This window comes from Salminus brasiliensis, chromosome 24 (genome assembly GCF_030463535.1).
Source record: "Salminus brasiliensis chromosome 24, fSalBra1.hap2, whole genome shotgun sequence".
NCBI classification, from domain to species: domain Eukaryota; kingdom Metazoa; phylum Chordata; class Actinopteri; order Characiformes; family Bryconidae; genus Salminus; species Salminus brasiliensis.
In genome coordinates this window covers 8,349,315-8,421,403 of record NC_132901.1, presented here as the reverse complement: position 1 = coordinate 8,421,403, position 72,089 = coordinate 8,349,315, and positions in this window count along the sequence as shown.

Below are 72,089 nucleotides of genomic sequence, written 5' to 3'. Positions count from 1 at the left end.
CATCACAGTTGCAGTCAGGGAGTCATGAGGACCTGAGTGGTAAAAAAGAAAGTTAATACAGGTACTGAAACTGAACGATCACCTACCTGCTACACAGTCGCGTATGAATAGACAACCTCACAGATGCAGATGGGCACACAGACATAGAAGCAGATGGATAGTTAGCCAGAAGGCCAGAGAGTCATGAGGACCTGTGTGGCACAAGAAGAAAGTTAATACACGTAAAGAAACTGAATGATCACCTACCTGCTACACAGTTGCATATGCATAGTCAACATCACAGTTGCAGTCAGGGAGTCATGAGGACCTGTGTGGTAAAAAAGAAAGTTAATACATGTATAGAAACTGTATGATCACCTATCTGCTACACAGTTGCGTATGCATAGACAACATCACAGATGCAGATGGACACACAGACAGAGAAGCAGATGGATAGTTAGCCAGTCAGCCAGAGTCAGGGAGTAATGAGGACCTGTGTGGCAATAAAAAAGTTAATACAGGTATTGGAAATGAACGATCACCTACCTGTTACACAGTTGCAAACAAATTGTCAGCCTCAAACAATTGCGGATGGACACACAGACAGAGAAGCAGATGGACAGTTAGCCAGACAGCTAGAGATTCATGAGGACCTGTGTGGCAAAAAAGAAAGTTAATACATGTATAGAAACTGTATGATCACCTACCTGCTACACAGTTGCGTATGCATAGTCAACATCACAGTTGCAGTCAGGGAGTCATGAAGACCTGTGTGGTAAAAAAGAAAGTTAATACAGGTATTGAAACAGAAAGATCACCTACCTGCTACACAGTTGCGTATGCATAGTCAACATCACAGAGGAAGTCAGGGAGTCATGAGGACCTGTGTGGTAAAAAAGAAAGTTAATACATGTAAAGAAACTGAATGATCACCTACCTGTTACACAGTTGCAAACACATTGTCAGCCTCACACAGATGCAGATGGACACACAGACAGAAGCAGATGGAAATTTAGCCAGTGAACCAAAGTTCCAGATAGAGATGCAGATGAAGATACCCTTTTTGGCTGGATCCATCTTCAGGGATAGGAGTCAGGGAGTCATGAGGACCTGTGTGGCAATAAAAGAAAGTTAATACATGTATAGAAACTGTATGATCACCTACCTGCTACACAGTTGCGTATGCATAGTCAACATCACAGTTGCAGTCAGGGAGTCATGAGGACCTGTGTGGTAAAAAAGAAAGTTAATACATGTATAGAAACTGTATGATCACCTACCTGCTACACAGTTGCGTATGCATAGACAACATCACAGATGCAGTTGGACACACAGATAAAAAAGCAGATGGATAGTTAGCCAGTCAGCAAGAGTCAGGGAGTCATGAAGACCTGTGAGTCAATAAAAGAAAGTTAATACAGGTATTGAAAACGAACGATCACCTACCTGCTACACAGTTGCTAACAAATTGTCAGCCTCACACAGTTGCAGATGGACACACAGACAGAGAAGCAGATGGATAGTTAGCCAGTCAGCAAGAGTCAGGGAGTCATGAGGACCTGTGTGGCAATAAAAGAAAGTTAATACATGTATAGAAACTGTATGATCACCTACCTGCTACACAGTTGCATATGCATAGTCAACATCACAGTTGCAGTCAGGGAGTCATGAGGACCTGTGTGGTAAAAAAAGAAAGTTAATACATGTATAGAAACTGTATGATCACCTACCTGCTACACAGTTGCGTATGCATAGTCAACATCACAGTTGCAGTCAGGGAGTCATGAGGACCTGTGTGGTAAAAAAGAAAGTTAATACATGTATAGAAACTGTATGATCACCTACCTGCTACACAGTTGCGTATGCATAGACAACATCACAGATGCAGATGGAAACACAGATAAAAAAGCAGATGGATAGTTAGCCAGTCAGCCAGAGTCAGGGAGTCATGAAGACCTATGTGGGGGAAAAAAGAAAGTTAATAAATGTATAGAAACTGAATTATCACCTACCTGCTATACAGTTGCAAACAAATTGTCAGCCTCACACAGATGCAAATGGATACAGACAAAGAAGCAGATAGATAGTTAGCCAGACAGCCAGAGAGTCATGAGGACCTGTGTGGTAAAGAAGAAAGTTAATACATGTATAGAAACGGAATAACCTACCTGCTACACAGTTGCGTATGCATAGTCAACATCACAGATGCAGATGGACATAGACAAAGAAGCAGATGGACAGTTAGCCAGACAGCTAGAGATTCATGAGGACCTGTGTGGTAAAAAAAAAAGTTAATACATGTATAGAAACTGAATGATCACCTACCGGTTACACAGTTGCAAACACATTGTCAGCCTCACACAGATGCAGATGGACACACAGACAGAAGCAGATGGATAGTTAGCCAGTGAGCCAACGTTCCAGATAGAGATGCAGATGAAGATACCCTTTTTGGCTGGATCCATCTTCAGGGATAGGAGTCAGGGAGTCATGAGGACCTGTGTGGCAATAAAAGAAAGTCAATACATGCAAAGAAACTGAATGATCACCTACCTGCTACACAGTTGCAAACAAATTGTCAGCCTCACACAGATGCAGATGGACACAGACAGAGAAGCAGATGGATACTTAGCCAGACAGCTAGAGATTCATGAGGACCTGTGTGGAAAAAAAGAAAGTTTATACATGTATAGAAACTGTATGATGACCTACCTGTTACACAGTTGCGTATGCATAGTCAACATCACAGTTGCAGTCAGGGAGTCATGAGGACCTGAGTGGTAAAAAAGAAAGTTAATACAGGTACTGAAACTGAACGATCACCTACCTGCTACACAGTCTCGTATGAATAGACAACCTCACAGATGCAGATGGGCACACAGACATAGAAGCAGATGGATAGTTAGCCAGAAGGCCAGACAGTCATGAGGACCTGTGTGGCACAAAAAGAAAGTTAATACATGCAAAGAAACTGAATGATCGCCTACCTGTTACACAGTTGCAAACAAATTGTCAGCCTCACACAGATGCAGATGGACACACAGACAGAAGCAGATGGATAGTTAGCCAGTCAGCCAGAGTCAGGGAGTCATAAGGACCTGTGTGGCAATAAAAGAAAGTTAATACAGGTATTGAAAATGAATGATCACCTACCTGTTACACAGTTGCAAACAAATTGTCAGCCTCACACAGATGCAGATGGACACACAGACAGAAGCAGATGGATAGTTAGCCAGTCAGCAAGAGTCAGGGAGTCATGAAGACCTGTGTGGCAATAAAAGAAAGTTAATACATGTAAAGAAACTGAACGATCACCTACCTGCTACACAGTTGCGTATGCATAGACAACATCACAGATGCAGATGGACACACAGACAGAGAAGCAGATGGATAGTTAGCAAGACAGTCAGAGAGTCATGAGGACCTGTGTGGTAATAAAAGAAAGTTAATACATGTATAGAAACTGTATGATCACCTACCTGCTACACAGTCGCGTATGAATAGACAACCTCACAGATGCAGATGGGCACACAGACATAGAAGCAGATGGATAGTTAGCCAGTCAGGAAGAGTCAGGGAGTCATGAAGACCTGTGTGGCAATAAAAGAAAGTTAATACATGTAAAGAAACTGAACGATCACCTACCTGCTACACAGTCGCGTATGAATAGACAACCTCACAGATGCAGATGGGCACACAGACATAGAAGCAGATGGATAGTTACCCAGACAGCCAGAGAGTCATGAGGACCTGTGTGGCACAAAAAGAAAGTTAATACAGGTACTGAAACTGAATGATCACCTACCTGCTACACAGTTGCGTATGCATAGACAACCTCACAAATGCAGATGGACACACAGACAGAGAAGCAGATGGACAGTTAGCCAGACAGCTAGAGATTCATGAGGATCTGTGTGGCAATAAAAAAAAGTTAATACATGTAAAGAAACTGAATGATCACCTACCTGCTACACAGTCGCAAACAAATTGTCAGCCTTACACAGATGCAGACGAACACAGATAAAGAAGCAGATGGAAAGTTAGCCAGACAGCCAGAGAGTCATGAGGACCTGTGTGGCAAAGAAGAAAGTTAATACATGTATAGAAACGGAATGATCACCTACCTGCTACACAGTTGCGTATGCATGGTCAACATCACAGATGCAGATGGACACACAGACAGAGAAGCAGATGGATAGTTAGCCAGTCAGCCAGAGTCAGGGAGTCATGAGGACCTGTGTGGCAATAAAAGAAAGTTAATACATGTAAAGAAACTGAACGATCACCTACCTGCTACACAGTTGCGTATGCATAGACAACATCACAGATGCAGATGGACACACAGACAGAGAAGCAGATGGATAGTTAGCAAGACAGCCAGAGAGTCATGAGGACCTGTGTGGTAATAAAAGAAAGTTAATACATGAATAGAAACTGTATGATCACCTACCTGCTACACAGTTGCGTATGCATAGACAACATCACAGATGCAGATGGACACACAGATAAAGAAGCAGATGGATAGTTAGCCAGTCAGCAAGAGTCAGGGAGTAATGAAGACCTGTGTGGTAAAAAAGAAAGTTAATACAGGTATTGAAACTGAAAGATCACCTACCTGTTACATAGTTGCAAAAAAATTGTCAGCCTCACACAGATGCAGATGGACACACAGACAGAGAAGCAGATGGATAGTTAGCCAGACAGCTAGAGATTCATGAGGACCTGTGTGGCAAAAAAGAAAGTTAATACATGTATAGAAACTGTATGATAACCTACCTGCTACACAGTTGCGTATGCATAGTCAACATCACAGATGCAGATGGACACAAAGACAGAGAAGCAGATGGATAGTTAGCCAGTCAGCCAGAGTCAGGGAGTCATAAGGACCTGTGTGGCAATAAAAGAAAGTTAATACAGGTATTGAAAACGAACGATCACCTACCTGCTACACAGTTGCAAACAAATTGTCAGCCTCACACAGATGCAGATGGACAGTTAGCCAGACAGCTAGAGATTCATGAGGACCTGTGTGGCAAAAAAGAAAGTTAATACATGTATAGAAACTATATGATCACCTACCTGCGACACAGTAGCGCATGCATAGACAACATCACAGATGCAGATGGACACAAAGACAGAGAAGCAGATGGATAGTTAGCCAGTCAGCAAGAGTCAGGGAGTCATGAGGACCTGTGTGGCAATAAAAGAAAGTTAATACATGTAAAGAAACTGAACGATCACCTACCTGCTACACAGTTGCGTATGCATAGTCAACATCACAGCTGCAGTCAGGGAGTCATGAGGACCTGTGTGGTAAAAAAGAAAGTTAATACAGGTATTGAAACTGAATGATCACCTATCTGTTACACAGTTGCAAACAAATTGTCAGCCTCACACAGATGCAGATGGACACAGACAAAGAAGCAGATGGACAGTTAGCCAGACAGCTAGAGATTCATGAGGACCTGTGTGGCAAAAAAGAAAGTTAATACATGTATAGAAACTGAATGATCACCTACCTGCTACACGGTTGCGTATGCATAGACAACATCACAGATGCAGATGGACACACAGATAAAGAAGCAGATGGATAGTTAGCCAGTCAGCAAGAGTCAGGGAGTAATGAAGACCTGTGTGGTAAAAAAGAAAGTTAATACAGGTATTGAAACTGAAAGATCACCTACCTGTTACACAGTTGCAAACAAACTGTCAGCCTCACACAGTTGCAGATGGACACACAGACAGAGAAGCAGATGGATAGTTAGCCAGTCAGCAAGAGTCAGGGAGTCATGAAGACCTGTGTGGGGGAAAAAAGAAAGTTAATACAGGTATTGAAACTGAACGATCACCTATCTGTTACACAGTTGCGTATGCATAGTCAACATCACAGTTGCAGTCAGGGAGTCATGAGGACCTGTGTGGTAAAAAAGAAAGTTAATACAGGCATTGAAACTGAATGATCACCTACCTGCTACACAGTTGCAAACAAATTGTCAGCCTCACACAGATGCAGATGGACACAGATAAAGAAGCAGATGGACAGTTAGCCAGACAGCTAGAGAGTCATGAGGACCTGTTTGGCAAAAAAGAAAGTTAATACATGTATAGAAACTGTATGATCACCTACCTGCTACACAGTTGCGTATGCATAGTCAACATCACAGTTGCAGTCAGGGAGTCATGAGGACCTGTGTGGCAAAAAAGAAAGTTAATACATGTAAAGAAACTGAACGATCACCTACCTGCTACACAGTTGCGTATGCATAGACAACATCACAAATGCAGATGGACACACAGATAGAGAAGCAGATGGATAGTTAGCCAGTCAGCAAGAGTCAGGGAGTCATGAAGACCTGTGTGGCAAAAAGAAAGTTAATACATGTATAGAAATTGTATGATCACCTACCTGCGACACAGTTGCGTATGCATAGTCAACATCACAGTTGCAGTCAGGGAGTCATGAGGACCTGTGTGGTAAAAAAGAAAGTTAATACAGGTATTGAAACTGAACGATCACCTACCTGTTACACAGTTTCAAACAAATTGTCAGCCTCACACAGATGCAGATGGACACACAAACAGAAGCAGATGGATAGTTAGCCAGTCAGCAAGAGTCAGGGAGTCATGAAGACCTGTGTGGCAATAAAAGAAAGTTAATACATGTAAAGAAACTGAACGATCACCTACCTGCTACACAGTCTCGTATGAATAGACAACCTCACAGATGCAGATGGGCACACAGACAGAGAAGCAGATGGATAGTTAGCCAGTCAGCAAGAGTCAGGGAGTCATGAAGACCTGTGTGGGGGAAAAACAGAAAGTTAATACAGGTATTGAAACTGAACGATCACCTACCTGTTACACAGTTGAAAAAATTGTCAGACTCACACAGATGCAGATGGACACAGACAAAGAAGCAGATGGACAGTTAGCCAGACAGCTAGAGATTCATGAGGACCTGTGTGGCAAAAAAGAAAGTTAATACATGTATAGAAACTGTATGATCACCTACCTGCTACACAGTTGCGTATGCATAGTCAACATCACAGTTGCAGTCAGGGAGTCATGAGGATCTGTGTGGTAAAAAAGAAAGTTAATACAGGTATTGAAACTGAACGATCACCTATCTGTTACACAAGTCCAAACAAATTGTCAGCCTCACACAGATGCAGATGGACACATAGACAGAAGCAGATGGACAGTTAGCCAGACAGCTAGAGATTCATGAGGACCTGTGTGGAAAAAGAAAGTTAATACATGTAAAGAAACTGAACGATCACCTACCTGCTACACAGTTGCGTATGCATAGACAACATCACAGATGCAGATGGACACACAGAGAGAGAAGTAAATTGATCGTTAGCCAGTCAGTCAGAGTCAGGGAGTCCTGTGGGGACCTGTGTGGGGAAAAAAGAAAGTTAATACAGGTATTGAAACTGAATGATCACCTACCTGCTACACAATTGCAAACAAATTGTCAGCCTCACACAGATGCAGATGGACACAGACAAAGAAGCAGATGGACAGTTAGCCAGACAGCTAGAGATTCATGAGGACCTGTGTGGCAAAAAAGAAAGTTAATACATGTATAGAAACTGTGTGATCACCTACCTGCGACACAGTTGCGCATGCATAGACAACATCACAGATGCAGATGGACACACAGATAGAGAAGCAGATGGATAGTTAGCCAGTCAGCAAGAGTCAGGGAGTCATGAGGACCTGTGTGGCAATAAAAGAAAGTTAATACATGTAAAGAAACTGAACGATCACCTACCTGCTAAAAGGTTGTGTATGCATGGACAACATCACAGATGCAGATGGACACACAGACAGAGAAGCAGATGGATAGTTAGCCAGTCAGCCAGAGTCAGGGAGTAATGAGGACCTGTGTGGCAATAAAAAAGTTAATAGAGGTATTGGAAATGAACGATCACCTACCTGTTACACAGTTGCAAACAAATTGTCAGCCTCAAACAATTGCGGATGGACACACAGACAGAGAAGCAGATGGATAGTTAGCCAGTCAGCAAGAGTCAGGGAGTCATGAGGACCTGTGTGGCAATAAAAGAAAGTTAATACATGTAAAGAAACTGAACGATCACCTACCTGCTAAAAGGTTGTGTATGCATGGACAACATCACAGATGCAGATGGACACACAGACAGAGAAGCAGATGGATAGTTAGCCAGTCAGCCAGAGTCAGGGAGTAATGAGGACCTGTGTGGCAATAAAAAAGTTAATAGAGGTATTGGAAATGAACGATCACCTACCTGTTACACAGTTGCAAACAAATTGTCAGCCTCAAACAATTGCGGATGGACACACAGACAGAGAAGCAGATGGACAGTTAGCCAGACAGCTAGAGATTCATGAGGACCTGTGTGGCAAAAAAGAAAGTTAATACATGTATAGAAACTGTATGATCACCTACCTGTTACACAGTTGCGTATGCATAGTCAACATCACAGTTGCAGTCAGGGAGTCATGAAGACCTGTGTGGTAAAAAATAAAGTTAATACAGGTATTGAAACAGAAAGATCACCTACCTGTTACACAGTTGCAAACACATTGTCAGCCTCACACAGATGCAGATGGACACACAGACAGAAGCAGATGGAAATTTAGCCAGTGAACCAAAGTTCCAGATAGAGATGCAGATGAAGATACCCTTTTTGGCTGGATCCATCTTCAGGGATAGGAGTCAGGGAGTCATGAGGACCTGTGTGGCAATAAAAGAAAGTTAATACATGTATAGAAACTGAACGATCACCTACCTGCTACACAGTTGCGTATGCATAGTCAACATCACAGTTGCAGTCAGGGAGTCATGAGGACCTGTGTGGTAAAAAAGAAAGTTAATACATGTATAGAAACTGAACGATCACCTACCTGCTACACAGTTGCGTATGCATAGACAACATCACAGATGCAGATGGACACACAGACTGAGAAGCAGATGGATAGTTAGCCAGTCAGCAAGAGTCAGGGAGTCATGAAGACCTGTGTGGCAATAAAAGAAAGTTAATACATGTATAGAAACTGTATGATCACCTACCTGCTACACAGTTGCGCATGCATAGACAACATCACAGATGCAGATGGACACAAAGACAGAGAAGCAGATGGATAGTTAGCCAGTCAGCAAGAGTCAGGGAGTCATGAGGACCTGTGTGGCAATAAAAGAAAGTTAATACATGTAAAGAAACTGAACGATCACCTACCTGCTAAAAGGTTGTGTATGCATGGACAACATCACAGATGCAGATGGACACACAGACAGAGAAGCAGATGGATAGTTAGCCAGTCAGCCAGAGTCAGGGAGTAATGAGGACCTGTGTGGCAATAAAAAAGTTAATAGAGGTATTGGAAATGAACGATCACCTACCTGTTACACAGTTGCAAACAAATTGTCAGCCTCAAACAATTGCGGATGGACACACAGACAGAGAAGCAGATGGATAGTTAGCCAGTCAGCAAGAGTCAGGGAGTCATGAGGACCTGTGTGGCAATAAAAGAAAGTTAATACATGTAAAGAAACTGAACGATCACCTACCTGCTAAAAGGTTGTGTATGCATGGACAACATCACAGATGCAGATGGACACACAGACAGAGAAGCAGATGGATAGTTAGCCAGTCAGCAAGAGTCAGGGAGTCATGAGGACCTGTGTGGCAAAGAAGAAAGTTAATACATGTATAGAAACTGTATGATCACCTACCTGCTACACAGTCGCGTATGAATAGACAACCTCACAGATGCAGATGGGCACACAGACATAGAAGCAGATGGATAGTTAGCCAGTCAGGAAGAGTCAGGGAGTCATGAAGACCTGTGTGGCAATAAAAGAAAGTTAATACATGTAAAGAAACTGAACGATCACCTACCTGCTACACAGTCGCGTATGAATAGACAACCTCACAGATGCAGATGGGCACACAGACATAGAAGCAGATGGATAGTTACCCAGACAGCCAGAGAGTCATGAGGACCTGTGTGGCACAAAAAGAAAGTTAATACAGGTACTGAAACTGAATGATCACCTACCTGCTACACAGTTGCGTATGCATAGACAACCTCACAAATGCAGATGGACACACAGACAGAGAAGCAGATGGACAGTTAGCCAGACAGCTAGAGATTCATGAGGATCTGTGTGGCAATAAAAAAAAGTTAATACATGTAAAGAAACTGAATGATCACCTACCTGCTACACAGTCGCAAACAAATTGTCAGCCTTACACAGATGCAGACGAACACAGATAAAGAAGCAGATGGAAAGTTAGCCAGACAGCCAGAGAGTCATGAGGACCTGTGTGGCAAAGAAGAAAGTTAATACATGTATAGAAACGGAATGATCACCTACCTGCCACACAGTTGCGTATGCATGGTCAACATCACAGATGCAGATGGACACACAGACAGAGAAGCAGATGGATAGTTAGCCAGTCAGCCAGAGTCAGGGAGTCATGAGGACCTGTGTGGTAATAAAAGAAAGTTAATACATGAATAGAAACTGTATGATCACCTACCTGCTACACAGTTGCGTATGCATAGACAACATCACAGATGCAGATGGACACACAGATAAAGAAGCAGATGGATAGTTAGCCAGTCAGCAAGAGTCAGGGAGTAATGAAGACCTGTGTGGTAAAAAAGAAAGTTAATACAGGTATTGAAACTGAAAGATCACCTACCTGTTACATAGTTGCAAAAAAATTGTCAGCCTCACACAGATGCAGATGGACACACAGACAGAGAAGCAGATGGATAGTTAGCCAGACAGCTAGAGATTCATGAGGACCTGTGTGGCAAAAAAGAAAGTTAATACATGTATAGAAACTATATGATCACCTACCTGCGACACAGTAGCGCATGCATAGACAACATCACAGATGCAGATGGACACAAAGACAGAGAAGCAGATGGATAGTTAGCCAGTCAGCAAGAGTCAGGGAGTCATGAGGACCTGTGTGGCAATAAAAGAAAGTTAATACATGTAAAGAAACTGAACGATCACCTACCTGCTACACAGTTGCGTATGCATAGTCAACATCACAGCTGCAGTCAGGGAGTCATGAGGACCTGTGTGGTAAAAAAGAAAGTTAATACAGGTATTGAAACTGAATGATCACCTATCTGTTACACAGTTGCAAACAAATTGTCAGCCTCACACAGATGCAGATGGACACAGACAAAGAAGCAGATGGACAGTTAGCCAGACAGCTAGAGATTCATGAGGACCTGTGTGGCAAAAAAGAAAGTTAATACATGTATAGAAACTGAATGATCACCTACCTGCTACACGGTTGCGTATGCATAGACAACATCACAGATGCAGATGGACACACAGACAGAGAAGCAGATGGATAGTTAGCCAGTCAGCAAGAGTCAGGGAGTAATGAAGACCTGTGTGGTAAAAAAGAAAGTTAATACAGGTATTGAAACTGAAAGATCACCTACCTGTTACACAGTTGCAAACAAACTGTCAGCCTCACACAGTTGCAGATGGACACACAGACAGAGAAGCAGATGGATAGTTAGCCAGTCAGCAAGAGTCAGGGAGTCATGAAGACCTGTGTGGCAAAAAGAAAGTTAATACATGTATAGAAATTGTATGATCACCTACCTGCGACACAGTTGCGTATGCATAGTCAACATCACAGTTGCAGTCAGGGAGTCATGAGGACCTGTGTGGTAAAAAAGAAAGTTAATACAGGTATTGAAACTGAACGATCACCTACCTGTTACACAGTTTCAAACAAATTGTCAGCCTCACACAGATGCAGATGGACACACAAACAGAAGCAGATGGATAGTTAGCCAGTCAGCAAGAGTCAGGGAGTCATGAAGACCTGTGTGGCAATAAAAGAAAGTTAATACATGTAAAGAAACTGAACGATCACCTACCTGCTACACAGTCTCGTATGAATAGACAACCTCACAGATGCAGATGGGCACACAGACAGAGAAGCAGATGGATAGTTAGCCAGTCAGCAAGAGTCAGGGAGTCATGAAGACCTGTGTGGGGGAAAAACAGAAAGTTAATACAGGTATTGAAACTGAACGATCACCTACCTGTTACACAGTTGCAAAAAAATTGTCAGCCTCACACAGATGCAGATGGACACAGACAAAGAAGCAGATGGACAGTTAGCCAGACAGCTAGAGATTCATGAGGACCTGTGTGGCAAAAAAGAAAGTTAATACATGTATAGAAACTGTATGATCACCTACCTGCTACACAGTTGCGTATGCATAGTCAACATCACAGTTGCAGTCAGGGAGTCATGAGGATCTGTGTGGTAAAAAAGAAAGTTAATACAGGTATTGAAACTGAACGATCACCTATCTGTTACACAAGTCCAAACAAATTGTCAGCCTCACACAGATGCAGATGGACACATAGACAGAAGCAGATGGACAGTTAGCCAGACAGCTAGAGATTCATGAGGACCTGTGTGGAAAAAGAAAGTTAATACATGTAAAGAAACTGAACGATCACCTACCTGCTACACAGTTGCGTATGCATAGACAACATCACAGATGCAGATGGACACACAGAGAGAGAAGTAAATTGATCGTTAGCCAGTCAGTCAGAGTCAGGGAGTCCTGTGGGGACCTGTGTGGGGAAAAAAGAAAGTTAATACAGGTATTGAAACTGAATGATCACCTACCTGCTACACAATTGCAAACAAATTGTCAGCCTCACACAGATGCAGATGGACACAGACAAAGAAGCAGATGGACAGTTAGCCAGACAGCTAGAGATTCATGAGGACCTGTGTGGCAAAAAAGAAAGTTAATACATGTATAGAAACTGTGTGATCACCTACCTGCGACACAGTTGCGCATGCATAGACAACATCACAGATGCAGATGGACACACAGATAGAGAAGCAGATGGATAGTTAGCCAGTCAGCAAGAGTCAGGGAGTCATGAGGACCTGTGTGGCAATAAAAGAAAGTTAATACATGTAAAGAAACTGAACGATCACCTACCTGCTAAAAGGTTGTGTATGCATGGACAACATCACAGATGCAGATGGACACACAGACAGAGAAGCAGATGGATAGTTAGCCAGTCAGCAAGAGTCAGGGAGTCATGAGGACCTGTGTGGCAAAGAAGAAAGTTAATACATGTATAGAAATGGAATGATCACCTACCTGCTACACAGTTGCGTATGCATAGTCTACATCACAGATGCAGATGGACACACAGACAGAGAAGCAGATGGATAGTTAGCCAGTCAGCCAGAGTCAGGGAGTAATGAGGACCTGTGTGGCAATAAAAAAGTTAATAGAGGTATTGGAAATGAACGATCACCTACCTGTTACACAGTTGCAAACAAATTGTCAGCCTCAAACAATTGCGGATGGACACACAGACAGAGAAGCAGATGGACAGTTAGCCAGACAGCTAGAGATTCATGAGGACCTGTGTGGCAAAAAAGAAAGTTAATACATGTATAGAAACTGTATGATCACCTACCTGTTACACAGTTGCGTATGCATAGTCAACATCACAGTTGCAGTCAGGGAGTCATGAAGACCTGTGTGGTAAAAAATAAAGTTAATACAGGTATTGAAACAGAAAGATCACCTACCTGTTACACAGTTGCAAACACATTGTCAGCCTCACACAGATGCAGATGGACACACAGACAGAAGCAGATGGAAATTTAGCCAGTGAACCAAAGTTCCAGATAGAGATGCAGATGAAGATACCCTTTTTGGCTGGATCCATCTTCAGCGATAGGAGTCAGGGAGTCATGAGGACCTGTGTGGCAATAAAAGAAAGTTAATACATGTATAGAAACTGTATGATCACCTACCTGCTACACAGTTGCGTATGCATAGTCAACATCACAGTTGCAGTCAGGGAGTCATGAGGACCTGTGTGGTAAAAAAGAAAGTTAATACATGTATAGAAACTGAACGATCACCTACCTGCTACACAGTTGCGTATGCATAGACAACATCACAGATGCAGATGGACACACAGACTGAGAAGCAGATGGATAGTTAGCCAGTCAGCAAGAGTCAGGGAGTCATGAAGACCTGTGTGGCAATAAAAGAAAGTTAATACATGTATAGAAACTGTATGATCACCTACCTGCTACACAGTTGCGCATGCATAGACAACATCACAGATGCAGATGGACACAAAGACAGAGAAGCAGATGGATAGTTAGCCAGTCAGCAAGAGTCAGGGAGTCATGAGGACCTGTGTGGCAATAAAAGAAAGTTAATACATGTAAAGAAACTGAACGATCACCTACCTGCTAAAAGGTTGTGTATGCATGGACAACATCACAGATGCAGATGGACACACAGACAGAGAAGCAGATGGATAGTTAGCCAGTCAGCCAGAGTCAGGGAGTAATGAGGACCTGTGTGGCAATAAAAAAGTTAATAGAGGTATTGGAAATGAACGATCACCTACCTGTTACACAGTTGCAAACAAATTGTCAGCCTCAAACAATTGCGGATGGACACACAGACAGAGAAGCAGATGGATAGTTAGCCAGTCAGCAAGAGTCAGGGAGTCATGAGGACCTGTGTGGCAATAAAAGAAAGTTAATACATGTAAAGAAACTGAACGATCACCTACCTGCTAAAAGGTTGTGTATGCATGGACAACATCACAGATGCAGATGGACACACAGACAGAGAAGCAGATGGATAGTTAGCCAGTCAGCAAGAGTCAGGGAGTCATGAGGACCTGTGTGGCAAAGAAGAAAGTTAATACATGTATAGAAATGGAATGATCACCTACCTGCTACACAGTTGCGTATGCATAGTTTACATCACAGATGCAGATGGACACACAGACAGAGAAGCAGATGGATAGTTAGCCAGTCAGCCAGAGTCAGGGAGTAATGAGGACCTGTATGGCAATAAAAAAGTTAATAGAGGTATTGGAAATGAACGATCACCTACCTGTTACACAGTTGCAAACAAATTGTCAGCCTCAAACAATTGCGGATGGACACACAGACAGAGAAGCAGATGGACAGTTAGCCAGACAGCTAGAGATTCATGAGGACCTGTGTGGCAAAAAAGAAAGTTAATACATGTATAGAAACTGTATGATCACCTACCTGTTACACAGTTGCGTATGCATAGTCAACATCACAGTTGCAGTCAGGGAGTCATGAAGACCTGTGTGGTAAAAAATAAAGTTAATACAGGTATTGAAACAGAAAGATCACCTACCTGCTACACAGTTGCGTATGCATAGACATCACAGATGCAGAAGGACACACAGACAGAGAAGCAGATGGATAGTTAGCCAGTCAGCAAGAGTCAGGGAGTCATAAGGACCTGTGTGGCAATAAAAGAAAGTTAATACAGGTATTGAAACTGAATGATCACCTACCTTCTACACAGTTGCAAACACATTTCCAGCCTCGCACAGATGCAGATGGACACACAGACAGAGAAGCAGATGGATAGTTAGCCAGTCAGCAAGAGTCAGGGAGTCATAAGGACCTGTGTGGCAATAAAAGAAAGTTAATACAGGTATTGAAAATGAACGATCACCTACCTGCTACACAGTTGCGTATACATTGTCAACATCACACTTGCAGTCAGGGAGTCATAAGGTCCTGTGTGGCAAAAAAGAAAGTTAATACATGTATAGAAATGGAATGATCACCTACCTGCTACACAGTTGCGTATGTATAGACAACATCACAGATGCAGATGGACACACAGACAGAGAAGCAGATGGATAGTTAGCCAGTCAGCCAGAGTCAGGGAGTAATGAGGACCTGTGTGGCAATAAAAAAGTTAATACAGGTATTGGAAATGAACGATCACCTACCTGTTACACAGTTGCAAACAAATTGTCAGCCTCAAACAATTGCCGATGGACACACAGACAGAGAAGCAGATGGACAGTTAGCCAGACAGCTAGAGATTCATGAGGACCTGTGTGGCAAAAAAGAAAGTTAATACATGTATAGAAACTGTATGATCACCTACCTGTTACACAGTTGCGTATGCATAGTCTACATCACAGTTGCAGTCAGGGAGTCATGAAGACCTGTGTGGTAAAAAAGAAAGTTAATACAGGTATTGAAACAGAAAGATCACCTACCTGCTACACAGTTGCGTATGCATAGTCAACATCACAGAGGAAGTCAGGGAGTCATGAGGACCTGTGTGGCAAAAAAGAAAGTTAATACATGTAAAGAAACTGAATGATCACCTACCTGTTACACAGTTGGAAACACATTGTCAGCCTCACACAGATGCAGATGGACACACAGACAGAAGCAGATGGAAATTTAGCCAGTGAACCAAAGTTCCAGATAGAGATGCAGATGAAGATACCCTTTTTGGCTGGATCCATCTTCAGGGATAGGAGTCAGGGAGTCATGAGGACCTGTGTGGCAATAAAAGAAAGTTAATACATGTATAGAAACTGTATGATCACCTACCTGCTACACAGTTGCGTATGCATAGTCAACATCACAGTTGCAGTCAGGGAGTCATGAGGACCTGTGTGGTAAAAAAGAAAGTTAATACATGTATAGAAACTGTATGATCACCTACCTGCTATACAGTTGCGTATGCATAGTCAACATCACAGTTGCAGTCAGGGAGTCATGAGGACCTGTGTGGTAAAAAAGAAAGTTAATACATGTATAAAAAACTGTATGATCACCTACCTGCTACACAGTTGCGTATGCATAGTCAACATCACAGTTGCAGTCAGGGTGTCATGAAGACCTGTGTGGTAAAAAAGAAAGTTAATAGAGGTAATGGAAATGAACGATCACCTACCTGTTACACAGTTGCAAACAAATTGTCAGCCTCAAACAATTGCGGATGGACACACAGACAGAAGCAGATGGAAATTTAGCCAGTGAACCAAAGTTCCAGATAGAGATGCAGATGAAGATACCCTTTTTGGCTGGATCCATCTTCAGGGATAGGAGTCAGGGAGTCATGAGGACCTGTGTGGCAATAAAAGAAAGTTAATACATGTATAGAAACAGTATGATCACCTACCTGCTACACAGTTGCGTATGCATAGACAACATCACAGATGCAGATGGACACACAGACAGAGAAGCAGATGGATAGTTAGCCAGTCAGCAAGAGTCAGGGAGTCATGAAGACCTGTGAGGCAATAAAAGAAAGTTAATACAGGTATTGAAAACGAACGATCACCTACCTGCTACACAGTTGCAAACAAATTGTCAGCCTCACACAGTTGCAGATGGACACACAGACAGAGAAGCAGATGGATAGTTAGCCAGTCAGCCAGAGTCAGGGAGTCATGAGGACCTGTGTGGCAATAAAAGAAAGTTAATACATGTATAGAAACGGAATGATCACCTACCTGCTACACAGTTGCGTATGCATAGACAACCTCACAGATGCAGATGGACACACAGAGAGAGAAGTAAATTGATAGTTAGCCAGTCAGTCAGAGTCAGGGAGTCCTGTGGGGACCTGTGTGGGGAAAAAAGAAAGTTAATAAATGTATAGAAACTGAATGATCACCTACCTGTTACACAGTTGCAAACAAATTGTCAGCCTCACACAGATGCAGATGGACACACAGACAGAAGCAGATGGATAGTTAGCCAGTCAGCCAGAGTCAGGGAGTCATAAGGACCTGTGTGGCAATAAAAGAAAGTTAATACAGGTATTGAAACTGAATGATCACCTACCTGTTACACAGTTGCAAACAAATTGTCAGCCTCACACAGATGCAGATGGACACAGAAAAAGAAGCAGATGAACAGTTAGCCAGACAGCTAGAGATTCATGAGGACCTGTGTGGCAAAGAAAGTTAATACATGTATAGAAACGGAATGATCACCTACCTGCTACACAGTTGCGTATGCATAGTCAACATCACAGACGCAGATGGACACACAGACAGAGAAGCAGATGGATAGTTAGCCAGTCAGCAAGAGTCAGGGAGTCATGAAGACCTGCGTGGCAAAAAAGAAAGTTAAGACATGTAAAGAAACTGAATGATCACCTACCTTTTACACAGTTGCGTATGCATAGTCAACATCACAGTTGCAGTCAGGGAGTCATGAGGACCTGTGTGGTAAAAAAGAAAGTTAATACAGGTATTGAAACTGAATGATCAACTACCTGTTACACAGTTGCAAAAAAATTGTCAGCCTCACACAGATGCAGATGGACACAGACAAAGAAGCAGATGGACAGTTAGCCAGACAGCTAGAGAGTCATGAGGACCTGTGTGGCAAAAAAGAAAGTTAATACATGTAAAGAAACTGAACGATCACCTACCTGCTACACAGTTGCGTATGCATAGACAACATCACAGATGCAGATGGACACACAGAGAGAGAAGTAAATTGATCGTTAGCCAGTCAGTCAGAGTCAGGGAGTCCTGTGGGGACCTGTGTGGAGAAAAAAGTAAGTTAATACAGGTATTGAAACTGAATGATCACCTACCTGCTACACAATTGCAAACAAATTGTCAGCCTCACACAGATGCAGATGGACAGTTAGCCAGACAGCTAGAGATTCATGAGGACATGTGTGGCAAAAAAGAAAGTTAATACATGTATAGAAACTGTATGATCACCTACCTGCTACACAGTTGCGTATGCATAGACATCACAGATGCAGATGGACACACAGACAGAGAAGCAGATGGATAGTTAGCAAGACAGCCAGAGAGTCATGAGGACCTGTGTGGCAAAAAAGAAAGTTAATACATGTATAGAATCTGTATGATCACCTACCTGCTACACAGTTGCATATGCATAGTCAACATCACAGCTGCAGTCAGGGAGTCATGAGGACCTGTGTGGTAAAAAAGAAAGTTAATACATGTATAGAAACTGTATGATCACCTACCTGCTACACAGTTGCGTATGCATAGACAACATCACAGATGCAGATGGACACACAGACAGAGAAGCAGATGGATAGTTAGCCAGACAGCCAGAGAGTCATGAGGACCTGTGTGGCAATAAAAGAAAGTTAATACATGTATAGAAACTGAATGATCACCTACCTGTTACACAGTTGCGTATGCATGGTCAACATCACAGATGCAGATGGACACACAGACAGAGAAGCAGATGGATAGTTAGCCAGTCAGCCAGAGTCAGGGAGTCATGAGGACCTGTGTGGCAATAAAAGAAAGTTAATACATGTATAGAAACTGAATGATCACCTACCTGTTACACAGTTGCAAACACATTGTCAACATCACAAAGTTGAAGATGGACACACAGACAAAGAAGCAGATGGACAGTTAGCCAGACAGCTAGAGATTCATGAGGACCTGTGTGGCAAAGAAGAAAGTTAATACATGTAAAGAAACTGAATGATCACCTGCCTGCTACACAGTCGCAAACAAATTGTCAGCCTCACACAGATGCAGACGAACACAGACAAAGAAACAGATGGACAGTTAGCCAGACAGCTAGAGAGTCATGAGGACCTGTGTGGCAAAGAAGAAAGTTAATACATGTATAGAAACGGAATGATCACCTACCTGCTACACAGTTGCGTATGCATGGTCAACATCACAGATGCAGATGGACACACAGACAGAGAAGCAGATGGATAGTTAGCCAGTCAGCCAGAGTCAGGGAGTAATGAGGACCTGTGTGGCAATAAAAAAGTTAATACAGGTATTGGAAATGAACGATCACCTACCTGTTACACAGTTGCAAACAAATTGTCAGCCTCAAACAATTGCGGATGGACACACAGACAGAGAAGCAGATGGACAGTTAGCCAGACAGCTAGAGATTCATGAGGACCTGTGTGGCAAAAAAGAAAGTTAATACATGTATAGAAACTGTATGATCACCTACCTGTTACACAGTTGCGTATGCATAGTCAACATCACAGTTGCAGTCAGGGAGTCATGAAGACCTGTGTGGTAAAAAAGAAAGTTAATACAGGTATTGAAACAGAAAGATCACCTACCTGCTACACAGTTGCGTATGCATAGACATCACAGATGCAGATGGACACACAGACAGAGAAGCAGATGGATAGTTAGCCAGACAGCCAGAGAGTCATGAGGACCTGTGTGGCAAAGAAGAAAGTTAATACATGTACAGAAACGGAATGATCACCTACCTGCTACACAGTTGCGTATGCATAGTCAACATCACAGAGGAAGTCAGGGAGTCATGAGGACCTGTGTGGCAAAAAAGAAAGTTAATACATGTAAAGAAACTGAATAATCACCTACCTGTTACACAGTTGCAAACACATTGTCAGCCTCACACAGATGCAGATGGACACACAGAAAGAAGCAGATGGAAATTTAGCCAGTGAACCAAAGTTCCAGATAGAGATGCAGATGAAGATACCCTTTTTGGCTGGATCCATCTTCAGGGATAGGAGTCAGGGAGTCATGAGGACCTGTGTGGCAATAAAAGAAAGTTAATACATGTATAGAAACTGTATGATCACCTACCTGCTACACAGTTGCGTATGCATAGTCAACATCACAGTTGCAGTCAGGGAGTCATGAGGACCTGTGTGGTAAAAAAGAAAGTTAATACATGTATAGAAACTGTATGATCACCTACCTGCTACACAATTGCGTATGCATAGTCAACATCACAGTTGCAGTCAGTGAGTCATGAAGACCTGTGTGGTAAAAAAGAAAGTTAATAGAGGTATTGGAAATGAACGATCACCTACCTGTTACACAGTTGCAAACAAATTGTCAGCCTCAAACAATTGCGGATGGACACACAGACAGAAGCAGATGGAAATTTAGCCAGTGAACCAAAGTTCCAGATAGAGATGCAGATGAAGATACCCTTTTTGGCTGGATCCATCTTCAGGGATAGGAGTCAGGGAGTCATGAGGACCTGTGTGGCAATAAAAGAAAGTTAATACATGTATAGAAACTGTATGATCACCTACCTGCTACACAGTTGCGTATGCATAGACAACATCACAGATGCAGATGGACACACAGACAGAGAAGCAGATGGATAGTTAGCCAGTCAGCAAGAGTCAGGGAGTCATGAAGACCTGTGAGGCAATAAAAGAAAGTTAATACAGGTATTGAAAACGAACGATCACCTACCTGCTACACAGTTGCAAACAAATTGTCAGCCTCACACAGTTGCAGATGGACACACAGACAGAGAAGCAGATGGATAGTTAGCCAGACAGCCAGAGTCAGGGAGTCATGAGGACCTGTGTGGCAATAAAAGAAAGTTAATACATGTATAGAAACGGAATGATCACCTACCTGCTACACAGTTGCGTATGCATAGACAACCTCACAGATGCAGATGGACACACAGACAGAGAAGCAGATGGATAGTTAGCCAAACAGCCAAAGAGTCATGAGGACCTGTGTGGCAAAAACAGAAAGTTAATAAATGTATAGAAACTGAATGATCACCTACCTGCTACACAGTTGCAAACAAATTGTCAGCCTCACACAGATGCAGATGGACACACAGACAGAAGCAGATGGATAGTTAGCCAGTCAGCCAGAGTCAGGGAGTCATGAAGACCTGTGTGGGGGGAAAAAAAGAAAGTTAATACAGGTATAGAAACTGAACAATCACCTACCTGCTACACAGTTGCATATGCATAGTCAAAATCACAGATGCAGATGGACACACAGAGAGAGAAGTAAATTGATAGTTAGCCAGTCAGTCAGAGTCAGGGAGTCCTGTGGGGACCTGTGTGGGGAAAAAAGAAAGTTAATAAATGTATAGAAACTGAATGATCACCTACCTATTACACAGTTGCAAACAAATTGTCAGCCTCACACAGATGCAGATGGACACACAGACAGAAGCAGATGGATAGTTAGCCAGTCAGCCAGAGTCAGGGAGTCATAAGGACCTGTGTGGCAATAAAAGAAAGTTAATACAGGTATTGAAACTGAATGATCACCTACCTGTTACACAGTTGCAAACAAATTGTCAGCCTCACACAGATGCAGATGGACACAGAAAAAGAAGCAGATGAACAGTTAGCCAGACAGCTAGAGATTCATGAGGACCTGTGTGGCAAAGAAAGTTAATACATGTATAGAAACGGAATGATCACCTACCTGCTACACAGTTGCGTATGCATAGTCAACATCACAGACGCAGATGGACACACAGACAGAGAAGCAGATGGATAGTTAGCCAGTCAGCAAGAGTCAGGGAGTCATGAAGACCTGTGTGGGGGAAAAAAGAAAGTTAATACAGGTATTGAAACTGAACGATCTGTTACACAGTTGCAAACAAATTGTCAGCCTCACACAGATGCAGATGGACACAGAGAAAGAAGCAGATGGATAGTTAGCCAGACAGCTAGAGATTCATGAGGACCTGTGTGGAAAAAGAAGGTTAATACATGTATAGAAACTGAATGATCACCTACCTGCTACACAGTTGCAAACAGATTGTCAGCCTCACACAGATGTAGATGGACACAGACAAAGAAGCAGATGGATAGTTAGCCAGACAGCAAGAGTCAGGGAGTCATGAGGACCTGTGTGGCAATAAAAGAAAGTTAATACATGTAAAGAAACTGAACGATCACCTACCTGCTAAAAAGTTGCGTATGCATAGACAACATCACAGATGCAGATGGACACACAGACAGAAGCAGATGGATAGTTAGCCAGTGAGCCAACGTTCCAGATAGAGATGCAGATGAAGATACCCTTTTTGGCTGGATCCATCTTCAGGGATAGGAGTCAGGGAGTCATGAGGACCTGTGTGGCAATAAAAGAAAGTTAATACATGTAAAGAAACTGAATGATCACCTACCTGCTACACAGTCGCAAACAAATTGTCAGCCTCACACAGATGCAGACGAACACAGACAAAGAAGCAGATGGACAGTTAGCCAGACAGCTAGAGAGTCATGAGGACCTGTGTGGCAAAGAAGAAAGTTAATACATGTAAAGAAACTGAACGATCACCTACCTGCTACACAGTCGCGTATGAATAGACAACCTCACAGATGCAGATGGGCACACAGACATAGAAGCGGATGGATAGTTAGCCAGACAGCCAGAGAGTCATGAGGACCTGTGTGGCACAAAAAGAAAGTTAATACATGTAAAGAAACTGAATGATCACCTACCTGTTACACAGTTGCAAACAAATTGTCAGCCTCACACAGATGCAGATGGACACACAGACAGAAGAAGTAGTTAGCCAATCAGCCAGAGTCAGGGAGTCATAAGGACCTGTGTGGCAATTAAAGAAAGTTAATACAGGTATTGAAACTGAATGATCACCTACCTGCTACACAGTTGCAAACAAATTGTCAGCCTCAAACAGATGCAGATGGACACAGACAAAGAAGCAGATGGACAGTTAGCCAGACAGCTAGAGAAAAGTTAATACATGTATAGAAACTGTATTATCACCTACCTGCTACACAGTTGCGTATGCATAGACAACATCACAGATGCAGATGGACACACAGACAGAGAAGCAGATGGATAGTTAGCCAGACAGCCAGAGAGTCATGAGGATCTGTGTGGCAAAAAAGAAAGTTAATACATGTAAAGAAACTGAATGATCACCTACCTGCTACACAGTTGCGTATGCATAGACAACATCACAGATGCAGATGGACACACAGACAGAGAAGCAGATGGATAGTTAGCCAGACAGCCAGAGAGTCATGAGGATCTGTGTGGCAAAAAAGAAAGTTAATACATGTAAAGAAACTGAATGATCACCTACCTGTTACACAGTTGCAAACACATTGTCAACATCACAAAGTTGAAGATGGACACACAGACAAAGAAGCAGTTGGACAGTTAGCCAGACAGCTAGAGATTCAGCGCATCATCAGGACAGCAGAGAGGATCATTGGATGTAACCTGCCATCACTTCAGCAGATCTACACCAGCAGGATGAGGAAGCGGGCTGGCAAGATTACATCTGACCCCTCACATCCTGGACACCACCTCTTCCAGACACTCCCCTCTGGTAGAACACTGCGGTCTATCAAAACCAGCACAACACGTCATGCTAGCAGCTTCTTCCCCAGAGCTGTAGCGCTCCTCAACCACAGTGGACACCTCCCACTGTAAACCTCAAAACATACAACTGAACTGTACCAAACCGGACTGAACAGCTATTTTGCACTCTGCCTATTTGCACACTGTACAGATGTTCTTGTAAATATCAGCTATTTATTACCTTTAGTACTTTTTACTTTTTTAATTTAACCCCTACCCTATTTATTGTTTAGTGTCAATTTTCTTTAGTTTAAGACTGTGTTCTGTGTTTTTTGTTACTTGTCATAAGTGTTGCTCTCACCAAGACAAATTCCTTGTATGTGTAACATACATGGTGAAATAAAGATATTCTGATTCTGAAACTGAATGATCACCTACCTGCTACACAGTTGCAAACAAATTATCAGCCTCAAACAGATGCAGATGGACACACAGACAGAGAAGCAGATGGACAGTTAGCCAGACAGCTAGAGAGTCATGAGGACCTGTGTGGCAATAAAAGAAAGTTAATACATGTAAAGAAACTGAATGATCACCTACCTGCTACACAGTCGCAAACAAATTGTCAGCCTCACACAGATGCAGACGAACACAGACAAAGAAGCAGATGGACAGTTAGCCAGACAGCTAGAGAGTCATGAGGACCTGTGTGGCAAAGAAGAAAGTTAATACATGTAAAGAAACTGAACGATCACCTACCTGCTACACAGTCGCGTATGAATAGACAACATCACAGATGCAGATGGACACACAGACAGAGAAGCAGATGGATAGTTAGCCAGACAGACAGAGAGTAATGAGGGCCTGTGTGGCAAAGAAGAAAGTTAATACATGTATAGAAACGGAATGATCACCTACCTGCTACACAGTTGCGTATGCATAGTCAAAATCACAGATGCAGATGGACACACAGACAGAGAAGCAGATGGATAGTTAGCCAGTCAGCCAGAGTCAGGGAGTCATGAGGACCTGTGTGGCAATAAAAGAAAGTTAATACATGTATAGAAACTGAACGATCACCTACCTGCAACACAGTTGCTTATGCATACTCAACATCACAGAGGCAGTCAGGGAGTCATGAGGACCTGTGTGGCAAAAAAGAAAGTTAATACATGTAAAGAAACTGAATGATCACCTACCTGTTACACAGTTGCGTATGCATAGACAACATCCCAGATGCAGATGGATACACAGACAGAGAAGCAGATGGATATTTAGCCAGTCAGCAAGAGTCAGTGAGTCATGAAGACCTGTGTGGTAAAAAAGAAAGTTAATACAGGTATTGAAACTGAATGATCACCTACCTGTTACACAGTTGCAAACACATTGTCAGCCTCACACAGATGCAGATGGACAAACAGACAGAAGCAGATGGATAGTTAGCCAGTGAGCCAACGTTCCAGATAGAGATGCAGATGAAGATACCCTTTTTGGCTGGATCCATCTTCAGGGATAGGAGTCAGGGAGTCATGAGGACCTGTGTGGCAATAAAAGAAAGTTAATACATGTAAAAAAACTGAACGATCACCTACCTGCTACACAGTCGCGTATGAAAAGACAACCTCACAGATGCAGATGGGCACACAGACATAGAAGCAGATGGATAGTTAGCCAGACAGCCAGAGAATCATGAGGACCTGTGTGGCACAAAAAGAAAGTTAATACATGTAAAGAAACTGAATGATCACCTACCTGTTACACAGTTGCGTATGCATAGACATCACAGATGCAGATGGATACACAGACAGAAGCAGATGGATAGTTAGCCAGTCAGCCAAAGTCAGGGAGTCATGAAGACCTGTGTGGCAATAAAAGAAAGTTAATACAGGTATTGAAACTGAATGATCACGTACCTGTTACACAGTTGCAAACCTCACACAGATGCAGATGGACACAGACAAAGAAGCAGATGGACAGTTAGCCAGACAGCCAAAGAGTCATGAGGACCTGTGTGGCAAAAAGAGAAAGTTAATACATGTATAGAAACGGAATGACCACCTACCTGCTACACAGTCGCATATGCATAGTCAACATCACAGTTGCTGTCAGAGAGTCATGAGGACCTGTGTGGCAATAAAAGAAAGTTAATACATGTAAAGAAACTGAATGATCACCTACCTGTTACACAGTTGCAAACAAATTGTCAGCCTCACACAGATGCAGATGGACACACAGACAGAAGCAGATGGATAGTTAGCCAGTCAGCCAAAGTCAGGGAGTCATGAAGACCTGTGTGGGGGAAAAAAGAAAGTTAATACAGGTATAGAATCTGAACAATCACCTACCTGCTACACAGTTGCGTATGCATAGTCAACATCACAGATGCAGATGGACACACAGAGAGAGAAGTAAATTGATAGTTAGCCAGTCAGTCAGAGTCAGGGAGTCCTGTGGGGACCTGTGTGGGGGAAAAAAGAAAGTTAATAAAGGTATTGAAACTGAATGATCACCTACCTGCTACACAGTTGCAAACAAATTGTCAGCCTCACACAGATGCAAATGGACACAGACAAAGAAGCAGATGGACAGTTAGCCAAACAGCTAGAGATTCATGAGGACCTGTGTGGCAAAGAAGAAAGTTAATACATGTATAGAAACGGAAAAATCACTTACCTCCTACACAGTTGCGTAAGCATACACAACATCACAGATGCAGATGGACACACAGACAGAGAAGCAGATGGATAGTTAGCCAGACAGCCAGAGTCAGGGAGTCATGAGGACCTGTGTGGCAATAAAAGAAAGTTAATACATGTAAAGAAACTGAACGATCACCTACCTGCTACACAGTTGCGTATGCATAGTCAACATCACAGAGGCAGTCAGGGAGTCATGAGGACCTGTGTGGCAAAAAAGAAAGTTAATACATGTAAAGAAACTGAATGATCACCTACCTGTTACACAGTTGCGTATGCATAGACAACATCACAGATGCAGATGGACACACAGACAGAGAAACAGATGGATAGTTAGCCAGTCAGCAAGAGTCAGGGAGTCATGAGGACCTGTGTGGCAATAAAAGAAAGTTAATACATGTAAAGAAACTGAATGATCACCTACCTGCTACACAGTTGCGTATGCATAGTCAACATCACAGCTGCAGTCAGGGAGTCATGAGGACCTGTGTGGTAAAAAAGAAAGTTAAAACAGGTACTGAAACTGAAAGATCACCTACCTGCTACACAGTTGCGTATGCATAGACAACATCACAGATGCAGATGGACACACAGACAGAGAAGCAGATGGATAGTTAGCCAGTCAGCAAGAGTCAGGGAGTCATAAGGACCTGTGTGGCAAAAAAGAAAGTTAATACATGTATAGAAACTGTATGATCACCTACCTGCTACACAGTTGCGTATGCATAGTCTACATCACAGATGCAGATGGACACACAGACAGAGAAGCAGATGGACAGTTAGCCAGACAGCTAGAGATTCATGAGGACCTGTGTGGCAAAAAAGAAAGTTAATACATGTATAGAAACTGTATGATCACCTACCTGTTACACAGTTGCGTATGCATAGTCAACATCACAGTTGCAGTCAGGGAGTCATGAAGACCTGTGTGGTAAAAAAGAAAGTTAATACAGGTATTGAAACAGAAAGATCACCTACCTGTTACACAGTTGCAAACACATTGTCAGCCTCACACAGATGCAGATGGACACACAGACAGAAACAGATGGAAATTTAGCCAGTGAACCAAAGTTCCAGATAGAGATGCAGATGAAGATACCCTTTTTGGTTGGATCCATCTTCAGGGATAGGAGTCAGGGAGTCATGAGGACCTGTGAGGCAATAAAAGAAAGTTAATACAGGTATTGAAAACGAACGATCACCTACCTGCTACACAGTTGCAAACAAATTGTCAGCCTCACACAGTTGCAGATGGACACACAGATAGAGAAGCAGATGGATAGTTAGCCAGTCAGCCAGAGTCAGGGAGTCATAAGGACCTGTGAGGCAATAAAAGAAAGTTAATACAGGTATTGAAACTGAATGATCACCTACCTGCTACACAGTTGCGTATGCATAGTCAACATCACAGTTGCAGTCAGGGAGTCATGAGGACCTGTGTGGTAAAAAAGAAAGTTAATACAGGTATTCAAACTGAACGATCTGTTACACAGTTGCAAACAAATTGTCAGCCTCACACAGATGCAGATGGATAGTTAGCCAGACAGCTAGAGATTCATGAGGAACTGTGTGGAAAAAGAAAGTTAATACATGTATAGAAACTGAATGATCACCTACCTGCTACACAGTTGCAAACAGATTGTCAGCCTCACACAGATGTAGATGGTCACAGACAAAGAAGCAGATGGATAGTTAGCCAGACAGCAAGAGTCAGGGAGTCATGAGGACCTGTGTGGCAATAAAAGAAAGTTAATACATGTAAAGAAACTGAACGATCACCTACCTGCTACACAGTTGCGTATGCATAGTCAACATCACAGTTGCAGTCAGGGAGTCATGAGGACCTGTGTGGTAAAAAAGAAAGTTAATACAGGTATTGAAAATGAACGATCACCTACCTGCTACACAGTTGCAAACAAATTGTCAGCCTCACACAGATGCAGATGGACACACAGAGAGAGAAGTAAATTGATCGTTAGCCAGTCAGCAAGAGTCAGGGAGTCATGAAGACCTGTGTGGGGGAAAAAAGAAAGTTAATACAGGTATTGAAACTGAACGATCACCTATCTGTTACACAGTTGCAAACAAATTGTCAGCCTCACACAGATGCAGATGGACACACAGACAGAGAAGCAGATGGACAGTTAGCCAGACAGCTAGAGATTCATGAGGACCTGTGTGGCAATAAAAGAAAGTTAATACATGTATAGAAACTGTATGATCACCTACCTGCTACACAGTTGCAAACACATTTCCAGCCTCACACAGATGCAGATGGACACACAGACAGAGAAGCAGATGGACAGTTAGCCAGACAGCTAGAGATTCATGAGGACCTGTGTGGCAATAAAAGAAAGTTAATACATGTATAGAAACTGTATGATCACCTACCTGCTACACAGTTGCAAACACATTTCCAGCCTCACACAGATGCAGATGGACACAGACAAAGAAGCAGATGGATAGTTAGCCAGACAGCTAGAGATTCATGAGGACCTGTGTGGCAAAAAAGAAAGTTAATACATGTATAGAAATTGTATGATCACCTACCTGCGACACAGTTGCAAACACATTGTCAACATCACAAAGTTGAAGATGGACACACAGACAAAGAAGCAGATGGACAGTTAGCCAGACTGCTGTCCTGATGATGCGCTGAATCTCTAGCTGAGAGGATCATTGGATGTAACCTGCCATCACTTCAGCAGATCTACACCAGCAGGATGAGGAAGCGGGCTGGCAAGATTACATCTGACCCCTCACATCCTGGACACCACCTCTTCCAGACACTCCCCTCTGGTAGAACACTGCGGTCCATCAAAACCAGCACAACACGTCATGCTAGCAGCTTCTTCCCCAGAGCTGTAGCGCTCCTCAACCACAGTAGACACCTCCCACTGTAAACCTCAAAACATACAACTGAACTGTACCAAACCGGACTGAACAGCTATTTTGCACTCTGCCTATTTGCACACTGTACAGATGTTCTTGTAAATATCAGCTCTTTATTACCTTTAGTACTTTTTACTTTTTTAATTTAACCCCTACCCTATTTATTGTTTAGTGTCAATTTTCTTTAGTTTAAGACTGTGTTCTGTGTTTTTTGTTACTTGTCATAAGTGTTGCTCTCACCATGACAAATTCCTTGTATGTGTAACATACTTGGTGAAAAAAAGAGATTCTGATTCTGAAACTGAATGATCACCTACCTGCTACACAGTTGCAAACAAATTATCAGCCTCAAACAGATGCAGATGGACACACAGAGAGAAGCAGATGGATAGGTTAGCCAGTGAGCCAAAGTTCCAGATAGAGATGCAGATGAAGATACCCTTTTTGGCTGGATCCATCTTCAGGGATAGGAGTCAGGGAGACATGAGGACCTGTGTGGCAATAAAAGAAAGTTAATACATGTATAGAAACTGAACGATCACCTACCTGCTAAACAGTTGCGTAAGCATAGACAACATCACAGATGCAGATGGACACAGAGAGAGAAGTAAATTGATCGTTAGCCAGTCAGTCAGAGTCAGGGAGTCCTGTGGGGACCTGTGTGGGGAAAAAAGAAAGTTAATACAGGTATTGAAACTGAATGATCACCTACCTGCTACACAGTTGCAAACAAATTGTCAGCCTCACACAGATGCAGATGGACACACAAACAGAAGCAGATGGACAGTTAGCCAGACAGCAAGAGATTCATGAGGACCTGTGTGGCAAAAAAGAAAGTTAATACATGTATAGAAACTGTATGATCACCTACCTGCTACACAGTTGCGTATGCATAGTCAACATCACAGTTGCAGTCAGGGAGTCATGAGGACCTGTGTGGTAAAAAAGAAAGTTAATACAGGTAGTGAAACTGAACGATCACCTACCTGCTACACAGTTGCGTATGCATAGACAACATCACAGATGCAAACGGACACACAGAAAGAGAAGCAGATGGATAGTTAGCCAGTCAGCAAGAATCAGGCAGTCATGAAGACCTGTGTGGTAAAAAAAGAAAGTTAATACATGTATAAAAATTGAATGACCACCTACCTGCTACACAGTCGCGTATGCATAGTCAACATCACAGTTGCAGTCAGGGAGTCATGAGGACCTGTGTGGCAAAAAAGAAAGTTAATACAGGTATTGAAAATGAACGATCACCTACCTGTTACACAGTTGGAAACGGACACACAGACAGAGAAGCAGATGGACAGTTAGCCAGTCAGCAAGAGTCAGGGAGTCATGAAGGCCTGTGTGGTAAAAAAGAAAGTTAATACAGGTATTGAAAAAAAAGTTAATACATGTATAGAAACTATATGATCACCTACCTGTTACACAGTTGCAAACACATTGTCTGTGTGTCCATCTTCAACTTTGTGATGTTGACAAAGAAGCAGATGGACAGTTAGCCAGACAGCTAGAGATTCAGCGCATCATCAGGACAGCAGAGAGGATCATTGGATGTAACCTGCCATCACTTCAGCAGATCTACACCAGCAGGATGAGGAAGCGGGCTGGCAAGATTACATCTGACCCCTCACATCCTGGACACCACCTCTTCCAGACACTCCCCTCTGGTAGAACACTGCGGTCCATCAAAACCAGCACAACACGTCATGCTAGCAGCTTCTTCCCCAGAGCTGTAGCGCTCCTCAACCACAGTGGACACCTCCCACTGTAAACCTCAAAACATACAACTGAACTGTACCAAACCGGACTGAACAGCTATTTTGCACTCTGCCTATTTGCACTCTGCCTATTTGCACACTGTACAGATGTTCTTGTAAATATCAGCTCTTTACTTTCTGTAAATATCAGCTCTTTATTACCTTTAGTACTTTTTACTTTTTTAATTTATCCCCTACCCTATTTATTGTTTAGTGTCAATTTTCTTTAGTTTAAGACTGTGTTCTGTGTTTTTTGTTACTTGTCAAACGTGTTGCTCTCACCAAGACAAATTCCTTGTATGTGTAACATACTTGGTGAAATAAAGAGATTCTGATTCTGATTCTGAAACTGAATGATCACCTACCTGCTACACAGTTGTGTATGCATAGACAACATCACAGATGCAGATGGACACACAGATAGAGAAGCAGATGGATAGTTAGCCAGACAGCCAGAGAGTCATGAGGACCTGTGTGGCAATAAAAGAAAGTTAAGACATGTATAGAAACTGAACGATCACCTACCTGTTACACAGTTGCGTATGCATAGTCAACATTACAGACGCAGATGGACACTCAGAGACAGACAAGCAGATAGTTACAGAAATTTAGATAAATAATTTACACTGAGTGTCTTGCTATCCCTTTCTGCTGTGACACTGAGAATTTCCCCACTGCGGGACTAATAAAGGACTTAGATGGATAGTTAGCCAGTCAGTTAGCCAGTCGGCCAGAGTAAGGGAGTCATGAGGACCTGTGTGGCAAAAAAGAAAGTTAATGCAGGTATTGAAACTGAATGATCACCTTCCTGCTACACAGTTCCGTATGCATAGTCAACATTACAGATGCAGATGGACACACAGATAGAGAAGCAGATGGATAGTTAGCCAGTCAGTTAGCCAGTCGGCCAGAGTCAGGGAGTCATGAAGACCTGTGTGGCAAAGAATAAAGTTAATACATGTATAGAAACAATGATCACCTACCTGCTACACAGTTGCGTATGCATAGTCAACATCACACAGTTGCAGATGTATAGGCAGAATAATGTGGCATGGTAGCACTTCACCAGTGAAAATTATTATCTAGAGTAGAAAATAATACATTATTAGTTAAATGCATTATTTTGCTGCAGTGATTGTCAGAGGGCAATAGGAAGGCACTGAAAATCGGGGCACCTTACCCATATTGGCCGGATCCACCTTCAGAATGGAGAGGCTTATGGGGTCCTCACAATCTGTATTACAAAAACATACATACAAGTCAATACATATAAAGACAGAAGAAGTTGAAGATAGCCAGAAGTTGAAGGTGGATAGAAAGACAGATATACAGTGTTGATTGTATGGATAGAATTGAGCTTTTCATCATAAATTGCGTCTACACCGCCACCAACACAAGAACGGTGTGGGTAACTAATAGCTAATACATAACACTGAATGAATCCACTCTGCCAGGTTTTAGACACAGTGAACTAAGGTGGTTATCAATAATACCTTTATTGAAAATGACTGCTTTAGCTGCCAGAGACTGTTTATGTAACAGCCCAAATTTAAATTTAATGTGAGAGTTACTGGTTCTCATAAGAATTGATATATATGCTTCCTTTTTATCCAAGATTGTCATAACTCATTTTCTGACATCTATAATCACAAACTATGTGGGGGGGGGCAGACAGTCTCGATACTGCAGGGTTTAAAATATGAGCAAGTGATCCTGATATTACTTTAATACAAGCAAAGAAACGGCAGAATAAATTATTTAAATAGAGTAAATCAATACTTATCTGACTGGTGTGACTGGGTAGGGCCAGTAAGTCCAGACATAGCACCTTCTCAAACGTTCCCAGAGAGCACGACAGATCCCAGGCAGCACAGGTGAAACCTTTCTAGGTGGTAGAGGACCAGACATCCAACTTGCAGTCAGCAGTGGGGCACAAAAAGTCATCTGAACGGCTGAAGCCAACAAGCCAAAGCTAATATTAAAGGAATATAAAGACATGAATAGGAGTAACAAGCAACATGAGAGCTAGCAAACAGCAAAAATGCAAGAGAAGACCTATCAGCAGAGATCCAGACAGGAAAGCAACCTACATAGACTTACTAAACTCAGTTAACATGGCTGCGCCTAATCTCACCCCCATACCCAAGCTCATCAATTTCACCGGCGGTACCATTTCCATATATTTCTAAGACTAGGAGAAGCTGCATTTGAAAGAACAAAGATCATACAAAAGATCACACAACAGTATTACACATGTGAATTATGACAACCAGCTTTCAGGGTCTCTTCAGAAAACACTAGCAAATTAAACTTCACTGGAGTGAATCGGGTTGTCTTACTAATGAGCCAAAAAACCCTACAGTCGTTCCTTTGTACATCCAAGCACATTTTCACTTGAGTTTGGGGAGCTCAATCCGGTTAGTTTGATATTGGATCAGCAGATGTTCATTTCATCCTTCCTCTCACTCACAATGTTGTTTAAGAAAAGATCTGAGATTTTAAGACAATCATTATATTTCCTCAACATTTCCAGTCTTTCCATTTTGACAAGGATATTTATTCGAAATAGCCAGAATTCCTGCAGCAGGTGCCATAGATGGTAAAAGCCCGTCTATAAAGTGCGAAAACCTAAAAACACTCAGAGAGAAGGAGCCGCTGGTGTTCGTTCTAAAGACAACCAAATCTACTGAAGAACAGAGATGATATGAAAAACAATAATAATAATACAAATAATATATATACATAAAATATGCCCATTTTAACCATTTGTAATGTAATATTGTTCCAGTAAAACATCCAGATAGCACATAAATCCAAAATCAGTAGTGTACAGAGACACATCTGAAATATAATACTACTCTTGGAATAACCCGATTACAATTTGCAAATAAGTACTTAAGAGAGCCTGCAGAATTCTGGAGAAAGGTCTTGTGAACAGATGAGACTAAAGATTAACCTATATTAGAATGATGAAAACATTTGGGAAAACCTTTGGGATAAATTTTACACACAGAAGACAATGTCCATATGAAGATCAAGTTAGTTGTAAGGAGTGCAAATAGAGAAATAAACAAAGAACAAGAAAAAGAGAAGCTTCCTGCAAAAGCACAACAGCACAAAACCTCATGAATAAAAGTCATACACAAAGCTTGACTGAATATAAAAAGAACTAAATGATGGCAAACTTACAATGAGTATTAGAACCTATAGTTCCTTCATTCAGTCTTCATTACAGTGAGGCCTAAAGTGAGCCACAACTAAACCTCTACTACTGCATGGTCCTTTTGGCTCATAATTTGGCCTACGTCCAATATACTGCCACAAAGTGGATGGAGTAGAAATTACCATAAATAAACATGCCATCGTCTCAACACTGGAGTCATATGGGTGTCAGCTATGGCTTCAAGTAGGCCTAAGCTGTAGGATTTTTTTTATGCCACAACCACAACAGGCCCAATGAGACCCAAAGAACCAACACAATAGGCCCAATGAGACTAGAGATGCATCCATCTGATATTAGGGTTGGATATTGGTCCCGATATAAACACTTCTCACTTCTCTTTGGTCTCACAGACTTCACATTTCAGAATACAAGTCCTGAGCAAACACTGCTAAATACAAAATCACACACCTAATTATCAAAATGATTGATTATTCTGTTACTCGTCATCTCATAAGAAGATGTATTAGAATAGGCTAATAGTATCTTTAGAAAATAACAAAATCTGGCATGTGTGACTGCCCCCTATTAATACTTTGTCATTGTAAGGCGAATGCTGTGCCAAGGTCCTGCACAACTGTTTCTTATTTTAGTAACAAATAAATAGCAATTTATAACATTGCTAACATTATAACATATAGCACCTCAGTATTTAGCTGACTAGGTCAGATATTAAAGATCAGGATAATTACTGATATTGACTTCTGTTAGAGGGTCTGTAATGTACCACAGAGCTTCAAAGAGGCAAGGAGTTCAACAAAATCACAGTTTTGGGTTGATGCAGATGAACAGCACTGTATGACCTTCAGCTCCACCAGATGGAGGTTACAACAGCCTACTTGAATCAACTAGAGGGATTTAAAGGAAAATCAGGTGAAATGGTTTTCTGTAAACTGAATAGGTCATTGTATGCTCTCTTGACAGTGACTTCGTTATGGTCTAGAGATCATATATATTTAACAGCCCAAATTCAATGTGGGAGCTGCTTGTACTCTGAAAGCCTAACTTTTTAAAGATGTAAGTATTTGTATCAGCATACAATGGTTACAAAACATGATATGATGAAAAACATGACAGATAGAAGCAACTCAAAATGTGAAAGGAAAGAACAAGTCAATGACAATGACAGTCCATCATACCTAGTCTACTATCCAGACACAGAAAAAAAATAAATAATCCATAAACACAGACTGGTGAAATTTCTTACAGAGTGCGTTACAGAACACCAAACCCAGATTGCCTAGTCAACATGGAGAGAGGCGTGTACCCCCATGCTAACAGCTAACCGCGCTGATCAGACTTCAGTTTGAGACTCTTGATCCTCTTCTGATGTTCAAGAAGGCTTTTAAACAGAAGGCGACTGACATAGCACACACCATCCAAAGAGACAGGAAGGCACCTCAGTATTTAGCTGACTGTGTGTCAGATATTAACCTTGAGCTCCACCAGGTGGACGTTACAACAGCCTATTTGCATGCACTGATTGATGGAGAGATGTACAGTGAGGGGAAAAAAAAGTATTTAGTCACCAATTATGCAAGTTCTCCCACTTATAAAGATGAGAGAGGCCTGTAATTGACATCAGAGACCAATAGACCTCAACTATGAGAGACAAAATGAGAAAGAAAATTCTGAAAATCACATTGTCTGATTTTTAAAGATTTTATTTGCAAATAATGGTGGAAAATAAGTATTTGGTCACCTACAAACAAGCAAGATTTCTGGCTGTACCTTCTTTAAGAGGCTTCTCGGTCCTCCACTCATTACCTGTATTAATGGCACCTGTTTGTTAACAGTATACAAGACACCTGCCCACAACCTCAAACAGTCACACTCCAAACTCCACTATGGTGAAGACCAAAGAGCTGTCGAAGGACACCAGAAACAAAATTGTAGACCTGCACCAGGCTGGGAAGACTAAATATGCAATAGGCAAGCAGCTTGGTGTGAAGAAATCTACTGTGGGAGCAATAATCAGAAAATGGAAGACCTACAAGACCACTGCTAATCTCCCTCGATCAGGGGCTCCACGCAAGATCTCAGCCCGTGGGGTCAAAATGATCACAAGAACAGTGAGCAAAAATCCCAGAACCACACGTGGGGACCTAGTGAATGACCTGCAGAAAGCTGGGACCAACATTACAAAGGCTACCGTCAGTAACACTACGCCGCCAGTGCCAGACGTGTTCCCCTGCTTAAGCCAGTACATATCCGGGCGCGTCTGAAGTTTGCTAGAGAGCATTTGAATGTTCCGGAAGAGTATTGGGAGAACGTCTTATGGTCAGATGAAACCAAAGTAGAGCTGTTTGGTACAAACACAACTCGTTGTTTGGAGGAGAGTGAATGCTGAGTTGCATCCAAAGAACACCATACCAACTGTGAAGCATGGGGGTGGCAACATCATGCTTTAGGGCTGTTTCTCTGCAAAGGGACTAGGACGACTGGTCCGTGTACATGAAAGAATGGATGGGGCCATGTATTGAGAGATTTTGAGTGCAAACCTCCTTCCATCAGCAAGGACATTGTCATGCTGAAAAACCCAGCCATGTTTCATCTTCAATGATCCCAAGCACACTGCCAGGGCAACAAAGGAGTGGCTTCGTAAGAAGCATTTCAAGGTCCTGGAGTGGCCTAGCCAGTCTCCAGATCTCAACCCCATAGAAAACATTTGGAGGGAGCTGAAAGTCTGTGTTGCCCGCCGACAGCCCCAAAACATCACTGCTCTAGAGGAGATCTGCATGGAGGAATGGGCCAACATACCAGCAACGGTGTGTGCCAACCTTGTGAAGACTTACAGAAAACGTTTGTCCTCTGTCATTGCCAACAAAGGATATATAACAAAGTATTGAGATGAACTTTTGTTATTGACCAAATACTTATTTTCCACCATTATTTGCAAATAAATTCTTTAAAAATCAGACAATGTGATTTTCTGAATTTTGTTTCTCATTTTGTCTCTCATAGTTGAGCTCTACCTATGATGTCAATTACAGGCCTCTCATCTTTTTAAGTGGGAGAACTTGCACAATTGGTGACTGACTAAATACTATTTTCCCCACTGTATATGGAGCAACCAGAGGGATTTAAAGGAAAATCAAATACATGTGAAAAGGTTGTCTGTAGGATAATACTGATCATCTGGGTTGATGATCTCATCATTGCTGCCAGTGACAATGACTTGCTCATGGAGGTGAAAAAGAGGTCAACAACATTCAAGATGAAAACTTTTCTAGGAAAGAATCATTTTCTAGATACTGATTTTCAATGTCAAGGTCAACCTCATGCGAACAAAAGTCACAGTGTAACAAGTAGTGATTCTGTTGATCCTACAAAATCTCACAAAGCAGCAGGTAGATTGACTTATGAGAAGAGCCAAAAAGGGGGCGGTTAGGTCATTATGACATCTGAAGTATAAACACCTCAGTGAGAGTGATCCTACTGCTGTTTTTGGATCATTCCAATAGACAAAGTATGAAAGAACCATTAAAAGAACTGGTGGATGTTTGTATGTTTTATGTTTTCAGTGGGTTTGTGGTGCAAGTAAACAAAATAACACTTAGTGGACGGTTCTCTCTGCACTCCTTTCTTTTTCATTTCAAGACTACTTACAAAGCCGTAACCGTTACGAGTACAAGACATGATCCAAGTTGTACAGTCAGTAAACTGTTGCAGTTCATTTGGCTCAGACAAGTACAACACTGGACTGCAGTCAAGCATGTAATGAGGTACTTAAAGGCTTCTACTGATCATTGACTGCGTTACCAGAAGAGCTCTGGTTTAGGTCTAACTAAAGACGGTCCCGTTTCTCCTGCTTGGTCTACATGTAAAGGAGAATATATGGCTCTGACTGCAATCATTCAGGAAAGCTTGTACCTCACACAGCTACTAAATACCATGAACAGTGATCACCAACATGCACCTGTGAAAATACCTGAAGACAGCGCAATCACTCTTTCCATGAACGCTGTATGTTAAAGATAGAACACATCCACATTAGACAGCACTTCATTCAATCAGAGCTCCATGAGTGTAAAATAACTGAACTCTGTCCCACAGCAGATATGGTTGCAGATGCTATGACAAAACTTTCTCCAGCTTGAGCTTAGTTGCAGGTAAAGAGCTTTGTGTTTGGGATGTAAACGGGTAAGTGTTGTGCTGTGGAATGCCATGTACAGTGAGAGCAAGTGAGACTCGAATCAACAACAAGAGCTTAAATAGCTGTTTGTAAACCACCTCCATACGACATGCTGACAGAGAGAAAGCCTAACCTAGACTCAAAGTGTTAAAGGGAATCTTTGTAAGGTACGACAAGAACAGTCCAACATACCTAGTCTACTATCCAGACACAGAGAAAGCCCATAAACACAGACTGGTGAAATTTCTTACAGAGTGTGTTACAGAACACCCAACCCAGACTGACCAGTCAATAGCAGATGGAGAGGCATGTACCCCCATGCTAACAGCTAACCGTGTTGATCAGACTCCAAAAGAGGTTCAAGAGTCTCAAACTGATGTTCAAGAAGGAGACAGACATAGCACACGCCACCCAAAGAGAGACAGGAAAGTCAGCTAAATACCTGGGTGAGATATTAGTGACCAGACACTGACCACTGACCACCAGATACTGACTACTGTTACAGGGTCTGTAATGTACCACAGAGCTTCAAAGAGGAGTTCAACAGCACAGTATGACCTTCAGCTCAACCAGATGGACGCTACAACAGCCTACTTGAATGCTTTAATTAATTGTGAGATGTATATGGAGCAACCAGAGGGATTTGAAGGGAAATCAAATACAGGTGAAAAGGTTTTCTGTAAACTGAATAAATCACTGTATGCTCTCAAACAGTCTGGAAGAACCTGGAACAACATGTTACCTGATTATCCAGATGAAAATGGCTTTACACAGAAGCTAGATGACCATTGGGTCTACAACAAACCCCCTGAACACAGGGTTAGATGTTCCTTCATGGAGTACAGTAAGCTAGCTGTGATGCTGTTGGTTATCATGATCACAGGTGTGTATTTATTGTCTCAGGAACAGACTGGCTCCTTTACGAGTGTGTTGCTACAGTATCTGTACATAAAGGCTCTATATAACATGACATTGAGGTCAGAAGTCCATCAAAATGCCAAAAGCCTCAACTTCCAGAGGGAGCGATTCTATGTCCCCCACTAATGTGAAAATCACTCCTAGGCCCTTGATTCAGAGCGATGCTCATCAGTCAGAACTTCACTGACCGTGACTTTTTTAGGGGCTAGAGATCCTATATTTAACAGCTCAAACTCAGTACAGAAGCTGCTTGTACTCGGAAAGCTGAATGAATCTGAATCAATTCTAATAAAGTTGATAAAGAGGATTTTCTGATATTACGATTATAAATCATGCAGGGACACAGACACAGTCTCCATACTGAAACACTATGAGTGACTCTGATATATTACTGTTTAACACAAGCAGAGAAATCACAGAATTAATGCTGATAAAATGGAGGAAATCCTCTTAAACTAACCTGACTGGTGGGACTGGGAAGGGCCAGTCAGTCCTGGCGTAGCAGCTTCTCGATGTTCCCGGAGAGAACGACGGACCCCAGGCCGCTCGGGTGAACCTCTCTGCGGAAGAGGACCTGCCGCTCCCCAAAGATCTCCTGTCCGGCAGCCAGCAGTGGAGCACGAAGAGCCGGTAAACGCTCCCTTACTCGTCGGTAGGTGAGCAGGGGGCCGAAGACGATGATCCAGGTGTCTGTCTTTTTCCAAACAGGGCCGAAGCCGCTGAGAGGAGCCGCCACGCTGCCGCTGAGGGGAAGCCGCCTACCGACGTCCAGGACACCTAGAAAACAGGAGACCGTGGCGTTGCTCTTTGGTCCGATACTCTGAAGTGATTTACAGTCTCCAACAACGAGAGCACCGCCCTGAGGAGCTGTACTCGGTGCCGGAGCAGGTGAAGGCGAAGTGGAAGAGCTGTGGTGGTGGAGGAGCTGCCGACTTTTCCTGACCACGCCGACGCCCCCAGACCCTCTCCGGTGCGGGAGTGGATGTGACGAACCTCGGGGTCTTCCGCTCCGGTAGCGCTGGAACTGAGACCGCCGCGTTGGAGACGTCGCGGGCTGCCTCTGGCCTCGTCTTCCGTCAGACTGCCGGTCCAGCTGGACGAGCTCCAAGCTGAGCATCTGGAGAGCTCGTTCCTCCGCGGTCTCCATGTTCCTCTCTGAGTCGACTCACGTCTCGAACAGCGGTTCAGAGTCTCGCTCAAAATACCGGAAATCACGTGATCCGAACCGAAGCTTCGTTACGTCACTTCACCGTCCCGCTGTAGACCCGAGCGCAACGAGCTGAATATAAACTGAAATATGTACTTAAATAAAATATAAATGTAGAAAATGAGTGAATTTGGTTGACTTTCATTTTAAGAGAAAACAAAACATGAACATAATTTTTTTTGAACATCAGGTTTTGTTTCCAAACCGAAAAAGAGATAAAAGTCCTTGACAAACCTCCGTATTCGAGGGTTTTTAACTGGAGACGACGTGAAATTACCTCTAATAAAACATTAAAAGGAACAATAAGGACTAAATGACAGCAATCGTTTAAAATGTCTACCGCAGTCCAATTTCCAGACCCTGGAGAGAGGGGTCTGCCCCGCCCCCTCAACCCCAGACCCGCAGCTCGAGCGGGTTGCCAGGTTGAGGACACTGAACCTGCAGGAACGAGCGCGAGACGAGTTCAATAACTTTTACAATGACAAGCGACGACGAGTCATATTCTGTAAGATGATCAGTAAATATACTCGCTTGATCTGTTTTTATTGTCTGTTCATTATAAAGCAGCTCATGAGGATTTTATACAACTCTGTCAGCTGTTAGCGAGCTGGATGCAGCGCTGCCGGCTTTATCCAGAGCCAAGCTCCTTCTCCTGAACACAAAAGCCCACTGCTCCTAAAATCCACTCTGGAGCTGGAATTACTCATTTACACATCCTGACAACATACTGCTCAGTTTAACAGATCATATACACACTTTTCTCAGAGTAGGAGCTGCTGTAGACCTCAGTTATGAAGGACCCTCACTGGAGCTTCACCACACAAACCTTCTGGACGCAGGAACATCATCAGGGCTTCCAGCTCTTCAGCTTTCATTGATCACCAGCTCCCTCCATTTCATGTAGTTACTGTTACACATCAGTTTATTTCACATTGTCTTTACCCTGATTTACGTCAAATTAAAGTCAAATTGTTAATGAACAATGCTGTTGTAACAACAAAGTATGACTTATGAGTTGATGAAAAAGACCAGATGAAAATGAACCATTTTATTAAACAGTTGTATGCATTTCCTATTTACAGAGTAATAAGGGTTTATAAGAGTAAGTAACAAAATAGTAATCAGATTGTTTAAAATGGTTATGATCAACATGATTTACAGTATTGAAAAGTGAACATTTCATATTATATCATTAATAAAACCAGAAATGCTGAGATCAGTATACAAACTCCAATCAGTGCAACAACCTTATTATAAAAATAATTCAAAACAAGGTTTAGCAACAGATATGAATAAATATAGTAAAATATATCAAATGGACTTTAAAGGGACTTGAGAGATGTGCAGCTCTTCCTCCAGTGGGAACTGCTGCTCATTAGACTGTCTGGACGCTGCACTGTGGAGAAGAACTGAAGTTATTACACAAAAAATGTAGTTATTGTTTTGTGGGCTAGTTCTTCAGCACAGTGTGATGTAGAAAAGAAAGGATGGTTTATAGCTGTGGAGCATACGGTCAAGCCTGGGTTTGCTTGAGTTCCTCTATGGTTGGTGCCGGGACAGGTAGAAGCAGGCCAAACCTTCTGGGGTCATCAGGGCGAAGCAGCTACTATTTTCTCTGTCATGTTTAGTAATAAACTATAGTTACCTCTTCTCCAAAGCTTCAGAGACATCCATGGTGCTCTCCAGAGCTTCAATCCCTTCTTCTATATGTGGTAGATCTTCTCTGTAGAGATAAAACTGTTCTGTTTGTGAAAATGTAGGCCAGCAGTAATACTGTACTTCTGTATTAATATTAGGATCTATAATTCACAATGTGGTCTGAAATCATATTAGTTCAGATCCTGAATACTGACCGGTCTGAAAGTGCTCCACTTGATGGACACCCAATACTGGACAGGGGCATCAAATGATGCTTCCTCTACTGCCTCTTACTAGGGGTGGAGGTGCTTGAACATTCAAAGCTAAAAAGAAAATCCCATAATCAACTTATTTACACAGAAAAGTGAAGATCATTTCACCACAATATCAAACCTGAGTGATCTCTACTAAAAAGGGCTTTATGGACTCTATTAGATACGACGGATAAACAGCTAACGTCTGCTAGACACTGTGCACACGTTTAAAACATTATTTTAGACGATTCTGAACAAACGAGCACAATTTAAACGATGGAATAAACAATAAGATGTAGATGTGATTATATAATACACTTCAATCAAGAACTAACATTTAAAACACAATAAAACATTATAAACACCAAGTTATCTGACTGCACTGATGAAATGCAGAAAGTCCAGGTAGGATGAAATTATGGCCGAACCGTCAATCACAGAAATGTTCCACAACCTAAAAAGCCTCGGCCTTCGTCTAAAAAGCTCCATGAGCAGAGACGGAGTAAAAGCAGAGGAAATACTGGCGATGCGTTTGCATTAATATTGAGCTGGCAGCTCTAGTCTGGAGCACTTTAGCTACCTAGCTCTCTCAAACACGCGCTGCCTTCATAACCCAGCTGCACTCGGACCACTGGGTAGAAATGAAGCCCTCCAATGTTTAAAGCACTGAAAAAGCCCATCTCTACTAGTGGCTGTAAGAAATGATCTAGATGAGGTTAGCTAAACTTAGCTGAAGCTCAGTGCTCACCTGTTCAGGAGGAAATCAGCCAGTTCGGTCCGGTTTGAGTCCTTCTGGGCTCTAAGCTGTCTCCATCTATCAAACGCATCGCCAGTATTTCCTCTGGTTTTACTCCGTCTCTGGTCAGGGAGCTTTTTAGATGAATGCCGAGGCTTTTTAGGTTGTGTAACACCTAATGATCCAGGTCCAGGTCGCTTCCTCGCCTCCATGGCTGCAGCTCGCTGTGTTTCCTTGCTGTTGTTTTTCCATATCTGGCAACCCGGGGTGTGGCAGTAGGACTGGGGGGTGGGGGAGTGGGGGAGTGGGGCAATGGGCGGGATAGGAAGCTACAGCACAACCAGAGATCCGCTCCGTACCTGACCCCTCAAAGACCACCATACAGGTAGAAGCACTGCGGTCAAGAAATGCTGGAGCTGAAACCTGTGTGTTTCTTTAATATCTGGAGACACATCCTGATCATTTTATCAGTTAGTGCAGAAAATGTAACACTTAATGAGCTTTAACTGATCAAATGGAGGTTTGTGATTTCTACTAGAGTTTAGAAGTCGTCAGCTCTTAAACTCAGGTCTCTAAATGAGTTTAATGAAGTGGACATTTGGAGTCAGATGAACTTCACACTGTGAGCTATGGCTGTGTCTAACAGTCCGGCTGTGTCTCACTGTATTAATGCGCCACAGGAGGAGCGCTTTTTTAGAGACAACAAATGAGTAATATATTGATCCTTTCTGGTAAAATACATCATCTTACAGATATTCCACAAACAATACTAATTAATAATATAGAGAACTCTAAGTGAAACACTGAGATCTGCAGAAGAACAAGTGACCTGAAGGAACTAGACCAGGCGGCGGATGACTACATTTTGAGGACCCGCTGATGAAGTTCAGCTCGATCAGGCTGGAGGGAGAAGGTCCGCTATCAGAGAGAGGAGAGTGAGGCTTTATCACCGGGGGAGGAAACTAGTCTGAATCCCAGCACTTCAGTGTATGTAGACTACAATAATCACTTCCATGATATTAAAGTATTAAATAATCAGATAAAGCTCCCATTAGTTTATTGTTGTTGTAGATTGTTAGTTAGTTAAGAAGGACGTTGGCAGATCTAGCTAGATAGTTGGGTAGCTCGGCTAATTAGCTGTTAGCTTTCACTGAACTCCAGCTTTCCTTCCTCCACAGTTGATTCAGGTCAGAGAGCTTTTAGACAACAAATCCACGCCCTTCCATCAGAGTTTTATACGAGTCTCTAAATGTAGATTTAGTCTCCTTCACCAGCACTAACTCTTCTGATGAGTCTGTTTTTGTTCAGCAGTAAGAAGATAGTAAATGAATGAAATTAAAACATTTAGTTTAGAATAAACTGCTTTAAAACCGGTGCAAAGGAACAAAACCCTGTGATATTGAACTTTTTTGTGAATAGAGGAGAGAGGTAAGCTTTAGTGTTTCAGGATTCTTCGATATGTACAAAGACATTTAGTTATTTCCAGCATTTTTCTGTATGATGTTGAAACAGTTGTTTCATTGGAGAAATGGAGCTGAGCTGCTACTGCAGGTGAGGGCTCTTCATCTCTGTGATAGCAGCTGAGCTTGAGGACTAGCTAGCTAACTACCATGTGTTCATTGAAAGGTCAGCATTTTTATTAATGGAAACACAAATAACTAAAGAAAGAAATCAACAGTGAATAGAAAGTAATTTGCATGAAATCATACAGAATTTTCTCTGTGGAGGATATTTCATTATTTTTACTTAGAAAACAAAGCAGGATTTCTCAGTCAGGGAGCTTAAGCTCATAGAGGAGGATTTTCTATGATTGATAGAAATGATTTTTTATGAGTTTACATAGGATACATCTGATTTAGTTAGTTGAACAGAATTACTGGACACATTTGATTGATTTTGTTGCTCTTGGTGTGCAGGTATCCCACCAATGCAGAGTATGTCCAAGTTGCAAAGCTTTAATGGTGAAGAGCTCTTTCCTGAGGGATGTTGAGGAGAGCGGTCATGTAAGTTTATTTAAGAATGATTTTATTATGGTTGATCACAGAAGAGTAGTTGGTGTAATATTGGTGGAGAGATTTGAGTAATTCTCTTTTTTTGGTTGGGACTGATAACTTATGGTATCTTTGAAGGAATCCTGCGTTGTTGGAGAGGATGCTACGCCTGAGGCCCACATTGAGGTATCGCATGAAAAGTACAGGGAGACACAACCTGATTTGTTGATTGTGAAGGACCACATGAAGAAGACCATTGAAGACTCTTGGAAGATTCTCAGGGGTAAGTAGAATAAAGTAATGGGAGGTAAACCAGTATAGCCATCAAATGTGATGTGATGAACCAACTTCATATGAATAATTTTGTCTTTTATAGTCTATTATAAATATTTATGACTGTTCTAGGGTTTTTACTCTTCACTACTGCCTTCATCTCTACTCTTTATTGCAACATCATAATGAAGCTTTTGTGTATTTTCTGCTTTTGTCTTACAGTGTATGATGAGGTTGATGCCATCCACCCTGTGATAGTGAACACTTGTCACTGCTTCAGCTGAAACAGTGCTGGGAGTTTCCTCTAAAGGACTCCTAGGTGATCTTCAAGAGATGCTCAGCAAAAGTGTAAGCACCCCACTTTCATCTCCACCAGCAGACCTGCAGAAGACTCTTAAATTCAGTCATGCTCTCAGAGGTGTACAGGTTCAAGGGGAGGTGCTTCAGTGTGTATCTAATATTACACTAAATTATGTAAGTACTCCCTTGATGATGTTGGTGTAACGGGCCGTCTGCATACTGAAGTGATTCCATTGGTTTGGAACGTCACGTACTTACTAAACATAGACGCTGTGTGGGTTCTGTGTGGTAAAATGTTGCTTCTGGTTTCTGGTGGGTGTTTTTCTTTTTAATAAGGCTGATATTCGCTTATAAGTGGAACCTACATTATGTACATTTTGCAGTGTCAGGATGAAATCTTTTTTTTTTTTTTACTTAGTTTCATTGTTTTATTTGATGTTAATGTCATATTGTAATGGTATGGAGTGCAGTTTCTTTTAATTTCATCTTCATAAACATTGTTCATGTTTTCCTATTTCTGTTGCTCTTTCAATTAATGCTAAAGTTCAGTATGTTTACTATTTACTTTCTATAAATAAACAGTATAGAAAGACATTTTGATCATGAGTGGATATTTCTGGTTACTCTTTAGTCACTATAGGGTCCAAAATGGCTTGTCACTGGGGTGGTACCTCTAAAAGCAAATGCCCTCAACTGACTACACATTCGAAACACCTATATCTGTATGCTGTTCTTTGATTTTTCCTCCACCTTCAAAATGGTCATCCCCACCAGACCTGGAAATCAATACCTGCATTTGTAATTGGGTCTTGGGACATCCTAATAAAAAGACCCCAGTATGTGTGGTTGTGTAGTTCTGTGTCCTGCAGACTCTCTGTGTGACAGTGGAATACGGCAGCTCCACTGTGGCAGACTAAGGCTCCAATAGGTGGTGAAAAAATCCCCAGGACATCTTATCTGGCACAAGGTCCCCTTCCATGAGAGACGTTCCTCACCAGCACTGTGTGTGGAAGGAGATTGCAGCTTCATTAGGGACACCTTTCACTCCAGCCACACACTGTATAACCACCTACCATCCAGGAGGAGATGAACAAACCAGTGAGATGAGACTGTCAGTGTTTGTGTTGTAATATTTCACATTAAAATCTAGGACAGTCAGTTCTCTCATTTCTTGGAAAAGTCCTCTTTATGAAAGTTGGCAGTAGTTTAGTGTTTTTGATGGACTTTCATGAAGTAATGTGAAGGAAAGGACGCTCTCCCTCTCTATGGAGCAAAAACACACAACATCAGCTTCTGTACTCGGGAGTCTAATACAATGTCTTTAATATTCAGCCTCCAATCACTCACTATTAGGGCACAGAAGCCGTTCACTTGAATAGAAGAGTGCACTTCTACACTGTGTGCAGAATTATTAGGCAAATGAGTATTTTGATCACATCATCCTTTTTATACATGTTGTCCTACTCCAAGCTCTATAGGCTTGAAAGCCAACTACCATGAATTGAGGAAAATCAAGCGTGAAGCTGCCAAGATGCCATTTGCCACCAGTTTTGCCCTATTTCAGAGCTGCAACGTTACTGGAGTATCAAAAAGCACAAGGTGTGTGATACTCAGGGACATGGCCAAGGTAAGGAAGGCTGAAAAACGACCACCTTTGAACAAGAAACATAAGATAAAACGTCAAGACTGGGCCAAGAAATATCTTAAGACTGATTTTTCAGGTTTTATGAACTGATGAAATGCGAGTGACTCTTGATGGGCCAGATGGATGGGCCCGAGGCTGGATCAGTAAAGGGCAGAGAGCTCCACTCCGACTCAGACGCCAGCAAGGTGGAGGTGGGGTACTGGTATGTGCTGGTATCATCAAAGATGAACTTGTGGGACCTTTTCGGGTTGAGGATGGAGTAAAGCTCAACTCCCAGACCTACTGCCAGTTTCTGGAAGACACCTTCTTCAAGCAGTGGTACAGAAAGAAGTATCCTTCAAGAAAAACATAATTTTCATGCAGGACAGTGCTCCATCACATGCATCCAAATACTCCACAGCATGGCTGGCCAGTAAGGGTAAAAATGATGACATGGCCCCCTTGTTCACTTGATCTGAACCCCATAGAGAACCTGTGGTCCCTCATGAAATGTGAGATCTACAGGGAGGGAAAACAGTACACCTCTCTGAACAGTGTCTGGGAGGCTGTGGTGTCTGCTGCACGCAATGTTGATCATAAACAGATCAAGCAACTGACAGAATCTATGGATGGAAGGCTTTTGAGTGTCATGGTAAAGAAAGGTGGCTATATTGGTCACTGATTTGTTTTTGGTTTTGTTTTTAAATGTCAGAAATGTTTATTTCTACATTTTGTGTTATATTGGTTTACCTGGTGAAAATAAACAAGTGAGATGGGTATATATTTGTTTTTTGTTAAGTTACCTAATAATTCTGCACAGTAATAGTTACCTGCACAAACAGATATCCTCCTAAGATAGCCTAATCTAAAAAAACCCACTCCAACTTCCAAAAATATTAAGCTTTGATATTTATGAGTCTTTTGGGTTGATTGAGAACATAGCTGTTGTTCAATAATAAAAAGAATCCTCTCAAATACAACTTGCCTAATAATTCTGCACACACTGTATATAGTGAGAAGGAATCCCTTTGGAATTGACCTCATGGATGGAGCTTGGATGTCACCATGTGGTCAAACTGATAAACTGCAAGTTATAACATCTGTTATAAATAGATGCACTTCAGACAAAATCTGAATGAATGGAGTACGTTTAAAATCGTTTAAAAGTTTTAAAAAATAAATCAACACAAAAATATATTAAATTATTAATCTACTTGGAACAGTGACATGCTCTATAGCCATGATGAAGGATCTGCCTGAGATGTTCCTATCACATGTGGTTTCAGATTTCTCCTTGAATGTAGTTCGATTGCAGATTGTTTGATAAACTTCAGAATCTTTAGAAACCAAATTCAGATTCAAGCTTAGATTTTAAATGAAGGTTTCAGACAGCATTATTGCAGACTCATTGATTTTCTTTATTACAACCCACAGAAAACCCAAACACCTACCTTCAGAGAAGACCAGTCTTCATTCCAGTTCTGATCATTTGTAATAGCAACTGCAAGCTGGCCTTTGGGTCCACACCTGTAACAACCTTTCCAAAAGCAAACATCGACACAGGTGAGCTCTATCTTTTAGCACACTACTACACATTTCATCTGACCTGTCCAAAGTGCCTCACAACACTGCTGTCAATACTTCAGACAGAAGTTCTGCAGGATGCCATTCATGATCGGGATGCAGCTTCATCCTACAAAAAAGCTTTTGTCCGCGTGGAGAAAGATCATTGGTGAGTAGTGAAAAGTGCCCTGTGGTCAAGCAGCAGTGGCTATCATTGTCAGCAGGGGTGTAACAAATTCTAACAGTTACAGAGCTGGTTGTTTACTAAGTTTGGTGTTTAAAAAATTCAGCTGTGTTACATATCTTATTCAATAAAAATTCTCTTAGAGGTTTGATTGTTAAAAAAAACAGTGTAACACATTCAGGAACATGGAGTTATTTAGTTCAACTAAGCTAAAAGTGAAATGTTACTTTTTGTTGAAGTTTCAAAAACAGGTTGACTCACCAGCACCATGTATAATGCATACATGTCTTTCATTAAGTGCTATGTAGCAGCATTTCTACCTATTTTAATGTCTCTGGAGTTTGTGCCATACTGGATGTGGTTGTTTTTACTGTTCCTCATGTTGAGTACAACATTATGAAATATGAAATCATTATTATAAAATTACTGTCTTAAATTAGAATGATTTGGAAGTCATTTTTGTTTATTTAAACTCCATATTGAGTGTAAAGTGCATTAAATGATTCTAATTTTATTTTTTTAACAAATGAGGTTTTATGAAAAAGCTTAAAACAAGATTAGTGTGCTAGTGTTGTCACTTTATGGATGACTTTTATGATTTGTGATTAAGTGAGTCTCTAAACCTAGTCATAATGCCTTACAATGATTCATTTTTACTGTTTTTCATTTACAGTGCAGTTTTCTCACTATATTGGCAGATAATTTTGCTTGATTCAAGCATTTCTTTTCTTATTTTGCTTTTATTCATCTTAGTTTTTGACACTGATGTTTTGCAGTGCATTGGTGCTGTGGAGACAGTGGACATGTAGTGTAGACTATAGACATATAAAACAGTAGTAAGATAAATATACTGTAAGATAAATATATTGTGAGGGGAACAGGCAGTTTTACCAGTGTTCTTTAAAGCTTGTCCACCATAGCAACAGTTACTAATGACAGAACAAAGGGCATGGACAGGTCAATTATGACATCACAGGGTTGGAAGTGTATAAATGGCAGGAGCATCTTCACTCGGCTCATTCACAGCTTTCTGCTGTTGGAGATCAGCTACTCCTTTAAACATGAGCTTTGAGTACATCCTCCCATCCTGGCAGACAGCCAGCCAGAAAAAGCCAGGATACAGCTTCGATGTGAAAGATCCAGGCAACTTCGAAGCTCGATTGAGGGCAATGATAGCGGCTCAGGCCAACGACAGTAAGACGAGTGAGAGAGAGACAGATAGTGAGAAGAGCAAGAAGAGAAAGAGAGAGACAGACAGTGAGAAGAGCAAGAAGAGAAAGAGAGAGACAGACAGTGAGAAGAGCAAGAAGAGAAGGAGAGAGACAGACAGTGAGAAGAGCATGAAGAGAAGGAGAGAGACAGACAGTGAGAAGAGCATGAAGAGAAGGAGAGAGACAGACAGGAAAAGGAATACTAAGAGAAGTAGAGAGACAGACAGTGAGAGGAAGGTGAAAAAGAGGAGAGAAGGAGGAGAACAGAGCTCAGGGCGATCTGTCTGCAGAGACGCTACTCCTGCTGAGGAGAGCAAGTCCAGTCTAAAGACCACACCCAAACAGAGACTGGTTCACAGACTGAATCAGGAAGTCCAGGTCCTCCACAAACTCGGCCCCAGAACTGCTGAAGGTTGTTCAGCAAATAAAAAAACTAAAGATCTGCTGAAGTTAGAACTACAGCCAAGTCAGGAGCACAAACTAACCAGACAGTCCAGTTCAGAGTCCAGCTGCATTCACTCCTGCACAGATAAGTGGTGCCTGATGAATTTTGTGAATCAGCTGGGCCTTAAGCTTCCAAACCGGAAGTGAACTAGAGGCCCTCAAACCACCTGCAGTTGTAGAGGAGACTAGAGGAAAGTCAACAGAAACAGAAACAGAAACAGAAACAGTCTAATGAAGCTCAGAGAAAATCAGAGGACAGTCAAAGGGAGTCAGAGGAGTGAGGGTGTCAGAGGAAGGCCAAAGGAAACTGTAGAGTGTAATAGAGAGTCAGAGGACAGACCGAGGAAACTCACTGAAAGTTAGAGGAAGTCGGAGGCCAGTCAAAAAGTCTGAGGAAGTGAGAGGAAATACAGAAGAAGGTCAGAGGAAGTTAGACACAGTCTCCAGATCAGTGTGCAGGCATTGTTGGTCCACCTGTGACTCAAAGCTCCTCTGCCTCTGATCCAGACTCTGAGAGTTGCCTCCCATACCTCCTCTGCATAGCAAACCACACCTCAACAGAGCGCTCAGCTCTAAACTCAGGATGAGGCTTGAGACGTTGTGCTGGTTCAGCTTCCTGTGAGGCTATAGTTGCTGTCTGGCTAACAAGACTCAGGTGTGCTAAGTGGATCTGGAGCCAGTGACACAGAGCACTGTAGAGTGTTTGGTGTGACACAACAGGTAACACCACTACCTGTCACACACCATGTGGGAGACTGGGGTTCAATTCCCAGTCTGGGTGACTATGCTGTGCTACACCAATAAGAGTCCTTGGGCAAGACTCCTAACACTACATTGGCCCACCTCTGTAATACGAGGTAACTACCTTGTAAGTCGCTCTGGATAAGAGCATCAGCTAAATGCCACAAATGTAAATGTAGAGTGGGGGGCATAGCCAGAGGGGGCGGACCATTCTTTATCCTAATTGGATTTACTGTGTTCTTTTTTTGGATCCGGTGTCGACCAGAGGAAGATGGGTTGCCCTTTTGAGTCTTGGTTCTCCTCAAGGTTTCTTCCTCTTGCTCTGAGGGAGTTTTTTCTTGCCACTGTTGCCCTCGGCTTTCTCAAAAGAAGCTCGGACACGGATTTCTGTAGAAGTTGCTTTTTAAAAAAAAGCCTCAAACTTAGCATAGGTACCCTTCAATATCGGCCACTTGTGAACTTGCAGTGGACATATCAGCGAACAGTAAATAAATGGATGCACTTTACTTACCTAAGCAAATGTTTTTAGGAGAGCTATGTGTCTAGATTAGTGTACAAATGTCTTTTGATTTTAAAATAAAATATATATTTTTTATAATTACGTTTCTGTTTAAGTAGATGTGATTACCGCTAGAATGGTGGGGGTCCCCTAATTCCGGTCACCTTACTTTCGTAAACTCACCTTTCAGCTTAAAAGCGCATTTTAAAACGGTTAAAAATATTTTTCTTAGTAATTTTTTGTTAGTAAAATGATTATATATTATATTTGTTCCATTTTCAGTGACACAAAGTATGTAATGCTGTTTTTTTTACTTAAAACAGTAAAAACATTTGACAATCAGAATCAGATTAAAACTTTATTAAAACATAAAAACAATTTTAACATTAAATTATTAATTCTTTTTAGTATTAACACCACACATACAAATTATGAGTTATCATAAAGCAGCTTTACAGAGATCTGGGTATAAATACCTAAAATAAAACCCAGGAATAAAAACAATAAATCAATACTGAATTAAGAGAATATGGAAATGCGCGGTCAAGCCATTAAAGATGAAACCGTGAGTGAAATGTTAAAGTCCAGACAGGTGAGGATGAATCAACACGAGGCTCCAGATCAGGACATGGGGCAGTAGGGTAGTAGAGAGCCAGGTCTGGTGGTACAAGGATGGAACAGCTGGAACAGCTGGAACTGGGCATCTCAATACATGGAAAATAGAGACAGAGAGAGAGAAAACAGAAATGAGAGAAAAACACAAGGGGTTAGGAGATCCAATAGGTAGAGTGGGAGTCAGATCACAGCAAGCTAAAGAAAAGAAGAACCCCCCCCCCCAAAAAAAAAAAAAAAAAAAAAAAAAAAACAGGAAAGGTTTTAAGGACATAAAAATGTCCTTCCCTAAACACAGGCCTCGTTTGGCAAAGGATTACTGTACTAATGAAGTAGCTCTATGAATCCTATTTGTTAAATACAAGTAGTTGATTGAAACAAAAACACACTTACAGCTTTTTTTCTATCTATTTTTGCCAGGGCCTAAAATAAGCCCCAACAGATAACGATGTGGTTTGAGCTGCAGCCCCCCTCAGGTCACTAAGTGGCCTCCCAGCCGACCGAGGTGCATTATAAGGATTGGAGTGCTGGCCTGCTGTTTTCCTAGTGGTTTGTCTCAATGGGGGAGTGGGTACATTCACTTGAGTCACATCTGTCCTAGGAGATACTGGCAGGTCAAAGTCTATACATCTCAACCATTGGCCAGCCAGGGGATGATCCTCCTCACTACTAGTGTTACTATTCCAAGGTTGACCTTCATCACCACTTATCGGGCTATTACTCCTCAAAGGAGTAGTGTGAAATGGACCTTCTCTCTAAGCCAGGACCCTCTACAGGTACAACGGAGTACACCCTTCCTTTCCCATCAAGGCAACGTATGACAGTATTTTGTACTAGCCCATACATCCTGAATTTAAATTGCGGCCTAGCAAATGATTTTGCAGACTACCATTCCTACTCGCAGAATATCAACCCCTCCGACTTCATACTGTCATACATGCTGGGCTGCAGCATTCTCCAATTGCTTTTTGGCATGAACATAGACAGTACGCAGGTGTTCTTGGTGGTATTCAACCCATCCTTCCACAGAACCCCCAATAAGATCTTTGCCTACCCCCAAGAGGGAGTCTACTGGTAACCGTAGCTGACCAAACATGAGTTCATTAGGCGAATGGGCCGTAATCTGATGTACAGTGGTGTTATAGGCAAAGAGGAGTTGTGGTAGGTACTTGGACCATCTTCTCTTTTGTTCAGGTGGAAGAGAGCGCAGCAGATCGTGCATTGTGCGATTAAAACGCTCACACTGTCACACTGTCCCTGTGGATGGTAAGGGATGGTGCGACTCTTTTGAACACCATAGATTTTACACAAACTTTAGGAGATCTCCTTCAAAACTCCGGCCCTGGTCAGAGTGTATGTGCTGGGGAACACCATACACGTAGAACCATTTCTCCAACAACACCTGGGCCACTGTACTGGCTCTTTGATCCGGTGTAGGAAAAGCCTGTGTAAACTTGGAAAAGACGTCGGTGATCACAAGCACATTCTCTCTTCCATCACTGGCTCTGTCCATCAAAGTAAAGTCAATGGCTACAATTTCCAATGGCTTTGCAGCAGATAGATTTCCCATATAAGTTCATATTTTTGGCTGCCCCACTTTTGCCACCACACAACGAGAACACTCTTTGTACCACTATTTAATCATCCTCCACATTTGAGGCCAGTAACATCTCTGCCTTACCAGACTTGCTGTTCTTTCTGCCCCTTAATGGCCATGATTATCACGAAGGGCAGTCAAGACTTCACTTTGCAGGCACTCTGGTAGCACCAATTGTAAAAATTCTTCAACTCCATCCGGTGTCCTTGCCACACAATACAACACACCATCACATTCCTTCAATTTCTTTCATTGACGCACCAATTCCAGAACTCCTTTTGATTCTCCTGCTCGTTCGACAGCAGTTGGAGGTTCACATCTATGCCAATATTGTAGAAACGGTCCAATCACCGGATCTGCTGACTGTAGGCTTTGTAAGTCTACCCTGGGACGAAGAGGAACCGCATCCATCATACATACCGTAACTTTGGCAGCACCCACCTGTACAGGAATAGAAATGCCAGGAGCAGTTTCTTGAAGGGACGGTGGTGTGGGACAAATAGGCAACCGAGACAGAGCGCCTGCATTCCGATTGGACAACCTGGGTCGATACTTAACATCAAAGTTGAACAGTGCTAGTTGGGATACCCAGCGCTGTTCCACCGCTATAAAGTTTGGCTGTTTGTAAATATCTTAAGGGGTTGTTATCTATGAAAACTGTGAATTTTGCACCCAATAGGTATTCACGAAAGTTTTCGGTGACAGCCCACTTCAGGCCAAGCAGTTCTAACTTCATGGAACTATAATTTGACATGTTCCTCTCACTTCCCCGCAGCCCGTGGCTGGCATACGCTATTGGCTCGCGACCGCCTTCTTGATCTTGAGATAAGACAGCCCCAAGTCCCACATGACTAGCGTCGATCTCCAATACAACACGGGTGCACTCACTAGCTTAGATTTCAATGTCTTAAAAGCTTCCTCACAGATATCACTCCATTGTCCTTCCACAAACTTGGCCTTCACTCTTTTCTTTCCCCCTTGGCCACCAATCGGTGTAGTGGACTAGCATATTTGGCAAAGCCTTCCACAAACATAGTAGGACACAAACCCAAGGAAAGATCGGAGTTCTGTTACCGTCTGGGGACACTCCCACTTTACTCAGCCACAACTTTACTCAGCCGATGATATCACGTGCCCCAAATATTTGACCTGGGATTGAAAAAAATGGCACTTAGTCAATTTAAGCTTCAGATTGTTTTGCTGTAACCGCTTAAGCACAACCTCCAGACGCTGCAGATGCAAGTCAAAAGTGGAAGAAAAAATGGCAGTCATCCAAATACAGAAGTTGAAACCGCTCATCACCAAAAATGCGTTCCATCAACGGCTGGAACGTGCTTGGAGCATTGCATAATCCAAAAGGCATACGATTAAATTCAAGAAGTCCAAACTGTGTGCAGAACGCAATTTTAGCTTTATCACCTTCTGCCATAGGGACTTGATTGTAGCCACTGGCCAGGTCCAATGTTGAGAAAAACTGGGCACCCCCTAATGCATCCAATGACTCTTCAATGCGTGGCAGAGGATAAGCATCCTTACGAGTCTTTAAATTTAGTTGTCTGTAATCCACACACAACCTGATGGTAGCATCCTTGTTTTGAACTACCACAACAGGTGAAGAGTAAGGACTACAGCTTGCTCGAATTACCTTACGATCTAAAAGCTCTTGAATGTGATCTTTAACCAGCTCATACTGGGAAGGGGAGAGGCGCCTATAATGCTGTTTAACTGCGACATCATCAACAAGAGAAATCTCATGTTCGATAAGGCTAGTGCACCCCAACTCACCCTCAGGCTGGCTAAGAACAGAACTATAACGTTGCAAAAGGCCTTTCCCTAACTGCACTTGTCCAGAAGTAAGAGTAGGCCATGAAACAAGTTAAATCTAGAGAATTGTCCGCCACAGTCGAAGACTGAACAGCCACCTGTTCAAAACCATGAAAGAGTTCGTCTACCTTGCTAGTGGAAGACCCCGGCTGTACTTCCACAGAACAGCTTTAGGAGGGAGCCAAATATCTGTGTTCAACATTGACTACTGGCACTGCCACAGAACCTAAGTCAATAGAGAGAAGGGCACGAGACATAAGTAAACCATCTGGTAAAGCATTTGCATGCGGTTCAAAAAGTGCAGATGACAAAACTGCTCCAAAGCTGGGATTGCACACAGCTGACACCAACTTAACTGAACCAGCTGGAACCCGTACGGCTGCTCGACCACGAACAGTCACCTGGCCCAGACACCCTGCAGAAGGTAAACACTCCAGACGAAGACACTCCGTTAGTGCCTGTTTCCAAGGTTCATCAGCAGACTGAATAAACGAGCTCTGGGAATCACAGGAATAAACCCTGGTCTTTGAAGCCACCACTCGTTCCCCATCTTCCACCCAACGAATAACCTCACCACGAACGTTCTTCCTCTTCTTGATGATCCGGTGCCGCAGTGCCGCCGCTCTCCTAATTAACCACTGTTCTTTCCTTCACCATAAAAGAAGAGTGCCAACTCAAAATACTTGGACTTCACCAAGAGAACTCAAAGCCATCAAGATCCTAATTCACCTTTGAGACCCTGCCGACTACGCCAAAAATGTAGGCCCTGCTACTAGCCGGGCCACACAACACACTCCTTTTATTCCTTGGGATAAACTAAAAAATAGTTACATGGTACATAGCTACCACACCATCTAATGGTTATAAAATGTTAACCAATCCCACCAGTTCCCACTCAGGTTTGGTATGTAATGACCAGGGGTGAATTAAGATGATGATAACTTTGCACACAATATTCTTTTATTAGAACACTCAGTATGTAAAATTATTGTGCATAGAAATGAGTAAAAATTCTCCTAGCGTAATACCCGCAGTATGGGTCACATATTAAAAGATACTATAAGATACTAAAGAATAAAAGATTAGGAGCTACTTTACATCAAGTCAATGAGTAGAATCAACAATAATGGTAATACTAACACTCTACAAAGCCATGACTGTTTTTGCTCACTGTTCATAAAGCATCATCACGGTGTTATTTGGTCAGAGACAAACAACCTGACCGAGTGGCACCTCAAACAGAGGAGAGGTAGGCAGTAACGACTTGGTGTTAGGTTGGAGAAACACGATCCAGGTTAGAATGGAGCACAGTCTGCAGATCATCTGTCAGATGATCAAGATCTTTAGGGTGAGATGGGAAGGAGATGGTTAAATATGGAAGGTTATTAATGAAAGCGCTAGCTGTCGAGCCACATTACAGGATATACTAGAAGGCATGACAACAGAGAAGTACAGAGTCACACTGTAAAAGCTACTGAGCAGTTCTTGGCTGATTTATCTCCATATGGAACAGTAAAATGTATTTGTTCAGATAAGGGTACAGAGTTCACAGCAAGGGATTTGCAGTCATCACTCAGTGAGAAGGGCATAAGGCGCAAGACCTCTGCACTTTACTGACCACATCAAAATACAGCTGAGTGGAATTGGAGAACCCTCAGACTGACCAGTCAATGGCGGATGATTTCCATGGGGAGAGGTGTGTACCCCCATGCCAACAGCTAACCATGTTCATCAGATTCCAGAAAAGGTTCAAGAGTCTCAAACTGATGCTCAAGATGGCGCTCAAACAGAGGAAGACAGAGACACGCCTTAGCTGACTGAGTCAGATTTTGAAGACCAGCCACTGACCAACTACTGACTACTGTTCCAGGGTCTGTAATGTACCACAGAGCCAAAGACAACCATGTGTACCATTTGTGTCTGACACAGATGAAATCTGGCCTCCTCCTTTAACCCATCCATGCAGTGAACACACACATACACACCAGTGATCAAACACACACAGTGACAGTGCCTGGAGCGGTGGGCAGCCACGATTATGATTTCCATGAGGAGAGGTGTGTACCCCCCTGCCGACAGCTAACCGTGTAAATTTAGGAGGAGAGTAAAGGAATTACACACTCATCATCACGACATCGCTGTATGGAGCAGTTTGGACAAAGCTTATGAACACAAGTGAATCAAGCAATGGTGGTGTAGTATTGTATTTGTACAACAGGTGGCGCAGTAGAGCTTCAAATGAACCACTTCGGCTTCAACTGGTTAAAAAGCCTCGGTCTGCTTATCCCTGATACAAAGATATGACTGGGAGAAACAAGCAGCAGGAGAGCAGCGCTAGACCTGTCAGCCGGAAGTGACGTGTCTGTCCAGTAGAGACAGATTTCTTCTACAGTGTTAAAGTTTTCATTTCACTTCATTTATTTTTAATATTTATTACTTGTAGATGAAACTGAAGAGCACATTGAACACCTACTTTTTGCCTGAAAGGAGAATAAAAATATTCTGGAAAAACGTCCTGATTTCTCCTCATTTCTGCATGAAAGGGTTCCTTGATTACAGACTCATATTTATAAATAAAGGATCTGCCCTGTTTTTAGATCTTTATAAAGCTTCAGTTTGGTAAAGCTTCATTTTATTAGAGAATTATTATAATAATTAAATTATCTGACAGGAACAAACACTATATGTCCAAATGTTTGTGGACACTCCTTCTAATGAAACACATTCAGCTGTATTTAAGTTTCACCCATTGCTGACACAGATATGCAAATGCACACACACAGCCAGTCTAGTCCATAGACTAGTTCAGCCAATAGAATAGGACTCTCTGGAGCAGATAACCATGAACCTATTGGCTCCATGCCTAATGCCAAGCCTGGGTTAGAGGGGTATAAAGCCCCCCAGCATTGCAGTGGAGCAGTGGATCTGTGCTCTCTCGGATGAAGGTGCTCATGGTGCTCATAACGTCTAGGTTGATCTGGGGAAAGTTTTGAGCTTGGGGTTGGGGATGAGAAGTACAATACTGAGACGCTGCAGTTTTCTCTCTGATGATATTAGTAGTAATAAGTTCCACTTTATGCCAAAAAGATTTACGACCGTGGGAATGTGATGTATCTTGGGGGTGTGACGTCATGCAGGAATTGTCCCATGTGACGTCATCGAGTAGGTAGGTGTCTGCAAAACGGTGGAAGTGTGGGAAATGTTTCTAATTCTTTGTCCACGGTACGACTTTTCTTCCCAATTTGTTCCTACCACAGGATTATGTAGGAGTGTGTGAAATTTAAGAGAATTCTTTATTAATCCCACATCAACAAATCTAATATGTTTTAAGGAATATACAGACAACATAAAAATATATATACCATCGTCTGAGACTAGACTCTGTCTGAAGGAGTTCCCCAAGCAACATACGGCGGATTCCTGTCCTACTTTAGCTTTGTGTTTTCTCATGTTAGGTATTTCCTACACGACAGCTGTACTGAAGACCCACAGTGTAGTCAGAAACAAGACCCTAACTTCTTATGCTTTGACGTTTGCAAGAAACATAATACAGTTAAGCCTTCCCAATGTTTGTGTGTGTGTGTGTGTGTGTGTGTGTGTGCATGCAGGCACCGAAGACCCTTAGTCAGAGAGATAAGTTGTAAATTAGTTTGGTTGGATGTTTGCGTTTGCGTATGTGTATCTGAAAATAACCAAGGTGCAATCGCTGTGTCCAAAACCCTGTATGTCACCAAAGATGCAAACACGTCCACATTAGACACCACTTGAATGTAAAGAGCTGAGTGCTGAGCATGGTGGTTATGAGAAGACCTGCAACTGAGCTCAAGCTAGAGAACGTTAAGAGCTTTGTGTTTGGGAGGGAAACGGGTCAGTGTTATTCTGTGGAATGCCGTGTACAATGTGAGAGCAAGTGGGGTGTTGACAATTTATTCAGGTGGGCTCTCAGTGTAATCTTACTATGGGGGTCTTATTTTGGAAAACAGGAGAGCGTGATGTTACTCTTTGGGGCCGATACTTTAAAGTGTTTTAGAGTAGAATATCCAACAATGAGAACACCGCCCTGAGGAGTCGTCCTCGGTGCCGGAGCAGGTGACGGTGAAGTTGAAGAGCTGAGGATCTTGAAGCGGTTAGCAGTGTTGGAGGCGTCACAGAGCTGCTTCCAGCCACGTCATTTGTCAGGAGAGTTTGGACTGTCTCTACAACGGTAACTGGATCGGTCAAGCTGGACGTCCCCTTCCTCTGCATTTTTCCACGGAAACACAAACGACGGACAGTGTACAGTGTTCAAGTTTTCACTTCTCTTCATTTATTGTAGCTGAACGCTGAAGTGCATGCTGACCTCCTGAGTGGAGACACAAATCCCTCATAAAGGTTTAGAAATAAAATAAAAAAAGCCTAATGCCAAGCGTGGGCTAGAGGAGTTTAAAGAGAAGTACAATACTAAGTAGCTGCGGTTTTCTCTCTGATTACACTGAAACTTGCTTTATTGAGGGACTGAGACAGTGGGATTACACCAGTACACCAGTGATAGCTACCACTCAGTGGACGAATCTGCATATTTCCTCCCACACAGAGATTGGATTTTAGTCTGACTAACTGGAGACGCTTTTGATTTACAAGTGTAAAGACATGAGGCTAAAATCTTATCAGGATACAGCCCAGAGCCCAGTTCCATGAAGTGACCAGGAGTAAAAGGGGTCTAAGTGACTACAGCTGTGGTCAGAATTAGATCCTGGTTGAAGGTGAAATGCTGGAAACATCCCTGCATTCAATAAATGAAGACATAAAAGGGTATAAATTCAGTGTATTTATGTTTTACATACATGTGAAGATGTACACATCCCTTAAACGTTTCTAATGAAATAAAAAAGCTGTATTAGAATATAAAATAAACACAAATACAGTAAAAAAAAAAACACTGAAAACAGTAAAACTAATCTTTTAGAATAACTGCAAACACAAATACAGTAAAAACATTTATTTTATTAAATGCAGAATAAACACAAATACAGTAAAAAGAAAAAAAACACTGAAAGGTGTGTGTGTGTGTGTGTGTGTGTGTGTTATAAATCAAACTGCAAATTAAAGTGTTCTACACATACAGCAGAGGTTCTAGGAGGTCTCCTGGGCAGTCTCTGCATTGTTCATCGTTGAATACAGAACAAAGGATAAATACATTACAAATGCATATATACATAAAGGACATACCCATAAAAGATACGTCCCAAATGTGTCCTTCTTGGTTATTAATGGCTGAAGTTACTGCCCTTTCCTAAATACACCCATCATTCAACCCAACACAATTAGGAAAGTCTCCACTCCATGTTTAAAAATGTTCCAACTCCAGCTAAACATGACGCTCATTTTTAAGGAGGCAACCAATAAAATAAGAGTAAGGGTGAGACAGATTTACTCATGTTTATGTCTAAATCATTTGAAGCAAACATGACCCGACCTACCTCTGCACCGTCTTCCCCTCCAATTACCTGCCGACTGTGTTCCATCTCTCCCGCTCAAATTAGACGAGGTCCTGATCCTTTTCTTCAGTCACTGTTCAGAATCACATCGTGGCTTTGTGTTGGAAAAATTACACATCTTTAAGGAACAAATGGCTTCATTTGTTTATTCTAATAATAAATGAATATGATATTTGGTCTGTATATTTTAAAAAGTAATAAATCTTTTTATTATCAGTGTGATATTTAATATATATGTCTAAATGTGTAAATAAATGCCAAGGATAGTCAAGGATAGTCATCCATGTAGGGGTCAGTAATATTCACCTGTGAACATCTGAAGTGACTAAGGATAATATTAAAGAGGAGACTACACTGGCCCAGGCGATGTCGTAATATGCTCAGCTGCCATCCCAATGAGGCGCGGCCCCCAGGCTTACAGCAGACTCACAGCGCTAAACCGCCGGATGTCCAAGTGGTGTTCAGAATATCATGTGGGCTTCATAGACAACTGGATAAAGTATGAGGACAAGCCTGGTTTTATAGGCAGGGATGGTGGAGTCCACCCCACGTGGGAGAGTGCTGCCTTACTTTCATGCAGCAAAGCCCACAGTCTTTCAGTTAGTCTGCAGAGTAGAGTATTACTCACTCAGGTTAAACCGTATTGAGACTGAAATCTATTAAAAAATAAATAAATAAAAACTTATAAGCAAGTCAGTGGCAGCTGTGGCAATAAAAAACTTCATCAGAGCAAGAGGAAGAAATCTTGGGGGAACCAAGGCTCAAAAGTTAAAGATTACCCTATCCTCTTCTGGTGGACAACAGATAGCAAAAAAGCGTGGATAGTCAGGTCAGGGTAGCACCAAGGCAAACAGCATTTCAGAGACTAAGTTAAGAGGGTTATGGTAAATAAGGTGAATTTAACAGTAAAAGAAAAAAGGAGAAACTGGTCCAGAAGGCAGGAACACACCGCTACTACAACCAGTTCTGCACAGGTTACTGTAACAGCTAAAACCTGAAGCAGTAGTTTTATTATTTATTACATTTGTTTACCCCATGTTTCAAAGATGAAGAGAAATTACTTACAGTAATCAGTGACTATTTTATTTAAACAAAATAGGCCAATTGCAAAAGGATTGTTTTTCACTGTAAAAGAAGTGCAGCTATTTCCTTAATGATGAGCGAATATGAGGCTGACTGTCAACAACACTGTGTTATGCTCTCAAGTACAGAAGCAACCATTTCTGCCAGTGTTCACAAAGGTGACTTCTCCAAGTAAAGTGTTAATGTTGGTAATGTCTAGTGATGGTTTTAAATGAGAAATGAGTCGAGGCAGATTAAGTAGACTGTACTATTAGAGTGTGTACTGTACAATTTAGACAGGTTTGAAAATCCTATAATTTGTCATTATGGGCATCTATTTATAAACATTGCAGTTTCTCTGATTAGCCACACGATGGCATCCAAGCACCATCCACCAAATGTGTCGTTTGCAACAGGTCAATATTAAATATCTATTTAGTGCTTCTCTCTACATTGAAGTTCACTTTTCTATACAACTGAATGGCTTGTGTGTCCTTAATAATGAGTGAAATTGAGGCTGACTGTTAAAGAAATTTGTATTATACTCTCGAGTACAGAAGCCGTTGTTGTGTGTATTTATTTTATAAGTGAAATGGAAGGGGAGGGGGAGTGTTTATTATTTTTGTCTTTTACATTACTTTATTAAGGTAACCATAGTTCATGCTGCTTTTTTGCCAGTGTTCACAAAGGCGACTTTTCCAAGAAAACACACGCGACACAAGCAAAAACAACGCGACAGTGAGGTGGACACTGGTAGGAGGCTCTAAAAAACTGTTGGGTATTTTGGTAAAACTAACTGGCCCTTTCTCCAAGGCCCAATTACGAAAGAACCCCAGTGAGCAGCCAAAGGCAACAGTGGCAAGAAAACAACTCCGTCAGAGCTGGAGGAGGAAACCTTGGCAGGAACCAAGACTCACAAGGGTGATCCATCCTCCTCTGGTCAGAACTGTTTATAAATTATTAATAAAAGTTACCAAACCATCTATACTGTTGAAGTGCTCTGGTGTGCAACATTTTGATCATCATAATATAATAATCAGGGTGTAGAATAACTTTATATAGTCATGGCAGTGATGGTCAGAGTAATGAGAGTAATGATAGTTAATAGTGGTGATATTAAAAGTGACAGATAGTTAAGAGTCCATTTAGGTTTAACATGGTCACTAGGCAGGTAGCAGTGGTAGGAGGGTGTGCTGCTGGTCTGGCATGGGTGGTGGGTGAGCCTGGTGGTCAGACTGGTGGTTGGCAACGTCATTGTTGAGCAGTATCAGTTTATAGAGAGTGTGTCAGACGACTCCAGCAGGTCTGACTATAAAAACCTAATTAAAACATTTACATTTACGGCATTTAGCAGACACCCTTATCCAGAGCAACTTACAAAAGGGCTTTGCTATTTACCCGAGAAAAAGCTAGTTTGAATAGGCTAAAAATTCAAAGATACCTCTAAGTTTAGACACTACTAAACACAAGTCAATAAGGTGACCATAGTACTCTAAAGCACTAGCCAGAAGGTAACACAGACACGGGAGCACCCTGAAACGCTAGTGTACATCTGCTCCACCGTCCACAAACCTGAGTGATCAAAAGCTAAACCAAACAGATGAGTTTTCAGCCGATTTGAAGATTGAACCTGTGTCTGAACCCCAAACATTATCTGGAAGGTTATTTCAGAATTGAGGTTTTTATAAGAAAAGGCTCTTTCCCCTGCTGAGGTTGCTAATAGAACTGGACTGATATGGTCAAATGTTCTAGGTTTAGTAAGGACCCTGGCTGCAGCATTTTGAACTATTCAAAGTTTGAGGTTCTTGCTGGAACAACCTGACAGTAGTGCATTACAGTAATCTAGCCTTGAGGTAATAAAAGCATGTACTAGCTTTTCTGCATCCTGTAGAGATTAGGAGTTTCTTAGTTTGGCAATGTTCCTAAGATGCACAAAGGCTGTCGTACTAATATTAGCTGCATGTTGCTCAAATGATAAATCTGAATTAAATATGATACCAAGATTTTTAGCTGCTAGACCAGGAATAATGGAAACATCAGCCAAGTTTAACATTAAGTCTGATCCTTTATTTTCTTTAAACTAAATTTATCATCAGGTTTGGCTGATATATAGAGCTGTGTGTCATCTGCATAACAATGGAAATTAACATCATGTCTGTTTATAACTGAGCCCAGTGGTAACATGTATAATGTAAATAACAGTCCTAAAATAGAGCCTTGCGGAACTCCATATCTTAAAAACAGGCCATGCTAATCCTCTTAAAGAAACCATAGGGGGCGCTACAAGCTCTATGTTGAATGTGAAGCGCAACACTGTTGTGTCCCGTATTCAGAGCTTGAAACTGTTGATTCACAACAGAGTAGCATAACGCTTTCATTCAGAAGACATTAGAATCATTATTTTGATATAGAATACAGTACCAGTACTCTTTCAACCAGAATACGGTAGCATAACACTACACAACCTGCATAGAGGAGCATAACTCATACAGAATACAGTATTCAGTTCAAATGAATTTTATTTATACAGCGCTTTCACAACAAATGTGGTCACACAGCAGCTTTACACAGATCTGGGTCCAAGCCTCTTTTGAGTAAGCCAGTGGCAACAGTGGCAAGGAAAAACTCCCTCAGATCGAGAGGAAGAAACCCTGAAAGGAACCAAGACTCAAAAAGGGAACCCATCCTCCTCTGGTCGACACCGGATAGCACAATGAAAAGCAAAACAGGAATAAAACATGGAATTAAGGGAATATGGCCAATGTGGCGTCAAGCCATAAAAAGATGAACACATGAGTGAAATGTTAAAGTCCATGCAGGTACAAGGTCACAAGCACAGCCATGCAGTGAGGGGAGGATGACTCCATTAGAGGCCCCAGAACTGGACAGCAGGCAGGAGGGTGGTGGAGAGAGTCAGGTCTGCTGATGGAACAGTTGAAACTGGGCATCTCAGCACATGGGAAAGAGAGAAAACACACAAAGGGTTAGAGGAGGGATCACAGCAAAAACTTTTTAGAAGGGTTACAGCAGGACAGGGTAGGCAAGAGCAACCAAAAACAAATGCACTCGCACCAGCAGACAGCAGGGGGCAGCTCAGCACATGGGGCAGAGGGAGAGAGAGAAGACATGAAGGGGAAAAAAAAAAAAAAAAAAGTTTAGGTTTATATATGAATATGAACAGCACTGTAACACCACTCAAGCACAACAAAGCAGCAAAACAATTTATACAGAACACAGCAGTGTAACCATTTTCCTGCAGAACACAAGCAGGACAGCAGTGAAAAACCAATCAAGCAGGACACAGCAATGTAATTAAACAGAATACAGCAGCGCAAGAACGATCATGAAAACAAGCAGGACACAGCAGCTAAACACAGTTCAAGCTGAACACAAGCAAGTGGCACAGCAGCGAAACAAGGTTCAAGCAGAACACAATCAAGTGGCACAGCTGCAGCCACCTTTAGAACTGTATTTTTTATATATATATAAAATAATAATGAAGAAAAGATTTAGGATTAAATATGAATATGAACAGCATTGTAACGTCGCTCAAGCACAACAAAGCAGCAAAACAAATTGTACAGAATACAGCAGCATAACCATTTTCAAGCAAAACACAAGCAGGACAGCAGCCCAACACCGTTCAAGCAGAACACAGGAGCATAATTATCATACAGAACACAGTTAATTGACATCGGTCAAGCAGAACACAGCAGCGTAACAATTTTGATGCAGGACACAAAAGTGGCACAGCAGCGAAATATTGTTCAAGCAGGAAACGGCAGCATAATTATCATAAAGAACAAGGTTAAGTGACACTGTTCAAGCAGGACACAGCAGCGAAATACAATTCAAGCAGGACACAGCAGCCCAACACCCATCAAGCAGGACACAGCAGCGAAATACAAATCAAGCAGAACACAGCAGCGAAATTAAAACCGAACACAGCAGCGTAACAATTTTCAGGCAGAACACAAGCAGGACACAGCAGCCAAACACGGTTCAAGCAGAACACAAGCAAGTGGCACAGCTGCAGCCACCTTTAGCACTTTGCTTGCAAGGCAATCTTGTAAAAAATTGGAGACTGTTGGTGCAAAAGTTTTACCTGTTTCTTACCGAGTGTGGGATTGTTGAGGAGTCTGAAAAAGTCCAATGCACCACCTTTCTGCACGTCGCTGGGGAAGATGCAGTGAAGGTCTACAACATGTTACAATTCAGTGAGGAAGAAACTGAAACAAGAAATGTGCTGAAAGACAAGTTCAGGGATTACTGAGAGTCAAGAAAGAACCTACCCGATGTTCACCATTTGTTCTTCACGAGAGCTCAGGATCCAGCTGAAAGCGTACTGTAGGAATTTGGGGACCAGAAACTGCAGAATTCAGCAACGTTCTCACATATTCTGGGCACTGCATGTCACCGCTGGGAAAGCTACCACTCACCTGTGAACACAAAAGCCAATAATGCAAAATTAAATTTCAAATATTGTTGATGGTGATGTACCAGCAATACTAGGACGTGAGACATGGGAGATGTTACAGCAGGACAGGGTAGGAAAGAGCAGCCAAACACAAATGCACTCGCACCAGCAGACAGCAGCTCAGCGCAAGGGGGAAAGAAGAAATGGTTTAGGTTTATATATGAATATGAACAGCACCGTAACGCCGCTCAAGCACAACAAAGCAGCAAAACAAATTGTATAGAACACAGGAATATGACCATTTTCAAGCAAAACACAAGCAGGACACAGCAGCCCAGCACCGTTCAAGCAGGACACAGCAGCATAACCTTGATGAAAAACACAACCAGGACAGCAGCGAATTTATTATATAGAACAAGTGACACTGTTCAAGCAGAACACAGCAGCGTAATTAAACAGAACACAGCAGAGTAACAAGTTTGATGCAAAACACAAACAGGAAACAGCAGCCCAACACTGTTCAAGCAGAACACAAGCAAGTGGCACAGCAACGAAATATCGTTCAAGCAGAAAACAGCGTGACAATTTTGATGCAGGACACAAGCAGGACACAGCAGCAAAATTATTATACAGAACAAGGTTAAGTGACACTTTATAAGCAGGACACAGCAGCCCAACACGGTTCAAGCAGGACACAGCAGCATAATTATATCATACAGAACACAGTTAATTGACATCGGTGAATCAGAACACAGCAGCGTAACAATTTTGAGGAAAAACACAGGCAAGACACAGCAGCGAAATATTCAAGCAGAACACAGCAGCAAAATTAATATACAGAACAAGGTTAAGTGACACTGTTCAAGCAGAACGGTCATGCAAAACACAAGCAGGACACAGCAGCCCAACACTGTTCAAGCAGGACACAAAAAAGTGGCACAGCAGCAAAACATTGTTCAAGCAGAACACAGCAGCATAACTAAACAATTTTTAGGCAAAACACAAGCAGAACACAGCAGCCCAACACCCATCAAGCAGGACACAGCAGCGAAATACAAATCAAGCAGAACACAGCAGCGAAATACAAATCAAGCAGAACACAGCAGCCCAACACCCATCAAGCAGGACACAGCAGCGTAACAATTTTCAGGCAGAACACAAGCAGGACACAGCAGCCCAATATGGTTCAAGCAGAATATGGTTCAATGGCACAGCTGCAGCCACCTTTAGCACTGTGCTTGCAAGGCAATCTGGTAAAAAATTGGAGACTGTTGGTGCAAAAGTTTTACCTGTTTCTTACCGAGACTGGGATTGTTGAGGAGTCTGAAAAAGTCCAATGCACCACCTTTCTGCACGTCGCTGGGGAAGATGCAGTGAAGGTCTACAACATGTTACAATTCAGTGAGGAAGAAACTGAAACAAGAAATGTGCTGAAAAACAAGTTCAGGGATTACTGAGAGTCAAGAAAGAACCTACCCGATGTTCACCATTTGTTCTTCACGAGAGCTCAGGATCCAGCTGAAAGCACTGAGGCGTACGGGAGGAATTTGGGGACCAAAAACTGCAGAATTCAGCCAGTACTCACATATTCTGGCCACCGCAGGTCACCGATGGGAAAGCTACCACTCACCTGTGAACACAAAAGCCAATAATGCAAAATTAAATTTCAAATATTGTTGACGGTGATGTACCAGCAATACTAGGACGTGAGACATGGGAGATGTTAGGTGTGGTTAAAAAAGTGCATGGAATCACAAAGTAAAATGACATTCTGATCTGTTCACTGTTCTTGGATTCCTACCAGGACATCACCACATTCAAGTAGATCCCATGGTCTCAAAAGTGATTCATCCACCAAGAAAAGTTCTGATTGCCCTGAAAGACAACAATCACTGATGAGCTACACAAAATGGAGAAAAGGGGTGTAATCACCAAACAGCATAAACCGAACGACTGGGTAAGCAGCATGGTCACAGTGGTGAGGATTTTGGCAGATCAAACTTCATGATGAAACTTCCAAGCTCTGCACATTGAACATACCCATTGGAAGATACAGATTCCTTTGACCTTCTTTTGGGGTGTCCTCAGCTTCAGAGGTATTCCAAAGGTCAATTGCAGACTATTGAAGGCCTGGAAGGTGTTGTCAATGTTACGAACAATATCTTAGTCTAGGGTGAAACGGTCAAGGAACCATGACGGCAGACTCATCCAAGTGCTGAAAAGGGAAAGACAGTGGAACCTGAAACTCAACAAAAACAAGTGCAAGATCAGATCATCACAAATCCAGTACATTGGCCATATGCTCTCTGCAGAAGGTCTCAATCTAGATCGAGATAAAGTGAGAGCTGTAACACACATGCCTACACCAGAAAACAAGCAGGCACTCATGAGATTAATGGGCATGATTCAGTACCTTTCCAAGTTTATTCCCAGACTGTCGGCGCACCTCTCAGAAAACTGCTCGAGCAGGACACTCTGTGGCAAGTCGAGCACAAAGCTATAAAAAAACTGAAATCTCTGCTGATAAATGCTCCCACACTAAAGCTCTATGATGTAAAAATACCTGGTACACCATCTGTAGATGTGAGCCCAGAAAGCTTCGGAGCAGCAGTTCTGCAGGAGGGAAAGCCAGTGGCTAAATTACATTCCGAAAAGCAACAGCAAATAATCCAGAGATGTAGTTACTACACACAAGGACCATGGAAGGATGGCCCAATGAGAAAAATCCAAACATACTGGACATTCAAAGCAGAAAAGCAAACTACAGATACAAGAGAAGCTGGAGAGAACAAAACTCAAGCAGAACAGCTATTATGACAGACAGACAAAGAGTCAGCCAAGCATATACATGTGAGACAAGGTGAGAATTCAGAGAGGGCAACCTGCTATCATGATCAGCCACAATTCTTCACAGTCCAGACGCCAGATGGAAGAACCTATAGAAGAAACAGAAAACAGAACACACATTCACAGAACACAGTTCAAGTTCCTATCCTTCTCCAGATGTGATTATGAACATATGGACAAGTGTGCAAATTCTGTAACAGCAAAATCACTTTACCAAAAATGTGTAAAACAAAACAATCAGAGCAGAATGAGGGAAAAAAAAAATCATGCAGTTGAACAAAGACAGAGCAGGAAGGATTTCTTCATTGGACAACAAAAGTGTCAAATCAGATTTGAAACAAAACTCCAGAATTCAGCTTGCAAACCGCTCACTTATTCTAGCAACCACATGTCACCGTTGGGAAAGCTAATGCTGACCTGTGAACACAAAAGCCAAAAAAGCAATACTGAATTTCAATGAGACGTTAGGTGTGGTTTAAAGATAGGAGAAACAGAAAACACCTCCTCAGGGCGGCTGAAAGAATTTCCATCAGCATCACCCAATGTTGTTGCAGATTCCTGTGTCGAGCCGCAGGTCAGTGAATCTGGTCCACCTGCAGAAACTGGTACTGCAAAACAATCAGACTTACCTGAGACACATCAGAGAGAGGCATTCTTCACAAGGTCAGGAAGACAAGGGAAAACACCAGCAAGATACAAGGACTGAATCTGGAACACACATACAGTACACATTTACAATATTCACACACACATTCAGAGGACACGGTTCAAGCTCCTGTCCATCTGCTGACTGAATTTAAACTTACTGTCATTTACTGCATCTTAGATTTGTTTAGGTTATTCTGCAATGTCACGCTACTATCATTTTCCCATATATGAAATTATATATATATATATAAATATAATTAAAAAAATCAAGTGTGGGGATGTCACATATGTACCAAAGAGGCAACCAAACACAGTGTATCACACAGTCGTCCTTAGTCCATATTTTACACTGAGGAACCGGTTAGCAGAGGGGAAAGCCGGCAGTGGTGTTCGAGGAGCCCTCAGCTTTTCTCAGGCCCGTTAAAAGCACTGATGTGTACACCACAGACCTGAAGGCAGCAAAAGACCACAAATTCAGTGAATTGCATGACTCTTTAATCAGAGACAGGAGTGCTTGTGGTATTAAGGAAGAACAATTGTGGGCAAAGTTGCTGAGTGAAACAGATCAGACACAGACAAGGGCCATGAACATCTGCTGTGCAAATGAAGGGACATCAAGTGAAGTGAACAAAGTGCTCAATGAAATACAAAACAGAACAAACAAAACAAACAGTTGGGTTTGAACACAAAGGAAATCCAAACTAGCTAAAAATGAACAAGCAACAGAAGCAAGCTGCTCCAGATATGGTTATGAACATAAACAGAAACAATGTCCTGTCTATGACCAAGTGTGTAAATCCTGAAACAGAAAATCACTTTACCAATAATATATAAAACAAAACCAATCAGAGCAGAATGAAGAAGAAAAAAAAATCAGTTGAACAAAAGACAGAGCAGCAAGATTTCTTCACTGGAACAGTTGAAATCAGAAAAACAGAATATTAGACAAACATCAACACTGTCACAACAAAAGTGAAAAGAATAACTGGACTGAAAATCTTGAAATAAACAACAAGAACATTGTTTTCAAGTTGGACACTGGTGCTGAATGCAAAGTCATCTCAGGAAATGTCTACAAGTCACTCAGATTTAAAACAAAACCCCAGAATTCAGCTTAAACCTCACAAAAATGCAAGATTAAATTTCACATTGTTGACAGTGATGTACCAGCAATACTAGGACGTGAGACATGATGGAAGAACCTGTAGGAGAAACAGAAAACACCTCCTCAGGACGACTGAAAAACAGTTCCCATCAGCATCACCCAATGTTGTTGCTGATTCCTGTGTCGAGCCGCAGGTCAGTGAATCTGGTCCACCTGCAGAAACTGGTACTGCAAAACAATCAGACTTACCTGAGGCACATCAGAGAGAGACATTCTTCACAAGGTCAGGAAGACAAGTGAAAACACCAG